Genomic DNA, 51,632 nt, shown 5'->3' with positions numbered 1-51,632 from the left:
TAGTAACGATGAACTTTTAATTGTCAACTTTCCACTGTTAAACTCTAACCAACTTTTGAGCAACTGCAGCCCCTGTTCAATAGTTCAATTGCTCAAAAGTTGGTTCAAGATAACCGGCTGATAAAGAGCATACTTACAATGAACTTTTAATCGTCGCTATGTCAACTATCCACTGGTTAAAACTCTAACCAACTTTACAGCGATATTATACATGTTCATGTACTTCGAAAAAAAAAATGCAAACATTCTCTCAAAAAACAAGATTCGTCGTATTCAATTTCATCTAGACTATCGTTGGACAAAACGACCCGGAAATACGTGATGATTTGCGAGTGAAACGATTGTCGTCGATGCGGTTACGGATTTCGCTGCTTCTTATATTTGTGCGGATTGGCGAGAACTTTAAAACACTGCACGGCGCGGAGTCTCGTCTTCGCCGGCTCGAAGCCCGACTGTAAACCAAGCGTCGACTCGTAGAACAATATCGCTTTTTGTAGATCGCTCTGAAGTTCACAGAATAGGAAATTCATCAGGTTTTATTTACGTGAATCTTTCAAGGTTCCTACAGGTTTCCCAAATTAATTCTCCATAAACTTTCCATACGGTCCCTAAGCTACACATTGCTGAGCTAGAACGGGCAATGTAGGCCCATTTGAAGTAAATAAGTGCCGATATCAATACCATCGGCAAAGTATTTTCATAAAGTTTATCATTTGTTTGTCAGGGATCCTTAATAAGCTTTATTTATCATGAATAATTATTGAAACTGTTATAGCAGTGAGAAGATGAACACTGTCTTTTTTGTCTGGTAGAATCAATATTTCTTGTGACCTGAAAATACTTTGTAGAAAACTGTACTCGGCTTATAAGTCGAGGTCAATAATTTAGTGGTAAAATCAAGGGTTAAAAACTCGACTTATACGCCGGTTTTTACGGTACATCTTAAAATCAAATGATCAAAATTGGGGCGAAATGATCTCGAAAAATAAAGGAACTCAATAAATGAAAATAAAACTCACCTTTTTCGCGGCGTAGATATTCGCCATCGTGAAGTGTATGACGACTAGTTTGGGTGAAATGTCCAACGCGATGCTGTTAGCGATGATGGCGTCGTTGATTCGACCAGCTCGGTGTAAAACATTCGCTAAACTCACCAACGCTATATCCTGAATATACATAGAATAATTGTCATCAATTCGCAGTGAATTCGAATTGAAATTTTCAGAGCTGCGACCGATTCACGTAAAATACAGCGGAACCTACTCGGTTGCAACAAACTTAGATACAATAGAACCCGAAATGAAGAAAATTCCAAATTTTGAAGAAGCGTCTGCATCACTTACAGTAGACTGATTCCTCCTAAATCAGTACTGTTTATCTCGGTGAACTAGTAATTCACTGGTTTCATTAGCAAATTTTCATCCTTTACACTTCTAAACGCAGTTTCTAATTCAGTAACCTCCCAAGGTAATTGGGCAAAAACAAATCCTGTTCCCAACTTTACCGATTTAGGCCCAGTCTACTAGACAACTTCTTAAATTTTTAATTGCCTTTTTCTCAAAATTGAAAGAGTTTTAAAGGAGTTTCAGGCATTTTGTTCAAACTACCGGTAAAGGAATTTCAAGCATTTCCAAAAGCATTGTTTAGAGAAGTTTTTTAAGGAATCATAAGGAGTCATAGGGATCCTGCAGTATGAATCTATCGAAAAGAACAAATTTAAAATTTCATCCCAGTACATGAATAGATTTTTTGATAGTTTGCCCTGATGAGAATACTTACGCTGACACTGTACGGACTCAAATGTAACGCCAGACGGATACAACTGACTGCGTTAGCCGCATGACCCTTCACTCTCCAGTACAGCGCTGCCAGATTAGCCACAACCCATGACGGATCGTTCTATAAGCGATAAATCGAAATAGATCACATTAGAATTGTATTTTCAGCTACAAATCTCAACTCAATAAAATTCTACACTTCAAAATCAGCTATTAGCAAGTACCCTGCCACACTAGACAGAATGTGCAGCTTAGGTTTATCCAGGTAGAGCTTTTCGTGAAATTTGCCTCATTGATTATACAAGGAGCAATCTAATTGGTGCCGCAAGTTTTCATGCGGCAAACCTGTGCACCTAGTAAGTCGAAAAAGTTCACATTAGAGCTGTATTTTTAGCTACAAATCTCGACTCAATAAAATTCTACACATCCACATCAGTTATTAGCTGGTATTAAACCCGAGCTAAGATGATATCAATCTTGTTTCATTTCAGCCCAGGTTTTTCCAGTTATAGTTTTTTCTTGAAATTCGCCTCAGCGATTATACAACGGGCAATCTGATTGGTGCCGCAAGATTTCATGCGGCAAACTGTGCACCTGGTTTAGTGTGGCAGGGTTTCAATGCTGTGGCTGAGTCTAGCAATGTCATCAGGTTCGAATCTCTGCCGAGGGAGGATTGAGGAAGTCAGACGTACCTGTTGCATCGAATGAGCGATGATAGTACCGATATCGTCGAGGTCGCGATTGTTGCCGCCCATTAATTGCTGTAAAACGTCTTTCAAACCGATCTCCGGGGAATACGACAGAGACTCACATTGTTGAACACCGCGTAGATGATCCATCGTGTCGATGCTCGGGTCGAACTTGACGAACGAATCGCAGCTCGGTTCGCCCGGTTTCATCGACGTCAAATCGCTCTTCAAATCGACGTGTGCAGAAATCCTTGAAACACAGAGGATACTTTACTTTACATTGGGTACTACAGGGCGATCACTTTTCCCTGACTTGATCAGCTAAGAATCCGATCAATTAATTCAGTCAAATATGTAAAGACGTAGACAGAAACTGTTTGAATTTACGCACAATCTTGAAATATCCAAAAATTTCCCTGATGATTCCCTGGCCCGTTTTTATAAACTGGTATTCCCTTTAACCCGGGGGCTAACTCAATTCATTATCGATTAAGTTAGCCCCCGGGTTAAAGGTAAAACCAGTTTATTAAACTGGCCCCTGATTATTAGGTTTTAGTGTTTCTATTTTTTACAAAATTCTATTCCTTGATTTCCTGATAAGTTGCCACCCTGTACTAGTCATGGAAGTATAATCCAGATGACCATGTACCCAAAAAGCCTATTGTAAACTAATCAAAGGCTTTTCCTTGATTTTCAACTTTTTTACAAAATTCCCTGACTATTCCCTGATTTTTAAAGAAAACAAAATTCCGCGACTCTTCCCTGATTTCAGGGTGGTAATTGGCGTCACTCTGAGTCTAGCGCTATAAACCGGATTCAAGCTGATTTTTCTACGGATGATTTGATACGTACTCGATAGATTTAGTAGTCACTGAAAGCCAGGTCGACGTAAACTGATTAATCTTCGTAACACCCTGAGGATTTTGTTGGCATTCTTCCCACGTCGGCCACGACAACAGCAGACGACTTTCTATGTGTTCCATAGCATCTGAAAATAGATCAATATTTTCAATTCCGAAATTTTACCTCCTTCGACACCGAAAGCCCAGTTTGATTGAACATATCAGTTTAATTTCTTCATCTGGTTTATCTTAACCCTTTCAGTGCATCTACACCACTATGTTTAAAACAGTGATGACTTTGCTTGTGCACTGCACCACAGTGATTTTGATGTACCGGTAATTTCTAAGATTTGCTAATTATCTTAAGCACTTTAGGGGATTAATTAGTCAGCAATGAAATGGTTAACTCAATTTAGGATGAGTTAATCAGGTTTACATACTAGGTCCAGTCATTCAAGATCTGACTAGGGCTCTTTTCGATTGGACTGTTTAGGTAGATAATATAATCTAAGGTAAAAGATTTCCACCATCTTCTAAACACGGCAATCGAAAGCAGACGGTTCCTCTTGCGTAAGAGTACAAGTGAAAAGGGCCTATGATTAATTAGTTGCACAATTCACTCACCGGGAAGTTCAGCTTCGAGTATATCGGGCATTTCGATACCGTAGAATACCCGAGTGACCTGCGTGATACACTGAGTGACAGCCGGAGCGCCCGGAGCATCCGACAACGGACACACGTTATTCACCTGAGATTTCACCCCGACCTCGAATTGCATAAACTCTTCACGGAATTTGATCGCTTCTTGTTTCTAAAAAATAAAACAATCGCCGGAAAACTCAGTGTATTTGTCTCGCTTGGCTTGACGACAGCTTCACAAAACAGGCGCCAGTGTTTATAGTAAAAGCTTGGAACAAATACCAGTTATGACCATATTTTAGTTCTTACGACTTATGACTAGTTTACGCTCATTTTGATTCTTTACTGAATCTTACTTATTAACACCAGTCTAAAAGAGCTAAATGATTTTGTTTCTATTGCAAATCTAACAACGTAAGACTGAGTTCATTTTGGTTCTACTAACAACTTCTGACTAGTTTTACGCTCATTTTGATTATTTTGTGAATCTAACTTTACACCAGTCTAAACGAGCTAAGTGCTTATCTTTCTATAGCGAATCTAACAACGTAAGACTGAATTATTTTCGTTCCACTAAAAACCTCGGGACCGTCTGACCTCATTTCGATTCTTAAAAACAAATCTAACAGATTAGGACCGGTCCTACGCTCATCGTGGTACTATTACTGATCTAATCTAATCTAATTCTAATGTAAATCTAGATCTAAAGGAAAACCAGGCACGCATACCGGTAATAAAACATATCTAACAGATTAGGACCGGTCTTAAGCTCATCGTGGTACTATAACCTATCTAATCTAACCTAATTCTAATGTGAATCTAGATCTAAGGGAAAACCGGGCACGAGTTCCGGTAATGAATATAACCGTAGAAAGATTACCTCGTTTTCGAACTCTTTAATCGTATCACAGCCGGGCGTCGTGACTCCGTCAATGAAAACCACGCAATCGTTCACGCCATATTGAATCTCCGGCGGCAGACGATACGATAATTTACGCTGAAGTTTTCCCTTCACGAAATTGATCTTTATATTCGGCATTATAATACCGTGCTGAAATGAGACGACGATAAGAAATATATAACGTTCAAAATGCCGCCTGAATGTTGAAATGTTATTTCATCAAATACCTGGAATATTATCGTCTGGCAGTCGATACCGCTGCAATACGAATATTTTCGCAGTAGTTTTTTCAATTGCATCACCTGTTTACCATCTAGAAATGAGAGATTACGAAAACGAATTATTAATTACGCAGTCACGGCAGACTCTGCTCGAGAACCTGAAAACTTGTCTGATTTGGGAACAATATCCGAGTTGGATGGTAAAGTAGACTCCGCTTAAGTCGGATCTTTTGACTCAAGAGTGATATCTGAGTTAGATGGTACAGTAGACTCTGCTCATGTCGGATCTTTTGACTTGAGAGTGATATCTGAGTTTGATGATACAGTAGACTCCGCCCAAGTCTGATCTTTTGACTTGAGAGTGATATCTGAGTTGGATGGTAAAGTGGACTCCGCTTAAGTCAAATCTTTTGACTTGAGAGTGATATCTGAGTTGGATGGTACAGTAGACTCCGCTCAAGTCTGATCTGTTAACTTGAGAGTGTATCTGAGTTGGATGGTACAGTAGACTCCGCTCAAGTCTGATTTATTGACTCAAGAGTGATATATGAGTTGGATGATACAATAGACTCCGCTCAAGTCCGACCTTTTGACTTGAGAGTGATATCCAAGTTGATCAGACTCTGAGCAATTGAGCGAAGGCTATCATATTATACCAGTCAGCGATGGAACTTACCGACAATAATTTTGAACGGTGCGGGCTCTACAGTCGGGGCTGCAACTGAAAATATTCAAATTTTACAAACATCTTCTATTTGTGGTATTGACAAATAACATCACTCAGTTCCCTACGATTAGTTAATTACCCGGACTAGATTCTAGTTTTTCGACGCTCATCACTGTCGTCGATTGTTTCATAGAGATAGACGGACTAGCAGACGAACTCGGACCCGTCGGACCTTTCACGTCGTTATTCGCCGTAGGAACCGGTAATTGTTCGGGTTTTTCTTGCGTTTTACTCATCGTTGAAATGTCCGGTTCGCTTTCGACTTTTTTGTCTTCAGGTACGACTACATCGACATCCGGTCCGACTACATCTAAATAGATAAATCAATACGGATTATTTACACGTTCCCCGCTGTCTTGAATTATGTATGAAAGATTAACAAAGGGGCATGACTTTTATTCGACTCGCTTTCCCAGACTATTCCCTGACGTGGACGTTGTTTTCCCTGACTTGATCTGCTAAGAATCCAATCATTTAACACAGTGACATACTGTATACACGGAAACTGTTTGATTTTACGATCTAGCAATCTTACTATTGAATACTATTGAAAGTTTTGAATACCGGTAATTATTTTTAACTATTCTGCACATGATAATCATTGTTTAACAAAGCGGAGTTAGTATATGAATTGTAGGGTATAAGGTCCTAAAATGGAATTATTTGTCACCTGAAAAAAGAGAAATTAACAAAGCACCTTTAACACCACTTCTATACAACAAACACCATTTGAAGAAAAAGGTCTTAAAGGTCAGTAAGTACAATCAGCAGCTAAATTAAAACAGCGGAAAACCGTTTGAAAACCCGATCACCAGCTTAAAAAGCACCACCATTTCATCGCATGAAAACTGTTTCTTTACCATTCTTCTTGTCATTCGAACCGGTTCGTACCGGTTGCGCATTATCAGCAGACGCCGCAGCCTTCATAGTCGGTACTTCTCGTTGCTGCGGTGTATTATTGGTTTTTTTAACGACAGGTACGTGTCGTCGCGGCGGCGAATTCTCGCGTATATTGTTGTTGTTGTTGCTAGATGCGGGCGACGATGAACAGGAAGGCTTTGCGGAGCACTTGGAACAACATTGACGCGAACAATGACGGACGGTATTAACACGCGCGTCGGGTTTAGGCATGCCTGTATTTGATGAATATAGATATATATAGAGTTTGTATGTATTTCAATTATAAATGGAAGTGTCATTAGTAACCAGGACCCAGTTCCATGTGTCACCCTGATAGACTGCTGATATCAAACTCAGTATTTCAGGGTAATGAGCAAAACCCACAGTTAATGATGATAACAGTTTATTCCGACAGTTTCGAAGTTTTGACTGAACTTCATTAACAGAGAAACGTGAAAACATGATGTAATCAGTAATGATATTGAGCACACTTTCTTTTGAAATATAAATGTCTCTGTCCCTAACCTTCCTAAAGTAACTTTCTATATTCTAAATTACCGTACTGCATATGATTATTATGTTATTTTTGTTTCTCTGAGGATTGAGTTTAGTCTGAACTTCGAAACTATCAGAATTCTCGCGATGCCATCAGGTTTTAACTTCTGCCGAGGGAGGATGTACCTGAGGATCAGATTTTTCTGGGGCACGGCCACTATAGACCCCCTTTTCAGTTCGATCAATTAAAAATTTCCAAAAATTTGTATATTCTTCACGCTACCGACTTGCATTTCAAATTCTCAGCGAGAGATCATCGGGATCAGGCATGAGCGCACGAGTTTAACGATTGAACAATTAGAACTCACCACATTTCGGATCCTTCAGTTCGTAGTGATGGGTATTTCCGGTGCTTCTACGAGTACGAGTTTCCACGACGCAAATCTCTCGACCTTGATCCTGAATAATCGAATAACGACGGTAAAATTAAACGCTGATAATCGGGAATCATCGGTCGATCTCGTGATCAAACCAAACTCAAACCCATCTATCCGAGTTACCCAAGCCGACGCTTGTCTCTTATTAGTACGAAAACAAGTTAACCAAGCAGTTGCATTTTAGTTTCAATCAAATTTTCTTGTTCTTGTATTTCTTGTTATAGAATAGTAATACTGAAAATCAGGAACAGTAGTCGGCAGCTCCGATTGGAGAACTAAATTTAACTGACAGCAGTAAACTTCGCTGAAAGCGCACAATCAGTTGAATTACGATTACCATTGAGTCAGGTAATCTATAAGCCTACTGAAAATGACTAGCAATATATTCCAGTTGACATTTGCAGAATTCAGGCTTTCAGTTTTAGCTGAGTTATCGGCATTTGAATATGATACGATTCGTGAAACTATTCTTGGATAAATATATGAGATTAAGATATAAAATATACCAGATAACAAATACGAAGGTGGATCCGATCGGGAGGGGGTCCATCCTAGTAAAATATACATACAGCATTTACAGGTAATGATACGTTTTCAGTTTGACATTTAATTTCGTAGTAGTTTGACTTGTCGAGCCCATCAGACTGAAGTTTTCATAGAAAATAGACCTGATGAATCCAAAATCTTAATAGGTACTGTTTATCTGGTTCGATGGTTTTTTAAGCAAATTATCATCTTTTACACTCAGTTTCTTATTCGGTAACCGCCTAATTGCCTATTTCTCAAAATCGAAGGAGTTTCTAATATTTTTCTAAATTTAGAGGAGTTCCAAGCACCTTCCAAAGCCATTAAGAAGGAGTTCTCAAGGAATCAAAGAGTTGTAGGGACCCTAATCTATCAGATTAGCTAGTATCTCGTTGAATTAAATGAATGAATATTAGTTGAACTCACCGTATTACACACGACGCGACTCTCCGTCTGGTGATCGTTATATTGGCAGCTCGCCATATTCGGCGTGAAAACCGTCGGTTCTTGTTGTTGCTGTTCGGCGGGTTTCGGCGGCTGAAACTTATCCTTACAAGCGACGGTCGTGTAGATTTCGATGATTTCCTTGTTGAACGGATCTTGTCGCAGCGCCTCGCGATAGTGATACAACGCGCCGGTGAAGTTACCTTTCACCGACAGCAGATGTCCCATCATGAAGTTCGTCGCCGGCTGAAATAACGATCGTGTAAAAATAGTAATACCTTTGATGATAATAAGGTGACCTTTATTTGACATGCTTTTCCCCTGAATACTATTCAACTTGTTTTTCCCTGACTCTACCCTGACATGGACGTTGTTTTCCATGACTTGATCTGCTAAGAATCCAATCAATTAACACAGTCAAATACTGTTTGAAACAAATTTCCTTGACTTACCCTGAATTTCATAAGATTCCCCATTTTTTTTCAAGAAAAGGAAATTGCCTGACTTTTCCTTGGTTTCCAGGTAAGAGTTCACCCTGGATAACCTTTTCAACTCTTAACCTATTTAAACATTTTAACTTCTCTCAACACCTTTTTAACTTATCAGTAAGCCCTCACTCGGACGTGGGACTGGAGAAGTTAGACCGAGTTAAGCAAAAGGTGTAGACACACTATGAGGTTAAACCAATACAATAACTTACCTCGAGATCATTAATTTTCAATACGTCGTTGACAACTTGTAAAGCTTCGGGAATGTGTCCGTGTTTGTAGAGAATGCTGGCGAGGTTGACGAGCGGAACGTCGCGATACTGATCCTTAACGAACGCTAGAGATCGACGAATACATTCGATACTCTGGAAGAAATTTCCCTGCACGCGCCAGAACAGAGCCGCCAGATTATACATGATCCACTTCGCTCCGATCTTCTGCAAAGTGTGAAATGATATGTATTTTATGAGGTGTATTTAAACTTCAGAGTGCGGTTCCGCAGATGTGAGTTAGAGTTAACTCAATTTGTAAATCAGTTCATTTTCAATGCGAGTCAAATTTAATTCAGAACTGTGTAACCGGATCGCGGAAAGTGGTTCATAGTAAACATAGTTGGTTTGATTTGACTCCAGAGTTAACATAAGTTTTGTTCCTTGTTTTTCAAACTTCACATTCAAATCTTAACCGAGAAATATGGAATCGGGTCCGGATGGCCGACTTAACCGACTTTTCCTTAACGTTCAATTTACCTTTCTAAGAGCTGTGAGAATTCGTTGTCCGATGTCCTCTTCGGCCGTGTCGTGTTTATCAACAAGATGCAACAACCACTGAACAGAAAACAAAACAATCCATGTAAATAGTTCGTGCATGCGACACAAAACTAAGCAGTATGAAAAATGTTTCTGGTCTTCATCCACGCACTAACGCAGGGTACGATCTAAGCACTCGTCCGATTGCCCGGGACAAGTATACCATCATCAGGGCAAGTAGGTTATCATTATCACTTGTCCGCCGGGCTAGTGCAATTTTATGTCACAAAGCCTTTTCCCACTCGATACAACAGATGATAGTGCCACCAATCGGACTGCCTGTGAAGGGCGAGTATTTTTTGCGGGGGCAAGCGAAATTTCAGATATGCTTGGCCCCCGGGTAAGTGGCTTTCATTCCTTAGATCGGACCCTGTTACGCCATTTTAGATTAACGATCTATGCGCTTCAAATAAAACCGCACCAGCTGCTATACGCTATCATTGCCAGCAGAATGTATAAATGTCGTACCTGTTTGGCGTCTGTGTCCGGTTGATGTGCGGACTCTTTAGCGCGTTCCTGTATCGGTTGAAAATGATCGTACTGATTCGGACTCTCGGTGATGTCGTCGATATCGACGCACGACGGCGGGTACCACGGCAACGGGTGTTCGTCGTGTAAGCCGAGACCTTGCACCGAAGACAACAACGCTTTCACCCTACAAACAAATACAGGGTGTAAAGAAAAAATGGAAATTAAGGAGTGGTTTTTCTTGAAAATGTGTCGAATACAGGGTGCGATAAAATGGAAATTTAGGGGTTAGTTTTTCTTGAAAATTTGTCGAATACAGGGTGCGATTAGATGGAAATTTAGAGGTGGTTTTTCATGAAAATGAGTCACTTACTCGAAGCCTTTATTTTCGGCTGGTAGGTACGCCGGTGGAAAGTCGGTCCATGCCGGATACTTCGTCGATTTACAGTCGTCAAGCAACGGCCAATGAGGCGCTCTATACGGCAAATTAGTGGCCTAAAATAAACAACAGCGAACGAATAAAATTTCAATAAATCTGGTAAATGCTAAACGAAATAATTGCGAAAAGTAAACCTAAACTTACACTCGGTGGTTCCGGATGTTTTTTATAGTATAAAGGAGGTCGTATGGGTTTCTCGTAATCAGTGATCGATTGCGTAGTAGTTGAAGGAGCAGACGCCTGCATCTCCTTCTCTTTCTCTTCTTCCAACTAGAATTTCATTAATGAAAACACATTTTACAATTTCGTTACAACCGCTTTGTGTTTTTAGTATGAAATCCAATGATATTAAGCAAAAAGAGTCAAATATAATTAACACAGAGAAATTGTAGGCATTCTTCCTTGGCAGATGGCATCATGAGACTCATGAGACTCTGTCATGTTTCTACCTCGCAAGGAACCTGATGCCATCTATGATGGCATCATTGAGACTCTGTCACCTTCCTACCTTGCAGGGATTTGAACCTGACGAAAACACAAGACTCAGCCACAAATTACCTGTTTTTTGTACACAAGACTCAGCCACAAATTACCTGTTTTTTGTACACAAGACTCTGCCACAAATTACCTGTTTTTTGTACGTTTCTTTGCGTTCTTTCTCAGCCTCGTAAAACGATACGGCGTCCAGGTCATCCGTAGGTTCCGTCTCTTCACGTCGCCCCCACGAACATTTCAATATATTACGACCGTCTTTTTCCACCAATTGACACGTTTGACCTGAAAGGGCAAAATCAAAAATTGAACTGACATTGCATAGTGTCCCAACTATGTGAGGGAGGATTAGATATTCGTAAGTTTTAACGCCGGATAAAACTTTGGTATTTTTTTATAAGATTGAGTTGGTGCATCATATATTACATAGTTCATATTCTTAACCACATGATTAGAGGCCATTTCTGAAGTATTTCGATGGCAAAAATTGAGTTGATTAACGCCATTTTTCTCTCAAATACTCATTTGAAATTCAATTCAGCATATACCCCCAGTCGCTTAGCCAAGGTCTATTTTACTGCTTCAATTTTGCCACAAAAGAGGATTTTCACTCACTTACTAAAATTTAAATACCAGCATGAAATTGCGAGACAAAATTGGCACACTATTATCCTTATAATGACTATGAACAACCCAAATTGATCGGGGCTATTTTCGGCGAGTTCATTGTTGTAATGCACTGGCAACAGGACAGTAATTTAATTGTAGATGAATTTCTTTTTTTAAAGTAGTCAACACTATTGTAGTTATATCCGGGTGTGAAAATCGCTCCTTTTCAAAAACAATTTGTGATGGAATGGTGAACGCTATTGAACGCATAGTAATTTATGATGCTGGTCCTCAGGGAACAGCATTACATGAATCATACAAGATAAAATTAGATACAATTAAACATACTTTTTCAATTCAATACTTTTACTATAATAGAAAACACACCCAGTTGGCATGAAGCCAAGGAGTAAAACGGGATAGTCAACTGTATGATAACAACGTTTACCGTACAACTAACACAACAGAGGGAAAGACCCCAAACAGAACAGAATCACCGTTAAGAGAGTCTCTCGTAGAAGTCTCTCATATCTTCCTAACCCCCCCCAAAAAAACAAGATGAGTTATATATCCTAAGCGTTCATATCAGAATGCCAGGGAAAAAAATGGTGGGTATCACCTCGGATTGTGTAGCGCACTCTTCCCCAGGTTCGTAGAGAACAATCATTGATCGATTGATCCAAATTCTGAGAATATTGGCAAAAACGGAAATTAGGAAAGGGTCGAAGTCAATGAAAATGAGATTTACCACCACGCATTAGATGTTCCCTGTTTTTATAACGTTCGTAATAAACGTGTTGATTGAGTCTAACGTCCTCGCTCATTCGTTCGTAGAATAGTTTATCCTGTTCGCGTTGGAAGTATTCGTGTTTCTCCTGGTAATTACGTAAATCCTCGAGGGTTCGTTGCAACGATCTGCAAATGAGAAAATATCGGTCGAAACTTGCACAATTATTTCGGAATTTACGGGGATCCGGTTTCGTATGAAGCGGGGCAAAATTACTGAATAATTCAGTAATTTTGCCCCCCTTCAATAATGGACAACTATGACAAAGGGTCAGTTGCTCAGAAGTTCATTAAAGCTAACCATAAGGGGCCAGTTGCTCAAAAGTTGGTTAAAGATAACCGACCGTTAAATACCATAGTTACCATGAAATTTCAATTGTCACCATATCAACTATCCACTGGTTAACTCTAACCAACTTTTGAGCAACCAGCCCAAGATAAATAAGATAATAAGACAGGGAGCAAACACACTTTAATTACATTTCACAGACCAGACAACCTGTAATAGTAATATGCGAATTCCCAGAGTTTCCTGTTTTTTTTTTGGATAAAATTTGTCAAATTCCCTGAGTTTACACAGATTTTATCTAGATTTTTCTGATACCCTGCATTTTGCAGGTTTTCCAGGGTATGGCTACCAGCCACACTCCCTTGTATTGTCCAAAGAACAGTTATGATCAATGTCTCTAACTAGAATACTCACTCGTGTTGCGCCTCCAGTGCCGCCTCTAATTGCGCGTGGCATAAAACGGCGTGACGTCGTTTCGCGGCCGCTTCGAAATCCGGCTGGATTTTCAACGTGTTTTCGAAGCAGACGACCGACTTGTTATAATCACCGAGAACCTGGACGAAAAACATCACAACTAGATCACAAAAATAAAACGATTCATTTTGATAATGACGTATTCCAACAACACGACCACTCCTTCCAGTATCAACCAAAAGTTAAACATCAGTTTCTCAGTCAAATTGACCTGTTCATTTTCGGTTACTTGAAACGCAAATCTTAACCATTCTTAACCATGATTCTCGAGGGAAGACCGGAATCCCGGATGACGTCAGCAGTGACATCATCAGTGTGATCAAGCCTGTAGAAACAGGCGAAAGCTAACAAGTAAGTTTCGCTAAATATTCGGAGTTCCTACGGTTTAAATTAGGATACTATTCATATTACCCGAATAGATGAACATACATCAACGAAATCTTAACCAGATTGTCTCCATGATCCAGTTAGATTTCAAAATAGATAATTTGTTTCTCAAGATTCTGAAGTCCAAAATTGACCACACACCTGATTTTTTCTACTTTTTCAATAAAAACCCCAAGGAAAATTGTTTTGAGTAGAAAATTGACAGGGCTGCCAATCTCTGAAAAGTGCTATCAGTAGAAAATTGAATTTTTTCCAATAACATACTATTGAAATAGGGGGTCTGGGGACCCAACCACAGGAATTTTTTTAAAATCAAAGGTAAAAGGGGATTTCCAACTGTGTAACCGGGATCCTTGGACTCACCGCGTATATATTCCCCAGCGTGAAATGATTAACGTTCAGTTCCTTCGAAATATCGAGCGCCGCGTGCACGACGATGGCCGCCTCCGTCGAATAACGCGCGCGATGTAGAATATTCGCGAGACTGATCTGAGCGATGTCTTTCTCGTGTTGCGGCGAGTAGTGCAGCGCTCGGCGTAAACACTCGACCACCTGATACGGGTTGCCTTTAAATCGCCAATAAAACGCGGCCAGATTGTATAAAACCCACGACGTACGATTCTGTGAAAATAAAGCGAAGAAATCAGAATTTTGATTACGTGAACAGACAAACCCTGCTATACCACCCTCCCATATACCGCCACCCCCGCCTACCGCCAGGTTTTCTCAATGAACACATCGATACAAATAAATATTAAAACACCCCCGCCATATCACCCTCCCATATACCGCCACCCCCGCCTACCGCCAGGTTTTCTCAATGTACATATCGATACAAATAAATATTAAAACACCCCCGCCATATCACCCTCCCATATACCACCACCCCCGCCTACCGCCAGGTTTTCTCAATGTACACATCGATACAAATAAATATTAAAACACCCCCGCCATATCACCCTCCCATATACCACCACACCCGCCTACCGCCAGGTTTTCTCAATGTACACATCGATACAAATAAATATTAAAACACCCCCGCCATATCACCCTCCCATATACCGCCACCCCCGCCTACCGCCAGGATTTCTCAATGTACATGTCGATACAAATAAATATTAAAACACCCCCGCCATATCACCCTCCCATATACCGCCACCCCCGCCTACCGCCAGGTATTCTCAATGTACATCTCTATACAAATACATAGTTAAACACCCCCGATATACCGCCCTCCTATATACCGCCACCCCTGCCAGGTTTTCTCAACGTACATCTCAATATAAATAAATAGTATAACACCCCCGATATACTGCCATACTCTCTATACCGCTAAAATCATTCTGCACCGATGTGGGCGGTATATCCGGGGGTTGACTGTAATTTGGTGAACTTCTGAATGAATAGGTAATTAGCGGTTAGTAAGAGAGTTTGAAACATTATGTCTTTTAATTTTATCTTTTAATCTTTTAACCTTTGTATATAGCTGGTTTTAAACTAATGATCTATGCTATTTGCATCATCTCTACCGGGTTGGGGTATTAATTCTGAATGCACATTGTGTCGGTGAAACTCACTTTTAAAAGGGCTTCGTTAATCGCGTGTCCGTATTCATCGACCTTTTCCTTCGAGGTCAGCGCGCTCCTCACGCCCAGCTCCGGGCTACCCGTTAGATTGTGGCGATTTTTGATACCCTGAAAAAAATATATAAATTCAGTACACAGATCGATGAAGAAATAACCACCGTAAAACAATTTCACAGTTCTCGATTATACTGAATGATCTCTCTCAATTAACGTTGTCTTGACCTTTCAACCCAATTCTATTCGCTATTTTCAAACATTGATTTATTACAGTTACAACAAAACAGCGTAACACATAACAACCACAAGAGTGCTAGGGCTATTTGAAACCGGGCATATCTTCTATTACCAATCTACCTTTGTTCTGATTTGTTTAAACACTGCAACATTGAGTGGGCTATCATTTCTGAAAACTCAGATTTCACAGCAGTTAATCCTAACCTAGGTTTCTCCCCCTAAAATCAACTCCTCGCTCTCAGCATCCTAGTAGATACACTCATCACATAGTAACCTTTTTGTAACTGCATGATTTCACAGTGAGTTGATAATTTCTAACCTAGGTATCTCCCCCTAAAATCAACTCCTCACTCACAGAATCCTAGTTAGTAGATACAGGCATCACATAGGTAACCTTGTATTGTTGTTAATGCATGATATTTCAGTTTTCTAAATACTAAACATTCACTTATCTTTGAAAACCGAAATGATAGTTTCTGTACTGTACCTCTAGATGTTCGAATGAATGAATGCTATATTCTAATGGAATAATCTCGACACATTTCGGTGAAGTAAAACCCGATTGAGGAATGGCGCTAGATTTCTTCGTCGAAGATAAATGTTCTTCCGGTCTGTAACGCAAAAAGAAAAGATCAAATTCAAGTTTCAATCTGTTGCAGTACACACTCCTGCCCTAGTAGTAGACTCATCTACTCGCGTAGCGATTCCAGGCTGATGACCTCACAAACGTGGACATCATGACAAGCGTCTGCCGGAAGCCGCATTCACCCTACACATAATTCAGAACGTTCAAAATATAGCCCGTTCCAATTTAGGATGGAATGAATGTCGCACAATTGATACGTCAATTCTAAGTCAATCTATTCTATTTTTAGAATTTACCAATTCAGACCTACTAAAATACTGATACGTTCTAAAATTCTAGAATGGACGATTCTATGCGTGTGAATAGAAACTTTGCTTATATCGCTGGTCAATCACAGCGTTACGTCCACCTGGACCAGTGATAACAGCCGAGTCAAAAATACGTTGAAATTCGACGGGACTAACTAGCGATAGTGTCAACGCGGCTCTAGTGAACGGGGTACACATCATTACCTGATGCCTTTATTTTCCAGAGGTAAAACGGTAGAAATGTAAAGATCGAATTCTGGCAGCGGTTTACCAGCCAGCTGACAGTCAACGTTCGTCTTGTAAAATCGCTGCTCCAAACCTACAAATAAAAAACAACAATATCAGGCGAATCAATTGAAATTGTCTTGTAATAACGTCAAAAACATATTAAAGGAATATTGAAGGACGATGGGTAGGGTCTGCAGTAGGTCAAAAAGCTGGTTAAAGATAACCGGCGGATAAATACCAAAGTCATGACGAACTTCTAATCGTAACTATGTCAACTATCCATTGGTTAACTCTAACCAACTTTTGAACAAACAGCAGCTGCAGAGAAAACAAGCAAGTTAACCACAAGCCGTTTCTATTGTTGAGTCCAAAAGTGGCCTTAAATCATTAGACTGGTCTTAACTCGTTACATTGACTATATAGCCGAAGTCATGACTATTGGAACCACCACATACTGCAAGGTTTATATCGTGGCAGAGTTTCATGATGCCATCAGGTTTGAATCTTCACTAAGCGTACAATGGGTCTACTGGGACAAAGAGGATGGTAATGCAATATATGGCAACAATAACAATTTCGTTATCTTCGTTAACGTACCGACATCTTTATCTTCGTTTTTATCGATGACTTGTTTTTGAGTGATCAGTTCACCTTTCAGTCGTTCGAGAAGATCAGCTCGTTCCTCCTGTTTGAGCAGCGCTACGAGATCGTACGGACGACGTAGATTAAACAATGAATCCACCTACAATAATAACATAAACAACATCAATGAGCAGCTTATCACTGAGGCTTTACTCAGGCTTTCCCCTGACACGGACATACCGCACCCTACGCGGCTCTGCTAACTTCAGCAACCTCTCAGAAAAACATTTCAAAGTTTTTTAAGCCACGCGAGCGTTTTGACCCGGGCCATCAGTTCATACTGCTGCCAATAGGTCCGTGCCTGTTCGACTCGGGTTAAATTTGTGCCAAAAACATCGGACCAAGCCGTAATCATCTGTGTGTTAAAAACAATGAGGCTCAAATTAATAAGTAATCAACAGTAGGACCCTCAGTAACATCTTTCATATTTCTGTTCAAATTAATCAGTAATCAACAGAAAGACCCTCAGTAACATCTTTTATATTTCTGTTCAAATTAATCAGTAATCAACAGTAAGACCCTCAGTAACATCTTTCATATTTCTGTTCAATTTAATCAGTAATCAAGTGGGTAAGACCCTCAGTAACATCTTTCATATTTCTGTTCAAATTAATCAGTAGTCAACCGTAAGACTCTCAGTAACATCTTTCATATTTCTGTTCAAATTAATCAGTAATCACAAATCAATAACTTACTGAACTGTTTATCTCAGTAAACACGTTAATTTGGTGGTTTTATAAGCAAATTTTTATCCCTAACATCCGCTAAACTCCGTTCCTAATTAGGTAACCACCTAATTGGGTAAAGTAAAGATCCCGCTATCAACTGTACCAATTTAGATGAAGCCTATGTACAACTACTTAAGTAGGACATCTAATTGCCTACTTCTCAAAATTGAAGGAGTTTCTGACATTCTTCTCAATTTAAAGGAGTTTCAAGAATTATTAAAAGCTTTTTTCCATTTAGAAGGAGTCAATCAAGGAGTCATAGGGAACCAGCTAGAATTGTTTCTATATTAAACAGAATGTCTCAGAAAATGGCATGTCATACAGTTTAACTATAATGAAATTACGACATGAAAGAAAAATTTATTAACGCGACCTCATTTTACACACGTCAAATTATATTTTCCACACGCCGTCTGAGTCAGTTCATGTCCACAAGAAGTCTGAACACAATAAAACAATGCCACATATGACTGCACTTAAGTGACACGTGGATTTGAATCGTTGCCAGATATAGTAACAACAATTCAGAGAGATCATTTCTGAAAAGAGTTCGAAGCCGCAGTAGAAACCATGCGATCATGTGGTGCCAGATTTCGAACATGTGTGCCCCACAGAGTCGTCAATACACGGGAGCCATACATAGTTCAACAAACCGATACAAACGTAAAGGTCTTTTATAACGCGACCGTTGACACCGGTGAAAAATAGGGGAAAAGAAATAGACTTTCTAAATTTCGTCGTTTATCTTTCTTAGGTTTTTCTAGTTTGGTTGTTCAGACTTGATGTTGGTTACTTCATGTTTTCAATGAGGAAAATAATACAAACTTAACCCTTTCAGTGCTGATTTATTTATACCCCTAAAGTGCTGGAGATAACTTGAAAATTTTGAATAATACCACCCTAGTGTGTTGAATAACGGGAATACCACTATAGTGCGTCTACACTACAGTGCGGTGTATCATTAGTTACTGATACTAATGATGTTTGACATGAACTGCCATCTTTCAAGAGAGATAATTACTAATTACTAATTATATAAATACACCACAGTGCGATGTACTAGCAAAATCCATCACTGATTTATACACCGATATAAGTTTAAATGTTTACATGAAAATGCACCCATGACTAGCTTTTTTAGGCTAACTCATTTTTTCGCTGTCCATGAATTTTCTGTTGTTTAGTTTTTCTATGGCTTTGCAAACCGTGATAGACCGAAATATACCAAATTCAATACCGTTCCGTTTACGGTACGTGACTGGGGCCGAATAGAAAGACCAACGACCCCGGAAGATTTGCAGACAGAATAGAAATTAATAGTCTGATATAAACACATGTTTTCAGAACTAACAATGAAATATCGGCGAACATTCTCGTCTGAGCCCATTCAGTGCAAGTCATGTGTATGACGTGTTATCAAACTGTTAGGCCTATCACTAAACGATCTTAAGTCTGATCTTTTGACTTGAGAGTGATATCTGTGTTGGATGGTACAGTAGACTTGGCTCAAGTCTGATGTTTTGACTTGAGAGTGATATCTGAGTTGGATGGTACAGTAGACTCGGCTCAAGTCTGATGTTTTGACTTGATAGTGATATCTGAGTTGGATGGTACAGTAGACTCCGCTCAAGTCTGATGTTTTGACTTGAGAGTGATATCTGAGTTGGATGGTACAGTAGACTCCACTCAAGTCTGATCTTTTGACTCAAGAGTGATATCTGAGTTGGATGGTACAGTAGACTCCGCTCAAGTCGGATCTTTTGACTTTTCAGATCAGGCAGGCCATCATGTAGGCCTATAGGCCAAATAGAGATGAGTCCAGGATAAATCTATTCAATAAACCGTGAATACCGGTACCAACATTCTCATCGAATAGGCCATGAATATAACTTCCTGGTTTACAATCTATTAAACTGAAACCAGGAAGTAACCAGGAAGTAACCAGTGAATCAATTATCACACCATAAATTGTCCAAAATACAAAGTTTGCAGTTTAAGTGTCATGAAAATAATACAGGACTCTTATAACGAGACAAGACTTGAAACAGTTTTTCCATTTAATCTTTGTCCACACTTTATCATAGAAAATCTATCTATAATAGATAGGCCCTAAGTTCATTTGCACAAAATCGAATTCACTCAATTCGACCATTTTTTACTAGTCAGCACCTTTAAAACAATTATCAAAATAACAAATGATTTTATTCGTACAAAATTCAACAACTACAAAAATTATTGTTACCAACACAGAAAAAGTCGATTAAAATTATATGACTTTGTTGAAGTCATGAAAATGAGAAGGTTGCCAAAGTTATTTATCATAATCTTGCTGTGTGAAACTGGCCAGCCCCCCCGGGTAAAATTTCATGGATGCGTTGAAGCTGATCCTACGAAAGTTTAAATTTCAATTACTTCCTCAATGAAATCATGAAGAACTACCAATAGGTGCGATAGCAATCAAACCAACAATTGTCAACTTTTACATGCAACTAGCCTAACTCTAGACCTAGGTCCTCTAATTTAGGAAAAGAAATGCTTTAATGTTGACGAGGTTCAACCATAGATTGCACTAAGTTTAGAATATTCTTTCATCCCAAACCACCACTCACTAGCTGACCAACCAACCAAGCTTTTTTAGCAACTTTTGGTGGCCACAAAAATGCTGCACAATCCCCACACTGAACTTTCTGAAAATCAAACTTTAAAAATTCCCAATAGAACACGTTAAGAATGAGATTAAATCGGCAAAAATTTTGTTGGAACATTGAGCCGTAAACGTAATCGAAAGTAGTCACTGTCAGTCAGTGAGTGTGTTGGAGGAGAGGGTTAACCTACCTGAGCTTGTAATCTGCCATCTTCAGTTACTATCCAATGCGTGGTCCCCTGAACCTCGATAATTATCAACAGAATAAAAACTAAATTAGTTATCGAGAATGTCATGATGTTTGAACTGCTTTCAGCGTCACCGCCGCATCGATAATTTAGAGCGAGGAGTTTGCAGTTTTGTTATTGATATTTAGAACGTACTTCCGCATTCGACTGTAGCGCCGGCTGGTCTACTGGTTACCTCTAAAACTCGGTTGCGGTGAAGTTCTAAAACACGTTTCCGGCCTCATTCTACGGCCGGTAATTGTATAATCAAATAAACAGTTTCCCTATGATTGTAAAACCATTGTAACAAAATCTTGACTTCCATCCCCTAAGGATGGTCTAGGCACAAAGTTAAACTCTAGGCATGGCTCCTCTCTGATGTTCCTAGTTAGTTACCTAATCGTTGGTGGTAAGCTTTTTATAATCGGATGGGCTTATACCAACGTGGTTTGTGAAAATATGCGATCGTGAAACTAAACCACAGACAGGTTACTGACTATGATGTTCCAAGACCGCTGCGCCCGGATTGCAAATTCCGATTCTTTACTCCTGTTTGATTTAGGTATCCATCCAAAGCAAAAATTAAATACTACGTAAAAGTAAAATTTCAATATATCAAAATATCCATTATTTATTTATTTATTATGATATCATATATTACATATCTGGATAATACATTATTCAATCGTCTAAAACAAAACGTTATTTCGCTTAATGCAAAACATATAACAACTTTTTCATCATTCAGATATTTATTGACCAATAAACGAGTTAATAGCTCCAACTTTTAACCCCCTTAAAGTGAAAACTGTACTTGATTACTCCCAAAATTGAATCATGATAACACACAGTTCATGAGGTACTCCTCTAATAATAACACAAGACCGAACTATAGTGCGTTATGTCATTAGCTCCTACCACTAGTTGACTAACTGAGAAATCGGATGTTCACCCCTGGGTTTGACAATTAATACAATTATATCCTAACAGTTAGTTCACAGCTCATGAATAGATGTGACATTTCAGCACTTATGGTTCAGGATAGATAGTACTCTTTATTGAAATGCTCCCATAATAGACATTGTCATTGCTCTTTATGTTTTGTCAAACCATTACAATAACATATGGACAAATCATATAGGTCATTCAAGTACTAGGTAGGACATGTAAATTGTCCAGTGAATCACTGGACAATTTACATGTCCTACCTAGTACTTGAATGAACTGGATGTAGGCTTGGTTTTTGAGGATTAGTATCACCATCATCAATGCTGTAACAAAAATATTTCAAATAACTTATAAGTCAATAAATAGCACTTTTTAGCAATTATCGACATATTTATGAAAATTAAGCATAAACCGGGGCCTAAACAAGTTTCCCCAAAAATTAACGCTTAGTAGAACGATGACCACACTCAAACGTGGTGAACGGATAATAAGATAAAATCCCACTATTTACAGATTAAAAGAATTTAAAAAAATAATATAATCACCTGACGATGATCTCTAGGGTGAGATCGAAACGTCGTGTCTTTTATATATTTTAGATTTAATAAATAAATTCTGGGGCCGGTTGCTCAAAAGTTGGTTAGAGTTAACCAGTGGATAGTTGATATGGCGACAATTAAAATTTCATTGTTACTATGGTATTTAATGGCCGGTTATCTTTAACCAACTTTTGAGCAACTGGCCCCTGGTTTTTAAATTCTTTTAATCTGTAAATAGTGGGATTTTATCTTAACGCTTAGTAGACTTGCTACAGACCATTGATGCGGGATCTGGATTCACAGGTGTCAGTTTAATCTGACTCCGACCATATATAGAGTTAGAATACGTTCATTTCCAGTGTTTTAATTCAATCTCGAACGACAGGCTCTGTGAAACTGAGACTAGTCGTTTATCAGACTGTTAATAAAGCGCAATAAAAACACCGGATTCCAGGCACAGACCAGGAAAAGTCTAGAATAAAAGCAAAAGGCATTTCTCGGAAAAGCATCCATGTCATAGGCCACGATCCGATTCCCTCCATCTCGGGTCTGCAATTTGCGAGAGAATGAGTGTCCAAGTTTGCAGGGTTTTAGAATCTGTCTTAACGAAAAGGGCAACGGGTCTGAGACCAGTTGCTCAAAAGCTGGTTCGAGTTAACCAGTGGATAGTTGACATAGTGACAATTAAAAGTTCATTGTTACTATGGTATTCACCCTCTTAAACCAACTTTTGAGCAACTTCAGCCCGTGGACCGCCGAGACCACATCCCGTAAATCCGCCCCTGAATTCACCGATATAATGAAAGACATCGAAGCCAACGCGGTTTTATCGATTAAAATCACATTTCTATCTATAATCGTCAGTTATTGTCTGAGCGTAAGATCAAGTCTTGTGGTCACTACTCGTAGATGACGACGACGAGGACGAATCTCGTCGATGCGAGCTGAATAATCTCCCGGTCACCGGGCAGACGTATCGATTTTTAGCGCAGTGAATATGAGCGATGACTCCGTTCGGATAACGTACGAACGTAGAGTCGTTGAACGCGTGACCGCACACAGCGCATCGTCTGAAATAATACCAAAAACAACTAATTAACCCTTTGCGTGCTGACCAATTAATACCCTATAGTGCTTGAGAAAATGTGAAAATTTTGGAAAATTCCTTCCTAGTGCGTTGAATAACGGAAATGCCACTATAGTGCGTGTATCCTTAGTTACTAGTATTTCACTATGTTTGACAGGTGCTACCATCTTTCAAGAGAGATAATTACTGATTACTAATTAAATCAATACACTGCAGCGCGGTGTACTAGCAAAATTCATCACCGATTTATACACCGCACTGCGGTGTAGACGCACTGAAAGGTTTAAACAAGCGATGGACGACAACGGTTCTATGGCTCAGGCTCGAACTCTGAAATTATTAGTTAACATTGCATTTTTTTGGATATGTCGTACCTAGGGAATCGTGGTCACCCTATTCCGCACTGTAATAAGTATAGATAAATTTGTGCTGTTATACGTACCGATCATCCTTGAGAACGATTGGTCCTTTGCACATTTCTAACGTCTGCTGTTTGACTTGTAGATTTTCACCGCGCGCCAACATTCGTTCGACGCGCGTCGTACGACATCGATTCAAACTCAATCGCACGGACTGCGTTAAAAACTGCGACAGCAAACCGACCGACCAGTCGTCCGGCAAGAGTTGTAAAATCTACGAAACATAACGACATAATAAATAACTAATAATTAATATTAATAATAATAATAAGATAATTAAATAAGTAACCCGAAACTGTAAGAAAATAAAACTTTTCTATATACCCACTGTGGGTTTTTATTTGTTAACTCTATCTACAGTGAGATTAATATCAGCTCACTATAGTAAACATGATAATCAGTTTGAATTAGGATTCATAATTATACTAAAATGAAAAGCCGTTCTCCGTTCTTCAGAACTGTGGAATTGGGTCCAAGGTGAATAGGATAAACTGTTCTGAACCAGTTTTTTGCTCAGTTTAATAGAAGTTATAACTACCTTAATAGAATCGAATTCTGATTCGCAATTATTAAGCAGCGAAATGGCAGGAGATATGAGTAGATCACTACGTCTGAAACAAATAACCGACCACCGGGATTAGAGAACCTATCAACAACCTATTATCACAGATTGATCTTTTTATCATGCGGTAAAAACTGTTTTTATAATCTTCATATACATTTATACCTAGTACACCTTATGTAAGTGGATCTGTGTGAGTCAATGTACACTATGTAAATATTTCGACTTTTGGCTCCGATATATTTGTTATAGGAATATAACCTTAACAACATGAAATGAAGATTTCGAAGTTGTAATGTTCTGATGATAGAGATGTAGAACATAATTCAGGAACGAAAAATAAATCACGAAAAAACGTGCTCGCAAAAAATAAACAGATTTATCAAATTCCCTGCATCCCCCAGAGAGAGAGAAATAAGTTCCCTGCATTTGTCCTGTTTTCCAGAAATGTAGTCACCCTGTTAGAAATGGTGCATGAGATTTTTCGAGTCGGTTTTCATTTGGAACTGTATTTCCAGGGTCCGATCTAAGGAATGAAAGCCACTTGCCTGGGGGGGGGGCTGAAATTTCGCTTGCCCCCTGCAAAAAATACTTGCCCTTTACAGGCAGTCCGCCGATTGGTGGCACTATCATCCGTTGTATCGAGTGGGAAAAAAGCTTTGTGACATAGAATTGCACTAGCCCGGGGGACGAGTGATAATGATTACCTACTTGCCCTGATGAGAATATACTTGTCCCGGGCAATCGGACAAGTGCTTAGATCGCACCCTGATATGCGATGTATAATCTACTCTATATCGCTTTCACCCGGTGGTGCGATGTACAGTATCGATGTAGTTATCAGTTAGTTGAAATCTCATGAAAAATGACAGCACCAGTTACATATATTAGTGACATGACAATACACCGCACTTTAAGGTAGATACACTATATCGTTATGCTGATTATACACCGCACCGAGTTGGAATTATCTCCAGCACTAGGGTATGAAAGTGTAAGTACTTATTATGAAATGTTTCCTTGTAGTCTCACAGTTCAATAGATCCGATCGTGTATTTCAAGGAACGTATAAAACTATCACTTACTCGTACGAAGGGTCGAGGTAGACGCCGAGTAGAATCTGGAATAAACGTCGCCGATAGGAATGATCTTTGCCGTCGGAATTGACGATGCAGTAACGTTCGGCTCGTGCGTAATCTTTCAGTTTATGCACGAGAATACGTATGGCTTTATCGTGTTCTTCTAGCTGCGAGAAATAGAGATCAAATACGAATAAGGTCTCAGGTACAGATCTGTTACTCCTGGATATAAGCAATTTTAAAGGAGATAATTCCAGATTTTGAGCTTCTGAATTTATCCCAATTACCGTAGACTCCTCATAAATCAGTACATTTTATCTTGGTTATTCTTTGGTTTTCTTACCCAATTTTTATCCTAGACACTACCTAAAATATCTTGGTCGGGAAAGTACGGATTTAGTCATAGCCTAAGAGAAGATTTCTAATTGCCTCAGATTTAGTTACTATTATGTTTTTCATATATTTTAAACGTTGCTCAAATATATAAAAACTTCTTCTCAAGAGCTTTACATCTTTGGCTGAACTATTGTGGAATTTTAGATTTCTTTACAACTAAATTTGCCTTTATTTTAAAAGGGCCACTTTCGAGCATCTTGCGTAAGTATCTGATAAGACATCCCCGGATCCGCAGCTGGGCGTCTGCGCGATGAGGTCTACTTACTTTTCCGTATAAAATAGCCATTTCCGCGTACATCTCGGTCTCTTTCACTTTACCAAGCAGTAGCTGAATGCGGTATAGATTTGATCGTTGTAGCATTTGTTGTAACTTGGACCTGGAACAAGAAAAAAATACTCAAAATCAAAGCAACCAGTACGTTAAAGAATGCGTTTGCTTCCCGAGACACGTGTATTCAATGTTTTTTTAGCATTTTTCCTGAATTCCAAATCATCTAAGCGATTTTAACTCATTCACTCCGGAATAACCATATTTCAAATCGCGCACAGCATACGGAATTTCCGCCATTTTGGTTAACAAGCGATTCCCCCTCTGGTACTTCCCATGATCAATAGTGTCTATGACGCGTTGCAGACGGGATTCCATGGAATTCCCTCACATAATTTATGATAATATTGTTTACTTGCATTCTGATTGGTTAAAATCACATGTAGTTCAAACGTAGGGCAGTGTTTACATTTGTAACGCCATGAAAGCTCTCAGCGGCTTTGCGTATTCAACAGTAAATACCGGCGAGCTGCTGACAGCGGCTTAACGCAGTCATTGAGTTAACATCTTCAAAATCATATCTGACGCCATTTCGGTTAAAAACAGAAAACAATATAAACCTTGTCGACTAAGTGATATTAATCATCATACCTGGCAAAATCTAAGTCCTGTTTATTGTGGTTTGGATTTTTCATTATTTCGAGCACCTGTTCTAGATATAGCACGGCTAAATGAGTGTGGTATTTCTCTTTCTGCGAATATAAAAACAAAAACATCGTTGTATGATTTTCATTAGAAAGTGGAACGATTCGACCAATGAAATGATGATTATCAAACATTCAAACATGGCTTTTTATACGCTATGATTGATTTCGAAGACAATTTCAACCAATGATACAGTATAACTTTCTTCGAACACAAGTGATTTTAATCATCAACAAATTTGGCCTGATGGATATGCCCACTGATACCAACTGGGACTGAATGACAACTTTCAAACGCTCTTAACCTTTCAGTGCTGTCTAATTAATACCCTTATAAGCGCTGAGATGATTTGAAATCTTTTTTCAAATTCCATCGCAGTGTATAAGCAACAGGCGTTGTGTCTACACCGCGGTACAATGTATCATTAGTTACTAATATTCAACTGCGTTAGCAAAGTCTACTGTGTACAAGCTAAGTCCACCACCGATTTATACGCCGCACTAAAAAGTTTAATGGTCTGGCGAGAGTTTACCTCTAGTTTTTGAGTGAACACTAGATATTCCAGATACTCGATGACGGCAGACGGGAAACGATGCAGATAATCAATGACGGCGTCTGGTTGTAATTTATCGCCGCCGGTTTCCGAGGCCGGTCGCTCGGTGAATATCTGAAAATAGAAAAAAAAAAAAATAATAAACACAAATCTCACATAGGATCTAACTTTGATTTATTGGATAAAGCTTACTTTAACGCCTTTGTTCTCATCTTTATCCAGCACCCAATCGGCGTATTTCCACACAACTTCATGATCTTCCAAACTGAAATTAGAACGGACAATCACCGTGTAACCGAGCGAGTTAATATCAGGACATTCTAATCACCGCAAAAAAAAACGTAGTTAGAAGCTTTGATACCGGTGTAAGGTTATTCTACTGGGGCCAGTTGCTCGATAGTTGGTTAGAATTAACCAGTGGATAGTTGACATAATAACAATTAAAACTTCATTGGTACTATGGTTATGTAACCCACACTTGCCAGATGTTATTGGCCACCGTGTGGTAGGGTCCTCCAAATCTAAATTCCCAATACCGACAACAAAATACAAAACACAACACTGGAATAGAATATACAATATATATAGTAACTCCTGGTTACAGTTATTATCCGTCGGTAATCTTTAACTAACTGTTGAGCAACTACTGACCCCTGGCAGTGCTTACTTTGCGAGGAATTCGATGATAAAATCCAAACCTAAGAACGATTCGTCAGAATATTCACCATCCACGATTCTAAAACAGATCAACAACAATATATATCATTATTATATAGGAAACAAACACTTTTGGAATACAACAGTAAACCTCAGACAAATAAGATCAGAAATCTAAATCTAAATTTTTTTTCTCTAAATTATTCAAAAGTCCAAGTTGGCCATGTCCAAATTAGGCAATGTTTACAGTTTTAATTAGTTTTACTGTTGTAAATAGTCGAGACTATTTCCAGTCTTGACGAATATCATTGAGAGAAACCCACGATATCAATTTATACAACAGGGCCCGGTTTTATAGACCAGTATTACCTTAAACCCGTGGGCTAACTCAATTGATAATGAATTTAGCTAACTCAATTGATAATGAATTTAGCTAACTCAATTGATAATGAATTTAGTTAGCCCCCGAACCCAGTTGAGTATCGATGAGATGAAACCGCAATATCAATACAAACAACTGTTATTTTTTTTCTTACATCTCGTTTCTTACATTTCGTTTCGTTTTCAGTTCATATTTACTTCCCAATAAACGCAGCACTTACTTCGCCCAAACTTGCATCGCGCGGTCGTAATTGCCTTGAAACCGGTACATCAACCCGAGCGCGTTGAACCGACCGAAACTGATCAGATACTGTTCCGAGTCCTTCATATCGCAGGCGTGCTCCGTCGCGATCAACGCGATCAACTCGGGCGACTCCATCTCGGCGTACAGCTTCAACAGCGCCGAGTCAACCTCTTTCTGGCAGTGTTTGGCGAGGTCGCGCGCGCGGATTTTCTCGAGGAAATTCATCGCGTATCGTTTGTACTCTTTGATCATCGATTGGTCGCCGCGGCAATACTGATTGATGTCGGCGATGTCGTGAAGCGCGGGCACGACGCGCGTGAAATTCGAACTCAACGGCAGTAAGCCCGGATACAGAGTGATAATCTGAAAAGAGAGAAATAATACACAAATTCAACCAACTGTATTTCCATTATAACTGATAAGTCCACTTGGAGCCACCCAAAGGGTTTGTTTGGGTCTCCCAATTTCATTTTCCACATCTTTCTTACAATCGTTCATAACCGTCTAAAGAATATTCACATTGATATAAACTGTGTTCTGAATGACGACTTTCAAACGCTCTTAGTTTCGCTTAAAATGTGGCTTCAAGCTAAGATCACATGATTTTGAAGACAATTAAACCAAAGATACGACGTAACTTTCTTTGAACACATCTGATTTCAACCATCCAGGATGAACTCGGTCCGAAGAATATTCATATCGATACAAACCGTGCGCAGGAGGCGACTTTCAAAAGCTCTTAGTTTCACTCAAAAACTTGGCTGAATCATAACGAATGCCTCTCCCTCGGAAACATGTCCAAACAATAGAAATAGAACTCACCTCGCGAACGTCTATTTTACCGCTGATGAATAGTTCGGTCGCTTCGTCGAAATGTCTCTCGCAAAACTCGATAAATCCTGCTTGTTGTTGGATACGTTTATACAACTAAAAGAAAATTAATCATATTTAGATATCGCCAGAGATTCTGACGTATTCACCGGTTAACCTTTTGGTCTACAGGCAAAACATTGGAAATAAGTAAAACAATACAGATAGTAATTTATAGGTTAACTTAGGTTAATCTAGTTTGTTTCAGTTTTCTGTTTATCAAAACTTATAGTTTGTTCATATCAGAGTTCCTCTGCGAATCTCTCTATCCCGAATTCCCCGATCTAAAATTTCCTGATATGAAATTCAGATTTCTATCAAAAAAATGCACGAACCCTGACATCATATCCGATGCCAGATACTCATACATTCAAATACCTTCATGAAATTCTCCCTATTACTGGCCGACTTGCGAGCAGTTTTAGCCAGATCCAACGCCTCTGATACACGTTTATCCACCAGTAGACTCTGTATCTGTTTCTCCCAGGCGACCGGCACTAGGGCGTAGATCTCTTTACTCGACGCGACCAATATCTTATCTTCGAACACGCCCAGGAACACACCGCCTTGGAAAGGTATTGTTTGTTTTTGCTGTTGGTCGATAATACTACAAAATACGAAACGAAGACTTTATTCATAAGCTGATACCAAAACCATGACCAACTCAGAGACGCCCTTCCATGTTTCAGAATGCCAATCAACGTGATACCCATGATAGATATTATCTTGAATCCACTATTCAAACCAAAACACAGCTTTAAGCTATGATTAACTTCGCTGTTAAAGCACAACTGATTCTAATCTCGGTCTGAAGAAGAATATTCACATCGATACAAACTGCTACTTTCAAACTGACTTCAGTTTCACTTAAAACATCGTTTTATGATTGATTTTGAAGGCAGTTGAAGCAATGATACGAAGTAACTTTAAACCCAACTGATTTCAATCATCAATCAGTGGAGTATTCACAATTATACAAACTGACCGAATGATGAATTTCAAACGCTCTCAGTTTCACTTGTGGCCAATTGAAAGAAGCGACTTATGACTAGAGTTAGGAATAATTGATAGTCACCTGTGAATAGTAATGAATTCGTCATTTAATGCTAGTATATACGGCTGATGGTAAGCGATAGAGGTCAATCGATCGCCCCATTGTAACGGCGGACGCTGCGAGATACCAGCAGACGTCACGAACATTCCCAACGCACTCGGACCGCTCAGCAAAAACTCCTCCTACAAATATATTAAATAACCAAAACTAAACATTCGATTAGGCCATCCCAAAATAATGGTCTGTTCATCGTAACCCGACCGACCCAACATCGAAAGTACCGAGCCAGTGAAAACTTTTTCTGGGATTCATTGAGATAAATTTTATTTTTGATAACAACAGCCGACCGACCCATAACCGATGTATGAACTACGTCTGTTTGAAGTCAAGTGTGCATCGTGCGAAAACTATGGCCTAGTTTAAGTAACTATCGATTATGTAAAAAGTGATACGCATGCCATCGAAACTTATTTTTCACGCCACCTAATGGAATGGTTGATCGCTCAGGGTTTATTCAATGGAGGATGCCTCTATACGAGTAAGTGATATTAGGACTTACCCGACTGATTCTCAGTGTGATAGGTGTAGTGAATTCGCTCTCGTACGGGAACAGATCCTGCATTTGACCGGTGTCGTAGTTAGCTATCAAATAGTGACTCGTACACGCAACGCATACAGAAAATCCATCGACGGCCTGTGAAACGAGAACGAGATTAATCTATCGCGTCTCCACGATCCAGGGCCCAGTTTCACAAAAAAGGATTAAAGCCTAAATCGATTTAAGATAAACTGAATTAATGAAGAAATTAAATCGATTTAAGAGTTAAACCTTTTTGTGAAACTGGGCCCTGTTCAACAGTTTCAAAGTTTGAATCTTCTCAATTATGTTGAAACTGGGGATGATTTTCTCTCAACCTATTTGATTGAATTTATCAGGGTGCCAACAGATTGGTCAATCCTGGATATAAGGACGCAGTTCCACAGTTGTGAGTTAGAGTTAACTCTGAGTTGAAGTTAGTTCATTTTCAATGTTTAAACCCAGAGTCAAATCTTAACTCAGAACTGTGGAACTGGACCATGGAGTTTTAAAGAAGAAAATTTCATATTTTGAGGAAGCGTCTGCATCACTTTCATATCCCAATTACAGTCATAATCCTATTAAATCAGTAGTGTTTATCTCGGTAAACCATTTCGGTGGATGTGGCTTGATAAGCAAATCATTATCCTTCATGGCTTAATTAGCCAGGGTTTAGACATCTTAAATCTTGAATGCCTCAAAATTCAGTTTCCACAATCAACATTTCCGAGATTTTACCAATTCCGACCAAGGCCCGAGTTAGAGTGAATATCACGTAGTACGTACCATCGTTAAGGGAAGCTCCGGTAAATTGACGTCTCTCATGTGGACGACTTTATCTTGCGTCACCGTATAAATTTGCACGCACTTTCTTTTCAGGGCAACGGCGATCTGGAAGAAATAAAATAAATCGTTCATGGAATAAAATAATCCAGCGCGTTGATCAGCCTGGCTGGATTTAGCGCTCTCAGCCAGTAGCTCAAAAGCGGATAAACACCATGGTCCAGTTCCACAGTTCTGAGTTAAGATTTAACTCTGAGTTAAATCATCGAAAATGAACTAACTTTAACTCACAGTTAACACTAACTCACAAATGTGGAACTGGGCCCATAGTAACAATGAACTTTTAATTGTCACTATGTCAACTATCCACTGATTATCACTTAACCAACTGTAGCTCATCATTATGAGATAGAGAATCCAATTATCAATGCAAGCAAAGTGAAATGTTCAGTTTTACCTCGACACTCAGTAAGTTGTTTCTCGTCGTTGGGTTGTGGTTCATACAAAACGATGTCACTCCTTTTATTTTAGCACCGCTGACGATTGGCTTACAACGGAAACGAAAAAAATATAATTAAACCCTTGCTGTGAATTCCACCAACTTCCAAATTCATTTCCTAATGCTGGTGGTAAGTGAAGCCCGTTTGAGAAAAATTGTTAGCAAATCTTCTAATCATTTTGAGAATTTTGAAAGACAGTTATCGATATTTTTGATAGTAATGATTCAAATATTTACCTCCAAGTCGAGCATATTCAACAGATTCAGCGTATTATCGCACAGCACTAGTATTCTATTCAGGGCTATCGCCGCCTTCAGTTGAACCACAGGTTTTTTCTATAAAAAAATACATTTCGTCTGCTATTTGCTATTTGATCAGTGGGTTGGACAGAGAGTTAATAACGAGTGATATAACATCATTTTTTTCTATATTTACCACGGCTAAGTACTTGTGACCTTTTTTCTCGACGTGGTAACTCGTGCGACCGTTCGTATGTTGCCTCTCTTCGATGCCGTAATGCATTACGAAACTGTAAAATAATACAAAATCAACAGAATCGCACAAGGAAGGGAGGGGGCTATTGTTTACAGGAGGGGAGGGACTCTTGTTTTCAGGAGGGGAGGGGGGGCTATTGTTTTCAGGAGGGGAGGGACTCTTGTTTTCAGGAGGGGAGGGGGGCTATTATTTTCAGGAGGGGAGGGGGCTCTTGTTTTCAGGAGGGGAGGGGGCTCTTGTTTTCAGGAGGGAGGGGCTCTTGTTTTCAGGAGGGGAGGGGGCTCTTGTTTTCAGGAGGGGAGGGGGCACTTGTTTTCAGGAGGGGAGGGGGCTCTTGTTTTCAGGAGGGGAGGGGGCTCGGGTCATCCTTATTAGTGAGATGACGTATTTTACCGAGATCATCTCGGTAATAAGCATGACCGGGGGACTCTTGTTTTCAGGAGTTTTCAATTGATGGATCCATTGGAGGCTTTACAGCCTATTTCTATCCTCTTAATACTCACCATTCACTTGTGCCGATGTAAAGATTTTTTCCACAACATTCGATGCACTCAATCTAAATTAACAACAAGGAAAAATACAAATAAGAACAGAACTTTTCCTGCGCCAGGAGTCAACTCCAATGTGCTGATAGTTTTAAGGAATGTGCTAAAGACAGAAACATCTTAGTAGGCCTAAAGTCAGTAACCTGACTGTGGTTTAGTTTCACGATCGGATATTTTCACAAACGACATAAAAGCCCATTGGTATAAGCCCATCCGATTATAAAAAGCTTACCACCAACTGATTAGTAGGTAACTAACTAAGAGAATGGTGGAATTTTTACAAGCGGAAATCATGAATTTAGCACAATTAATTGAGACACTCAGAAAATAAAATCATGAAACAACAATTGTAATGTTTAAGTGGTTAGTTATCAGCATAAAGTTGTTACATTTTGATGGGACTTTCTTCGTTCGGGAAATCGGGTTTCCAAAGACTAAACCGAAACAGATACCGCTTGGAATTGGATGTACATGATCGATGATTGAATGAACTGAATGTTGTTCATAAACTAAGATCAGGGGTAGAACATGTTTCCGGTAGTAATAGAATTTTTAAACTTGTTTAGGCCTCCAATTTTTACAATATTATGATATTTTGATGAACCCGGAAATGAAAATCTCTCGACCCAGACAGAATCTCTCTCCGTCTTCTCTCACCTGCATATGAGCCTTTTCCGACGCTAATTTTGAGCGCTCTAAAGCAGCCACCAGCTCAAACGCTTTAATACTCATCTCTAAATCCCTGCCTGAATATCTCACACAGCAGAAAAACGAAGATATATTTCAGAAGTCAGAAATCATCATCGCCCGTCACTTCTATACACCGGTGGAGCCACCCGCGAATTCTGACCTCCGGGCACAATCAATCCAATTCAATCCACAGACTGGGGGTTTGACCCCGGGTCTGAAGGCCTACTGTTTTTAAAATCGTGATCAATTTACCATAACCTTATAAAAGACCCATCAGGAACTGATAACCAATTTTATTATATCTCACAAAAATGACCCGTCCGCTGCGAAGAAACAAAGTATCATTTTTGTTTAGCCTTGAACTTGGAATTATTTATGTCACTACTTTCGGGGAAGCTATGCATTTATGAGAAATAAAGGTACTAGAGATTTTCATCAATAAATTTTATCGTTTTTATTCTTCGATTTTTCAATAAATTATTCTAAAATTTAAGACACAAAAACAGGCGGCGGCTAAATTAGGAGAGGGAGCTGTTGGGAATCAAGTAATTTATTTTTATGGCCTTATTAAAGTTCCACGATTGTTCAGCTGGCTACTGGCGCGTGTTCAACCCGGCAGTTGAACCCTCGATAACTCCATTCAACAATAAAGAGACACAATTGCGGTTTTTCAGAGTTTGTTGATATCTTTCACACGCGCTATTGATCATAATTGGAATACGTCACCGGCTGACCACAGTGCGTAAGCATAGGAAATCATTCACCTCCGCTCTCTCACACTGTGCAGACATGCTTCCGTGGATTCTCCTGGCGATCATGATCCTGGCGATCTTCGCTGCGCTCCTGTTCCTGCTTCCTGAGGAACGACGTCTTTATGTTTTATGTGTAACTGTTCGTCTCCGTACTGTCCTGTACTGTTCCGTGTTTATTAATCCGTTCTATTTTTCAGGTTCTAATCCGTTTTATTTTTCAGGGCCGATTTCTCTGTCGAATTTCGACGTTTGCTGGAACAAAACTAATGTCCGAAAGCGTCAGCTCTCCTTCGCCGGTCACGTGTCGAGGATGTCAGACAAAGAGTCGGTCAGGAAATTCTGCCCTCTACACGCCCTCATACGGAACACGAAAACCAGGATGACCAGGCCTCACTGCCCCCACCTATCTGCAAAGTGTGCTGAGTGATGTCAATGACGGGCATATCTGCGGGATTGCGCGGGATACAAATGGAGCGGTTATACTGGATTGTCACGCTACTAGCATTCATTGTGTCCTTGTGACCGCCCGGATGAGGGATGATTCTACTGTCACGCTCTTTGTTTCTGGTATTCTGAGTCGGCTGAGGGATGATTCTACTGTCACGCTCTTTGATTTCTAGTTTGAGTGCTAGTTTTCATTGTGTCCTTGTGACAACCCCGGTCAGTGGATGAAGTCTCGTCGGCTTGTGAGTGCTAGTTTCATTGTGTCCTTGTGACAACCTCGGTCAGTGGATGAAGTCTCTTGTCACGCTTTTGGGTGCTAGTTGAGATCCTGAATCTCAACCCGGTCAAGCTGGTTGTACTGCGCTATTTGTGTTTCGTGCAATTTTACAGGTGTGTCAGTTACTGACGTCGCCCAGTACATCCTGCAGTTAGATGGGGAATGTGAGGCGTCGTCATCCTGGTTTTCGCGTTCTGTGTGAGGGCGTGTAGAGGGCAGTATATTCCTGGCTGGCTCATTGTCTGGTGTTCTCGGCATGTGACCGACGACGGAGAGCTGTAAAGCTTTCGAACATTAGTTTCGTTCCGTACCAGGTTTTCATCGCTCTTCTCTTTTTTTTCATTTCAGGACTCACAAGAAGTTGAAGAAGAAGATGGTAGAAGGCGACTACAGAAGATGCTGAAAAAAGAATACTGAACTAGGCAATCTTGAAAGTTAAGTTGATTCACATGTAAATTAAGATTAATGATGAAGAAATGTGTGACTACAAAATGTTTTTCTTTTACTCAATTTCAGCTTCGACAAAACCCAAGAAGACAAAGAAGTACGGCCGTCAAGAAAATCCTAGTCGCCACTGAACTTGGCAATCTTGAAAGTTAAGTTGATATACATGTTAATTACGATCTATGATACAGAAAGGATTGTGTAACTACAGAATATCGTTCTGTTATTCATTTCAGCTAAACTTAATCCGGAAAGGCCCAGCTTGATATAAACCTAAAATCTAAGATCTACCCACCAGATCTTCAACCTTGTAATATAGATATTCCAAATCTCGATGTATTTAAATAGGCAGTCAACTTAATTGACCCCAATCAGTCGCTTGCCGGTTCAGACTGGTTGGAAGATTAATTGAATGAACCGGAACCGTAATTCCCAATTATGTGCTTGGATTTAAAGAAAAAAAAATTTATGTAAAATCGACCGCACATCGTTATCTGTACTTCGATTTCCGATTTCGAAGTCAAACCCTGTTTCACTCTCAGTTGGTGTGGTGGGTTTGTAGTAACCGTCTACACCAAACACTGGAGTCTAAAAGATCTCCTAACGCCCCCTCCCGAGTTCACTCTCCTTTCACCCCAATAATCATCATACTTCTGTCGTTTCTGATTCATATCGTTTAATAATTGACTATTATCAAAATCTACGTATCGGTCCACATTGCTGATCTTTTATATGTTAATTATGATCTGTGATATTAGAAAGGATTTTCTTTTTTTCAGCTATACTACTTATAATACGTTATAATATAGATATCCAAAATCTCGATGTAATAAATTAGGCAGAAAAAAAGTTAATCTTGTAATATAGATATCCAAAATCTCAATGTAATAAATTAGGCAGAAAAAAAGTCAAGCTTGTAATATAGATATCCAAAATCTCAATGTAATAAATTAGGCAGAAAAAAAGTCTAGCTTGTAATATAGATATCCAAAATCTCAATGTAATAAATTAGGCAGAAAAATAGTCTAGCTTGTAATATAGATATCCAAAAAACTTAGACAAAATTTTCTACAACCTTGTAAACTTTCGGACTATTTACACGAAAAAAACAACAAAAATTATGTAAAATTAGACAACCAACTTAGGAGACCCTCGCCGATAATGAACCCGGCAATCACAAAAGGTAACTTAGTATATATAGAATTATTGCAATAAATTCTAACTGAAATATTTTGTCATTACAGGATGTCTTCTTTTAATCATTGCAGCTAAATTTCAACTATAAGAAAAAGCCTAGCTTGAGATCAACTACTCGTCCAAACTCTACAAACTGGAACAGGGAGAGGCCAGAACTGAACCCAGCAATCTTTAAAGGTAAGTTGATATACATGAAATTACTGTATATAGATATTTCAGTCCTCATATGAATATCATTTAATAAGTGACTATCATCAAAATCTATTTACCGGTCCACAAAGCTTTTATCTTCAAACTTTTATCTTCACTAGTCTTAAACAGTGATGAACTAGTCCTACTACTACTACTATTAATTAATTATTGGGGTTTAAATTGGCAATTGACGTTGAATTGTGTGAATGAATTTTATTTTGTGAAAAACAGGGTGGCTTGTAATTTGAAATGACATGTAAATTATGATAAATCTGTCTGAAATGTTTTGCTTTCTTAACTTTGTTTCAGCCAAACTACATCTCGGCAATAATGGCCTGAAGAAGAGACTCACAAATAGATGAATACTGATCGACCCATTTGCTGATGAAAACTGCAGAAGCCCAGATGAGAAGTTGAGGAGCCAGCAACGGATTAATCACTCAACGATGGATTCTTCTACAATTGGTGGTTGATTTCTATAAAACATTTTATCAGGAGCAGCAGAGACAATAGTGAATCTTATAAACACTGATTCAAGCAACAAAGCTAATGGATTCTCATAAACACTGATTCAGGATAAACACTGTTATAAAAGCAGCAAAGACAATAGTGTATCTTATTAGGAGCAGCATAAATAATAGTGCATGTTATAAACACTGAGATCCAGGAGCGGCGAAGACAATAGCGAACTTCTGTAGTAAAGTATTAATTTTGTTATTTATCGTCTTTTTCAAACCAGTCTGATGGATGATATAGTGTTTTCGAGGAAACTATTTGATAATGTTTTATGCAATGTGAGAGTCTAATAAAAGCTAAGCTCCATTAATTCAAGATATTGGTCTTCGATCCTTGGTCGATTGATAAGTCAAGTTAGGTTAGTCACTAGGAGTAAATGGTCGCGTCGAGTGTCTAGTTAGGATTCGTAGGTCTGTTGAGTTAACTCCTAAACTGAGATATAGTTTCAACATGAATTGTGAGTTTAATCTTCAAAACTTACCATAGCTAAACATAGTCAACTGTGGCTATTTGTCGGTGTAGATATCACATAGTTAGGAAACAGAACATAACGTTAGACCAGTGTTAATGTACAGGTATTAACTATTTGCTGAATTGTAGATGTACCAATTTGATGGCATTGATATTTTCGGAAGGCCCATGTAACCAATTTGAGAAATTTGAAATGAATCGTAGATTTCGATTTTCACATTGACCTTTTAAAGCCTCCATCAATCTGTTTGATGATCATAGCTACGTATTTGAAAACTAAAGCTTTATTTGAAAGGAGACCATTATTTACATTTGAGAAGTAAAGCTAGGCATAAAGTTATAGCTAGGACTGATTTTGAACATTTTAACATTGTTTATAGCTGTTTGAACTTCTTTTATTGTAATGGGTAAATCCATCACGAGATGGCTCTCGTGAATAATCACTTGGCTTCAAATCGGGTGTATAATGATTATTAAGGAGTGGCAGTGAATCGGTAGCGCTTTTTCAAAATGGGCCCAGAACTTTACAGTGAAAAAATGCCTGCAGTTGTAAATAGAGGAGTATAAATAATACATAACTACAAACTACAAGTACATAAATTAATTCTAAAAAATAAAAAAAAACCAATAAATAATAAATAGAATAAACAACAATACAAACAAACAATAAATTGATATTCTATTTACATGAAAAGGCATTTTTTCAAATATTTATCAACAAGGTTCTTCATTTATCGAACAACCTTCCCTAAGTATAGCAAAAACCCGAGATCTTTTCAGTTGTTATTCTAAGCATTCTATCAACTCAGTTATTCTAATGAACAAAACAAATAACCATAAACCTTAACTAAATCAAACACACTTAAAAAAAATAACTGATATGATAGAATGCTTTGAATAACTGTTATGAAAGATCGACCGTCCTTTCAACTAGCCGAGCTCAATCACTGCTGTGACTGTTTATTGTTATACTGGGATAGACTTACTGTCTGAAATCTGGTAAATACTTTTTACTTTTTTAAAAGAATGTTAAACAGCTATAAACTTAGTTATTGATGTTATTGATTAGTTACCGATTGTATAATTACGTTGATCTTTTCAAAGCTGGAAGAAAAAACGTCAGAATACTTAGTATGTAATGTCAAGGTGTTAGGTAATCTTTAAGTCGGGGCAAAGTTGGCAAAATTCTAGTTTTCTAGTGAAAGTAATGTTAATGAAAATGAAATTAAGACTGATTAATTGATACTAAGATTTCCAGAGTGAATCCGAGTTTCTCATCTCTAGTTTTAATGCTTTTATGTTGGAGACTGTTATTGTAACACAGTTCGCGTGTTTATAAATTAGGAACTTGCATGATGATTCCTCGGTTAAGATATTGTTGTTGTGTGAATAAATCGATGTACATTTTCATCATTCATCTTGAAACATTTCAGTTGTTAAGTTTTATAGCAACAATTTCACTTTGGTGTTTTTCAGTGGTTCATGAAATACTGATTTAATTAAGGGCCTGTCAAAAATAGCAGCAGTTTCTTTATAACTTTAGGATACAATGCTAATTGGTCAATTGTCCTAGCTTTGTTTTGATTATCATAAAAACCGCGTCTGTGTGGGAGCCTGTAATATCTGGACTCGAAGAATTTCTGATCTTTATATAGAGTTGTATTTATATCTATCAAGTTGAATAATATAATTTAGAAGTTACTGTAGCTTTATGTCAGTTAAACCATATTTGTTTGAAGATACTTGATTTATCTTGAATTGTCACGAAGAAAAACCTTTATAATAGTTTGCCGGGTTTGATCTAAGGAATAAATGCCACTTGACCTTGGGGCAAGCATATATGTAGTATCATTTGACCCTCAAAAATCAACCTGTCCTACATGAGCAGTGCGATTGTGACACATTCATCCCTTACATCGAGTGGGCAACTTTTTCACTGTGGTGCTTTTCGATCAGTGGTTCATAAAATACTATTTTTTATTAAGGTCCTTATGGAAAATAGAGGAGCAGTCTCCTGATAAACGAGGATATATGAAGTGTTAATTAGTAGATTGTGCTAGCTGTATTCAAATTGGCAGGTGAACAATTTTATCTTGTTGATTGCATATAAGAGGATACCTCCAAAATACTTTGTATTAAATGTAACATGTGAGAAAATAACCAATTTGATCATGTCCGAGCAAAGGTGACAAAACTCTAGTTATCTTGTAAAATAAAGTTGATGAAAATTAAATCAAAGACTGTTTAGTAAATCATAAGCTTTCCAGTTTGAATTTGTGTTTTTATCTCTGGTTTTAATGTTCTTATATTTTATATTGGAGACTTTTTAAAAAAATACAGGTCATGTTTTTGTAAATGACTGAGGCACTTCCATAAATACTATACTCATAAAATAATTATGAGTACATAAATACCTGTCATTTAGGTATAAACATTGTTGTTGGGATAAAAACAACATGTTCATGTCAATCGTTCATAAAACACTGATTTATTAAGGCCCTAATCGAATATAGTTGAGCTTTTTCTTGATAATTGAGATGTCATTTGAAAAGTTGACATGATAGGTTCATATTTCATGAAATATAACAAAGTGTCGGTTATATTCACCTCGTGAATTGTCAAATTCACAATCTTACTACTTTCAGACTAGTCCAATTTTCGGTGTTTTATGGATCAAAGTTTACAATTCTTTGTGTATTTTTGTTATTTTCCTATTGATGCAAATTGTATAAATCAGCTGTAGTGGAAATGTATCATATGTAAAGACTTATAAATACCTTACATGTAACTTTTGTTTTTTTAAAGTTAGTACAATTTCATACATAGTACATTTTTAATAGAAATAAAACTACTATTATAATTTGAGAAAATAAGGTAAATGTTAATAATTTGATATGTGAAATGAAATGATGTAAAAATGTAAATCAGATTGATTACTTAATCCTATGCTTTCCAGAGTATTTGGCCTGGGTTATCTCTTGTTTTAGTGCGGGGGCCATTGACAATTGAGTCCATGGTTGGGCCATATACTTTTTTGTTTTGGAGTCTATGTTTGGACCATGGGCGTATAAACTCTCATTTATAGTTTATACGCCTATGGTGGTTGGACTAGTTGTTTTTGAAAGTCCACGTGTTTATAATTCCTCGAGCACTCCTGGCATTTTGTATAATTGTTGTATGAGAATAAATATGATTGATTTTGAAATTTGTTAAGTTTAATATAGCAACTCCTGGATGAAGGCCTAAATCGATTTAAGATAAACTGAATGGCAAAACCAATGACTTCGCACATTACACTGGGCCCGTTGACAGTTGTTGACGGAAAAAGTCGCACGATTCGAATTTTTTATGAAATAATCTATTAAAATGAAACCAACCACAACGTTTCCACTGTTGACTAACGGCCATCATCAGGTGGAATGACCAGAAAACGGAAGTTACATAGCATATCAACTGACAGGACATAAACAAAAGCAATGTGTCAGAATAAATGTTAGAAATTCTTTTATATCAGGGATACTGGATGATCTGAGCTACAGTTCACCCCCAAACTTCAAATACGAGCCCTTAGCCTGTGTATTAAATAGTCAACGGGTGCTAGTGTTTTATCTTGACTTGAATTACCGGGTATATAGTACTAATATTATTATATCAATGGCTGTAAGGCGTCCGTCATTTCATCTATTACATAGGCCTATAATCAAATTACTGTTCAGCCTCAATCATTTATTGTTTTTCTTTTATTGCACATCCTTTTTGTTTTTTGTCTGTTTGTTGTTATTGTTGTTTTTCTTCATTCACAATCTTATACTTTGGAATATGATGAATAAATTGAAATTGAAATTTGTGTGATTATTTACTGAATAAATGTTGAATTGAATTGAAATTGATGCTCGCGAATGTTTCCAAGGTCGTAGCCCTAGCAGGTCAGACAAAGTTTAATTTTAGAGCTAATTAACAACGAAAAACCTAATTAATTTGATTAATACGGCGCGACATTCTTCTCTGAATGTTTAGAATTGACATTCGAATCAGTCTCGATTTAAAATGAAAAAGATTTCCCAGGGATTCTTCTTAATTAGAAGATTAAATCAGCTCCAGCCTTGCCCTTTTGGCAGGGGCGGTCACGTCAGCATTTCCCATCGGCATCTATGACAAGCACACAGCCACAGGGACTTTTCAAGATAGCTGGGGGTTTAAAATCACAAAGATTTGACCGTTTTACATAGGAACCACCTATGAAGAACTTTGCTGGGATGAAAAAAGATCATGGGTCGAATCTATGATTTTGAAATTTTGACCACACTGAAAAAGGTAGTTTAGGTAGTAGACCCTAAACTCCCATTCGGTAAGACCATAGACCAGCATGGCAAGTGCTTTAATTTTACCTTTGGCTTGTGGCAGTTGCTTTTTATGCTACAAGTACCCGGTGCATTCTGTTGGCATGATGATGCCTTATTTCAAATTACTCTGGGACCAGTCGTTTAGAAAAATTAGCTAGGCCTATGACTTTTTAGAACCCCTTTGTCAACTATATCGAGTGGTTAACCCTAATTATTGCAAAATATCCACACTTTTTTTAACCAACCTTTGAGAAACTTTCCACTGTGTTTTATGCCGGTGTAGACCATGAAATGTAGCCAAATAATGGACACACATAGTTCTATCATTATTGCGCATCTGTCATTCACGCATTACCGCATAGATTCGACTGATGGACATTTATTATATATTGCAACTTGTCATAGTGGAAAAGAAAGAAAAATATTTAGATTCTAGTTCTAAATTCCTATTCACTAGGCCTGGATATTTATTTGTCTTAACTCTATATTAAGATAAAGATGTTCGTTTTCAATTCCACCTGAAAGCTACAACTTTCATTTTGTGTCCTTATCGCGTCATGAAATTGTAATCCTGGTTTGAAAATACCAGTCGATTAAATCGATGTGATTGAAAACTCGTTTCAGGTGACTGAAAGCCGTAGACAATAACGAGGACATCGGATATTTGAAAAAATGCTCGTAAAGGCGGCGATGTTTCATCGACAAATCTTGTCGAAATTAGGTAAGAAATTTCTTCTTCATCATCTCTTTAATTTTCTGTTTGATTGTTTCTTTTAGAAGAATGTTTGTTGTAATATACATACGCTTAATGAAAACAATGAAATTGGCAATTTGCCATAAACGAATTTTAACCAATTTAATTTTTACCATTGACCTTTTCTATGTCAATTTTCTTCAGCAACCCGATCGTTAGTTCGCAATGTTTCCGCCTCGTCCGTTCCTGAAATGCCTCCCTGCGACTTCAAGCCTCAGAAGTATGAGGTGAGTTAGCATCTATAACAATTTTTGGTCCTCTGTTGTTTGCGTAACTAAGTTGTTGCATCAATAGAGCTCTGATTCACAGTTATTATGAATTATGAATTTGAGGGTTACAGCGAAGTCTCATTAACGGACCAGAAAAATATTTTCGTTACAACCAATATCTTGTTATATCCAGTATTGTTAAAATTGTCCTATTTAGGATGAACCCTTTCAATGCTGATCCTTTTGTGTGATGAAATGATATATTTTGACAGATGACAATCCAGCCGTATCAATTGTCTAGCACGAGGAAATTATTGAGTAAACAAGCTGAAAGTATTCGTTACGGTATTTTACAGGGCATGACGTACAGCGACGCGAAAAAAATCCGCGACAATGTTTTGAATCCGGTGATTAACGTGGTAACGTTCTATAAAGAACCGGTGATGATTAATCAAGGTCACATGCAGTGGTTATGGGACGTTTACGGTAAACGATATTTGGACATGTTCGGTGGAATCGTCACCGTCAGCGTCGGCCATTGTCACCCGTAAGTATTCCACAAGGGGGTGAACTCTCAATTCATTTCAGTTAAAACCCATGGGTTAATGTAGTTAATATCACAGTAGACACAAACTTAAAATTTCCAATTCTAGGTTTTGAGTGAATGTTTACCTCCAATATGGCCATCCTCAGGGTTTTGAATGTACATATATAGGCACAATTTTTTGTGTAAAAATCGTGAATTTTGGGCAATTCATTGAAACCCTAAGAAATTAGAATCGAGAAACAATAAAAACCTTTCAGCAGTTAAACAAAGATTATGTAAATTCTATCAACTGTTCAACTATATTTTCAATCTGAAAGTCAGACCCCTATAATCTCATTCTTGGTATGTGTGGTGGTTTGTAAGGGATGCCAAATAACCGTATAGAAATCAAATAATTCTATTAATCGTATGGAAGGCAGTCTATCTATCTTCCTGAATTAAGATGAAATGGTCTTAAATTAATTCTTATTTCATCGAATCTAGGAAAGTGAATAAAGCGTTGCACGATCAAATCGATAGATTGTGGCACACGACAAATATCTACATGTATCCACAGGCTCACGAATACGCGCAGAAATTAGTCAGCAAATTGCCGGGAAATCTGAAGGTGAGTCGCTCACTTATGTTGTAGTGTCAGGGGCCGGTTGCATAGTCATGGCTTAGACTTAAGACTAGTCTAAGACCAACTTAGTTCTATAGCCGATCTAACAACTCAAGACCAGTCCCAAGATTTAAGACCACTTTTGGACTTAAGTCACGACATGATATGTTCAGATATTTTTTTCTCGAATATTCAGGTAGTGATGTTTGTAAACAGTGGTTCTGAAGCTAACGATCTGGCGTTGACGATGGCGCGTCTGTATACGGGATGCTACGACATCATTTCACTCAGGTTAGCATTGATTTGCCACCTATAACCCGCTCCCTTCAGATATTCAGTTTGAAAATAGAGTGAAAATATAAATAATGTTCTCACGTAACTCGACAGGAATGCCTACCACGGAATGGCATCGTCGTTGTTCAAGTTAACCGCTCACAGTCCGTGGCTCTATAATCTACCATCAGGATTCGGAATACTGAACGTAAGTTTAAACGACCTGTCCTGCCTTCGTCAAATTTTGTCTGCTGCTGAAAAGTGTTTTCTGCTATTTCCTGGGTCTTTCAGGCGATGAACGCTGATCCATACCGCGGAATTTGGGGTGGCGCAAATTGCCGAGATTCTCCAGTACAGGTAGGTTCCATTTTCAATCTGAAAGGGGGGGGGTAAGTTGTTTAATTTTTTACGACTTATGAATTAAATGCGTATTGGAAATGGACTATTTCGTAATCTAATGCAGATATTCTCCTGTTCCCTGCACACTGCTCAAACATTCCAAACATATCACCTCTGATCATCCACACTTTACATGCGTTCTTCATTTGAGACATTTTGAATTGAAAATGAATTACAAACACCACATTAGACATTTTATCACTATAATACTTATCCGTCCACACTTCACATGTGTTCAGAACTTCACCTCGATGACGAACTACAAACAGTTACACCAGGCATTTGATATTTTATCGGCGCACTTTCAAACATTGATCGTTCGCACTCAGGGTTTCCAGCGATCCTTCCAAGTCCTTCTTTTTACCCTGGCCTAACCACTGGAAACCCTCACACTTCACATGTGTTAGATTGTTTCTATACTATGACAGGTCGACCGTCAGTGTGACTGCGCGGCTGGTGAATGTCAGGCTTCTGATAAATACGTCGACCAAGTCGAGGATGTTCTCAGGCATTCGGCGCCGAAGGGTAAAATCGGTGGTATTTTCCTGGAATCAATTCAGGTTTGTATCAAAAAAGAGAATCCCATTCTTGAGTATCAAATTCAATGCCCCTTACAAAAATGGCTCCTTAGTTATTGTCGATTGCTTCATTTATTTTCAGGGCGTCGGCGGATCGGTACAATTCCCGAAAGGATACATCAAGAAGACATTTGATTTGATTCGATCGCGTGGAGGGCTCTGTATTTCGGATGAGGTATATTTGTCTCCGCTAGGAGTTAGGCATATGAATCGGGGGCAGATCCAGAGTCCAATTGTAGAACTTCAAGAACTTGTCACATCCCTAAAAGGCACTTTAAAGTCCAAAAAGTCAATATTAGGTATACTCTAGCACTGAAATGCACCAATTTTTGTTGGGTTTGTTGGCAAAATGAACAAGGGCACTCAAAGAATTTGATTGAGTTCTACAAGTCTCCCTGGATCCTGCCCTGTGAATCAACGCTTTGAAGTGTGACGCGTCGAGTTGGTTCGAAAATTCAAGGACGTTTTCCAAACAGAAGTTAATTACAAATTAATGCTTCGACTGAAAGCAACCTAATTCACTTGACTCCCCCTTCATTTGCATGATTTAAATTGATTCATTTTATCGATAGGTACAAACTGGATTCGGGAGAACCGGCGAACACTTCTGGGGCTTCGAAGCAGCAGGTGCAATGCCCGATATAGGTATGATTATTTTCAAAGCGTTCTAGACCCAATTAACGTGTGAGTAGAGTTTGATTCATGAGTTGAATACTCAATATTTGAATCCTAGCGTCAAATCTTTTTCAAATTTTTAAATCACGAATGTCTAACTGGGTCGGCATTACAATATATATGTAGAGCTATGTTGTGGCAAACATCTTAGATTAATGAAGAACTTGTTCCACCAGCTCTCCTGCGAGATGGTCTGCGTATCGATTTGACAACCCGATCGAAATATTGTACATTTGCAACAAAGTTGCATCTAGATTTTTGGCCTCCTTTATTATTAATCAGGCAAATCTTGTCCATTGATGAACCTCTGATTGATCTTTAAGGTTCGAATCGCAATTTTTATTCATCTATCATCCATAGAATTCGAGAAATTATAGATAGATTTGTAGAATTATTGGATGCGTACTTACAGCGAACCTGACGGTTCCTCGCTTGCCCGTAGGCGGAACCCTCCACTGCCACAGTCGACGATACAGAGTCCTCATTCACGCCGTATTTTATTTTCTCAGTCACAATGGCGAAAGGTATTGGTAATGGATTCCCGCTCGCAGCCGTCGTAACCACGCCGGAAATCGCCGAAGTTCTCGGACGCGCGAATAATTTCAACACGTACGGCGGTAACCCGATGGCGTGCGCGGTCGGCTCGAAGGTCCTCGACGTCATCGACGAGGAGAATTGTCAACAGGTCAGCCACGACGTCGGCACTCACTGCCTGACCGAACTCGCGAAGCTTCGCGATGAGTTCGAAATCGTCGGCGACGTGCGAGGGAAAGGACTTATGATCGGCGTGGAATTCGTCACTGATAAGGTAATTCGTATTTATTACACGAAGGCAGCAGGGGGTTAACCCCCCCCCCCCCACGAAATGATGTCAAGTTGCTCTGAAAATTAATGGGGGAAAAGAACAATATTAAACTGATACCTAAAAAGTTTAAATTCATCAGCTTGTTTGTCATCTATGTCTTTAAAAATGAGATGATATTTTCCGGTGAGTTTCTTTAGCGGTGCCCTCTTGATTATATGATAAGCCCTATTTCAGGACGCATCCCTCCCTAAATCAGACCCTAGATCTGCCCCCTCTATTAACCCTTTCCTGTCCTGGGACAAGTAGCTAATTCACTTGCGTTCAGATCAGTAATAGATGCAGTACAAGACGGACAAAATCGAACCAGCAAAATATATCTGATTTAGAAGATGAATTGATTAGGAAAATAAATGTAGAAATTAAATCCTCATTTACAAGTTTTTCTAATGAAATCAATTAGATAATCTTGTATTTGTAAAAGTGATGATTTTCGTTTCAGGAATCTAGAAAACCGTTGCCAGCCGATAAATTCATACCGATCTGGGAAACGTGCAAGAATATGGGAGTTTTGCTCGGCAAAGGTGGACTTTATGGCAACGTAAGTTTTAGATCCAGATAATGACTTCGGTGCCGCAGTTTCACAAAAATGTTTAACTCCTAAAAATTGAGTAAGATTGAACTAATGAATGAAAAATTTAATTTGATTCAAAAGCAAAACATTTTTGTGAAACTGGACCCAGATTTGCGCAGTTCAAGGATTAAGTTTTTTAGATCAGTTTCAATACCAAGATGGGCTTAGACTCGGTAGACGTGAGATTGATGTGAAAGAGTTTAAAAATGTTACCATATGGCAATTGCATAAAAGCCAAAGCTACAGTTTTCTGCAGTTTCTTCCAATATTCTGTAGGCGATTATGTACAGAATATTCATATTTAGAAACTTTTTGATGAAATATGGGTAAAATCCATGTGGAAAAAATGCAAAAAAAAACTGACAAATGTGAAAATATGTGAAAAATGTGAAAATTTCACTATTCATTAATCTTACGGCTTGAACTGGTTTCTTCGTGCAACGTATTCCTAATTTTTCAGAGAATCCACTACTGGTATTCGAATATCAATTAACGTGAGTTTATTGATTATTTTTTCCTCAGGTTCTGCGTATTAAACCGCCGATGTGTATTACGAAAGCCGATGTGGATTTCTCGGTGGAAGTTCTACGCGAAGCAATACGTCAAAATCCCGTCTAAAAATCGATATCGTCGTCTGCCGACACAGTACTGCCGGCATTGATCAGTGTTGACTTGTTTTGCGATACTCTTTCGACTCAATTTCTAATCGATCAATAAAGATGGGTTTTATCTTTTGATCGACAATGGCAGTGGGATGGTTGCAGTGGTTTTAACCATTTTTCTGATGTAATGCAAGGGCAGGGATAATTATGGTGCTTTTTAATTTCTGATCGACATTGATTGGGATATTGCTTTTTTAACGTTCTGGGGCCGGTTGCTCAATAGTTGGTTAGAGTTAACCAGTGGATAGTTGACATAGTGACAATTAAAAGTTCATTGTTACTATATGGTATTTATCCGCCGGTTATCTATAACCCACTCTTGAGCAACTGCAGCCCCTCATTGTCAGTGGGAGGCAGGACAGTAGAGGTTTGTGCTTTTTAGTTGTATTCAATATATATTTATATATTAATTGTGAGTGTATTTTGTCTAAGAGACGTATTTACAAAGCTTCACATATTCTTGATACTATCTACATATGGTATGGCATACTCTTCATCATAATGTATCATTAGATTAGGATCTGACTAATCAGAGGTTGTTGGTGTTTTTAGTGTTTTTTTTTAGATATATATTTACACCCCTACAAAAATATCAATTCTGGTAAACTATTTTATATGTATAAGGGACATATTTACAATGATTCACATATTATACTTTCAAAAGGGAGTCGAATGATCTATAAAACCACAGCAGAATCACAACAAAAAATGAAACCTGAAACTATTTTATCAGCAATGAAAGAGACATTTACGTTAACGATCCAAGACAATTCGAAAAACTGTCTACCAGAATAACATGGATGTTTTTCATTGTTTCGATTCTGCTGTGGTTTTATACAATTCACATATTCTTGATAATATCTACGTTTGGTATATTTTTCATCATACATTATTACGTATCATTGGATTAACTGGTGATTCGGGGATTTCAGAGCTGCCAACTGTTCCTGATTTTCAGTATTTGTAACTCTTTTATAACCGGAAATACTGATTTGACTTTTTTGACGCGTACAGAAATATGAAAGATTATTGAGGGTCTTACTTTTGATTACAGATTAATTTGAACAGAAATATGAAAGATGTTACTGAAGGTCTTACTGTTTATTACAGATTAATTTGAACAGAAATATGACAGATTACTGAGGGTCTTAATTTTGATTACTGATTAATTTAAGTATTTTCTTTCATATTTCAATGAAATGTTACTGAAAAAAAATGTTACTGATAGCACTTTTCAGAGGTGGGCAGCCCTGGGTTTTTTGTGCATGCTTTTTTCTCAAATCTATTTGCATCAGAGTTTTTGTTGACATGTTTTTCGATTTCTTTGATTTTTTTTGTATGAATTTTTGAATCTGAATTTTTTTGTGTCTTTACCACCGGTTGGTACTGAAAATACCAAGCAGTATTATATTAGGAAATTGTGCACCTGAAGTGCATCAGTTCCAGTGGCGTTGGAAGTGGCAGCGGTGGCAATAATTAACTGACAGACGTTTTTTTTCCTGTGGATGCCGTGTTTTTAGCCCACTTGGGACTTTAGTCCCAGCGGGCTATTGCGTTTACTTTTCGTCCGTCGTCCATCTGTCCGTCCGTAGACGGAATCCAGTTATTTTGGGAAGTTTTGAAGACGCTTCAAGGTAATGTCTTGATATTTGGGTTACACATCTATCTACCCTAGACACATCTTCAGCCCAAAAACTGGCCCCGTCAGATTCAAGATGGCTGACTGGCAGCCATTGTTGTTCGCCAAAATCAGCACTTTTTACACATTTTTGAACTTTTTGAGGGAAATTTTAAAGACGCTTTGATCAATTACCTTGATCTTTCGGATATATGTGAATTCCCCCAGGGCCCATCAGCATAACAAAAATTGGGTCGATCAGACTCAAGATGGCCGTCCTATGACCTTTTTAGTGCCCAAAAATGTTAATTTTGGCCCAAATTCTGAGTCCTGTAGCTTCCTACTGGTTTATCATTTCTCATTGCAATTTGTGATGGGTATTCTTTGGAAAGGGATGTTTTATACCTGAGACAGGTATTTTTCATCAGCCAATTATGACGCAATTGGCGGCCATCTTGGTGTCAGCAGTACTCATTCGTAAGTGGGAAAAAGTTTTTCCACATTTTATTGATACCTAAGCGTATTTTGTTACCACAATCATTTAGAAAGTTGTAGCTCATAACGTGTTCTATGATTGTGGTGAGTTTCAAGGTCATTGGTTTTCCGATATGGCCACCAGGGGGCGTTGAATAATGCAATATCTTAGTATTTCTATATTATATTCGTATCAATGCATATTTTGTAACCACAATCAATTGCAAAGTTGTAGCTCATGACATCATCTATGATTGTGGCAAGTTTTAAGGCCATTAGTTATTCTATATGGTCACCAGGGGGCGTTGAATAGTAGAATAACTTAGTATTTCCTTATTATATTGGTACCTAGGCATATTTTGTTACCATGATCAATTACAAAGTTATAGTTCGTGA

The 51,632-nt window shown here is 38.5% G+C and overlaps 3 protein-coding genes and 1 long non-coding RNA gene across 7 annotated transcripts; 2 read left to right on the top strand and 2 right to left on the bottom strand.

Annotated features, from left to right (window-relative positions):
- Positions 1-220: 220 nt before the first annotated feature.
- Positions 221-21,190, bottom strand: LOC141912515 (tetratricopeptide repeat protein 17-like). Of its 4 annotated transcripts, XM_074803763.1 has the most exons (28): positions 20,987-21,190; positions 17,379-17,523; positions 16,758-16,872; positions 16,147-16,270; positions 15,417-15,533; positions 14,203-14,460; positions 13,393-13,532; positions 12,652-12,818; positions 11,431-11,579; positions 10,947-11,072; positions 10,737-10,858; positions 10,364-10,550; positions 9,836-9,913; positions 9,299-9,523; positions 8,581-8,844; positions 8,136-8,180; positions 7,561-7,651; positions 6,658-6,930; positions 5,877-6,107; positions 5,747-5,791; positions 5,077-5,162; positions 4,829-4,999; positions 3,934-4,120; positions 3,320-3,455; positions 2,471-2,717; positions 1,780-1,899; positions 1,020-1,166; positions 221-503 (listed from the first exon to the last, which is right to left on the bottom strand). In XM_074803763.1, exons 1-28 carry the CDS (start codon positions 21,089-21,091, stop codon positions 357-359), a joined length of 4,248 nt encoding a protein of 1,415 aa, XP_074659864.1. In that variant the 5' UTR covers positions 21,092-21,190; the 3' UTR covers positions 221-356. The 4 variants fall into 4 exon arrangements, with proteins under 4 accessions (XP_074659864.1, XP_074659866.1, XP_074659865.1 ...); XM_074803765.1 differs by lacking the exon at positions 6,658-6,930; XM_074803764.1 differs by lacking the exon at positions 8,136-8,180.
- A 452-nt stretch (positions 21,191-21,642) lies between these two features.
- LOC141913093 (transforming growth factor-beta receptor-associated protein 1-like) lies at positions 21,643-34,522 on the bottom strand. The gene is made up of 20 exons (XM_074804546.1): positions 34,342-34,522; positions 33,643-33,695; positions 33,080-33,173; positions 32,881-32,979; positions 32,602-32,691; positions 32,148-32,252; positions 31,344-31,478; positions 30,806-30,966; positions 30,109-30,337; positions 29,683-29,787; positions 28,838-29,223; positions 28,246-28,314; positions 27,771-27,843; positions 27,558-27,692; positions 26,972-27,072; positions 26,318-26,429; positions 25,663-25,823; positions 24,554-24,626; positions 24,039-24,229; positions 21,643-23,579 (listed from the first exon to the last, which is right to left on the bottom strand). Exons 1-20 carry the CDS (start codon positions 34,414-34,416, stop codon positions 23,393-23,395), a joined length of 2,634 nt encoding a protein of 877 aa, XP_074660647.1. The 5' UTR covers positions 34,417-34,522; the 3' UTR covers positions 21,643-23,392.
- Positions 34,523-37,428: 2,906 nt separating this feature from the next.
- Positions 37,429-38,828, top strand: LOC141913224 (uncharacterized). The gene is made up of 3 exons (XR_012620249.1): positions 37,429-37,474; positions 37,560-37,665; positions 37,990-38,828. It is a non-coding gene; the product is annotated as an uncharacterized LOC141913224 (long non-coding RNA).
- A 4,111-nt stretch (positions 38,829-42,939) lies between these two features.
- Positions 42,940-51,149, top strand: LOC141913128 (alanine--glyoxylate aminotransferase 2, mitochondrial-like). The gene is made up of 14 exons (XM_074804586.1): positions 42,940-43,015; positions 43,635-43,731; positions 43,909-43,991; positions 44,330-44,520; positions 45,004-45,127; positions 45,318-45,412; positions 45,509-45,602; positions 45,686-45,751; positions 46,222-46,353; positions 46,454-46,546; positions 46,944-47,016; positions 47,556-47,854; positions 48,351-48,449; positions 49,005-51,149. Exons 2-14 carry the CDS (start codon positions 43,683-43,685, stop codon positions 49,098-49,100), a joined length of 1,494 nt encoding a protein of 497 aa, XP_074660687.1. The 5' UTR covers positions 42,940-43,015; positions 43,635-43,682; the 3' UTR covers positions 49,101-51,149.
- The last annotated feature ends 483 nt before the right edge of the window (positions 51,150-51,632 follow it).

The sequence above is a fragment of the Tubulanus polymorphus genome, chromosome 11, assembly GCF_964204645.1.
Source record: "Tubulanus polymorphus chromosome 11, tnTubPoly1.2, whole genome shotgun sequence".
NCBI classification, from domain to species: Eukaryota; Metazoa; Nemertea; class Palaeonemertea; order Tubulaniformes; family Tubulanidae; genus Tubulanus; species Tubulanus polymorphus.
This window is presented reverse-complemented; position numbering and strand designations above follow the sequence as displayed.

Coding starts and splice junctions, on each gene's coding strand:
- LOC141912515 (XM_074803763.1), bottom strand. CDS start 21,091: ATGACATTCTCGATAACTAATTTAGTTTTTATTCTGTTGATAATTATC. Junction 10,859..10,946: donor AACATCCGGAACCACCGAGT/GTAAGTTTAGGT, acceptor TGTTTATTTTAG/GCCACTAATTTGCCGTATAG. Junction 8,845..9,298: donor TGAAAATTAATGATCTCGAG/GTAAGTTATTGT, acceptor TCGTTATTTCAG/CCGGCGACGAACTTCATGAT.
- LOC141913093 (XM_074804546.1), bottom strand. CDS start 34,416: ATGAGTATTAAAGCGTTTGAGCTGGTGGCTGCTTTAGAGCGCTCAAAA. Junction 27,844..28,245: donor ATCATCGAATTCCTCGCAAA/GTAAGCACTGCC, acceptor TTCTAATTTCAG/TTTGGAAGATCATGAAGTTG. Junction 27,073..27,557: donor TGTTCACTCAAAAACTAGAG/GTAAACTCTCGC, acceptor TTATATTCGCAG/AAAGAGAAATACCACACTCA.
- LOC141913128 (XM_074804586.1), top strand. CDS start 43,683: ATGCTCGTAAAGGCGGCGATGTTTCATCGACAAATCTTGTCGAAATTA. Junction 45,603..45,685: donor CAGGATTCGGAATACTGAAC/GTAAGTTTAAAC, acceptor TGGGTCTTTCAG/GCGATGAACGCTGATCCATA. Junction 46,354..46,453: donor TTTTCCTGGAATCAATTCAG/GTTTGTATCAAA, acceptor ATTTATTTTCAG/GGCGTCGGCGGATCGGTACA.